Below are 72,089 nucleotides of genomic sequence, written 5' to 3' on the forward strand. Positions count from 1 at the left end.
GGTTATAAGGCGATGAGTAAGATATATGAATGCCATATTTATTGTAGAAATCAGTAAATTCTTGTAATGTGAAACTCATTGCATTATTAGACACCGTGGTGCAGGTGCACCTCATCAACAAGCTATTGATAACCTTGACGATGAAGACTAGGACCATTAGGATGTGTTAGAGTGTCTTGTATTTTATTCATGCAAATAAACCCCACCATGTAAGCCCATGTCACCAATTAGGCAATTTGAGAAGCCAATTGGGACAATGTGGTAAAAATGGGTAATAGATGGTTTAGATTTGTGTTTGATAGGTTTTAGATAGTTTTTGTGTGTGTTTGGTTGGTCCATGGGTGTGGATCCCAACCTTAGGAAGTATGACAACTTTGTGAGCAAAATTGCAAAAATGCAACTTTTGAAAAATGCAACTTTTGAGTGTAAAAGTGCAACTTTTTGTAATTCGGTTGGGGGAAGCCTTTCAATGTCTCCAACATACTCCAAATTTGGTGGGAAACCGTTGGAGAGTTGTATAAGCCTTGTGGGATCGATTCCCAAGGTGGTTGGTGATTGAAGTTGGAGTTTGAGAATAAGTAATAAATAAAATACTATAGTTTTCCTAGAAATTTTGAGTTTGAAGGTGTTGCACATGACTATATGGAGTGTGTCATGCCCAAACTTTGGGCAAACACAAACAACAAATTTTTTCTTTTTTAAAACACTTATTCACATACAACCATTGTTTAAATAGTTGTGACAACTTAACATGTTGACCCAAATGAATTCTTAATTGACAGAAAATACTTAAATACTAAATATGTAACTCCTATTATCAAGCAGAATGAATAAATTTTATAAGGGTACTATTAAATACAATCCATTTCTTCTAATTAGACATTAATAAACTTACTTGGTTCAATATCAATTATATATTAAATATCGAGTTTTCCATCATCCTATTAGGACATCTGTCCTTAATAACATGATTTATTATGGCTTCTATTAATTTTGCATTTATGAAATGCACTTAGCAAGTTTTCCTCTTAACTACATTTTAGAGTTAACTCTAATTGCTAACTTAAGTAAGCGAAAATAAAATTTAATTAAATGCAAAAAATTAATTCTCCAATGAAATTATTAGTCTCAACAATTTTAACTTCTAAATTACTCTAAAACATCTGGCGAAGATATTATTTATCTCCAAAAATCAAAATTTGTTTTAATGAACAAATAAAATTAGACCTAACACTTTATTTATATTGTCTAAAATTTATATTTCAATCCTATAAAGTTTCATCTCATAACCTATATCTAGGTGGCTAAAGTTAATCCCTATAATTAAGTAAATTTCAACAGAAATTAAATTTCCTAAAGATTAACTTCATGAGTAATTTAATTTAAAACATCCTTTTTTTTTTATACTCATAAGTTTATTAAAACATTATAATCACCTTGTTAAATATCTTTACCCCGTTTTGACCTAAGCTTCAATAATTTAATCTCTCTCTCTCTCTCTCTCTCTCTCTCTCTCTCTCTCTCTCTCTCTCTCTCTATATATATATATATATATATATATATATCTAGATCACCTTAAAAACCCTAATTAAAATACATTATAAAGTACCCTACATCTTTAATCTCTTTTTTCTTATATTATTCCCTAACCCTACCTAGGCTAGGGTTCTTACTCTTTTCTTGTTTCTTTGTGTTATGCAGGAGGGGGGCCGAACAAAAATTTGGTGGGGCGGTCGACATATTTTACAGAGGGAGGCGGCGTTGCTAATCCCTGGGCTCCCTGCAGCCGACGGCCGCAGCCGTGACTGTGGGTCTCGACCCACACTAGCAGCCTTGGCCACCGCTGTGGGTCGTGACCTGCAACCCGGCTACGCCGCCGCTGTGGGGTGCTGCCCACAGAGGGGGGCCGGAGCCTCCCCATCTGTGGGTTGTGGCCCACAGTGGCGGCTGCGGCCGCCACTAAGGGAACGTCGCCCACAGTGCGGGGGGGAAAACTACCCAACGGGTAGAGCTCCTCGAACTTAGGGTAAACTCATTTTTATTTTTATTTATTTATTTATTTTTATTTTTCTTTCTTTTAAATAAATTTTCATTCCTTTTCTTGTTTTATTTTTTATTTTTTAAAAACTATAAAATATATATATATATGTGTGTGTGTGTGTGTAAAAATACCTCATAAATATAAATGTATTTTAATTTAAATATAAGTATATATAAATATATATACATATATATATTTATACATCTTGATAAGCATGAGACCAGAGCTTATTTTACTATGCAGTAAGCCCTGTATTTTTTTTTGTGTTTTTTTTTTTAAATTTCCATGTGCTAGAAATTTGAGATAAATTATTTATTCTTAGATTTATTTTAAACAAATGACAAAATTCTTTATTTAAATAGTTATCTAAATAACAAGGATATTAATTAGGTTAGATAGGTTATTTAATTTTAGATTTCATATTCTACAAATTAAGTACATGATTGATAGAGTTCAGTAAATCTATTCCGCAATTATTTAAATGACAGAGTTAATTAATCTAAACAACAACTTTACAAATGACAGAGTTTAATAAATCTAAACAACAACTTTATAAATGACCGAGTTTAATAAGATACATTCAGCAAAGTACATTATCCTAGGTTATTTTAATTAAACTTAGAGATGATCATACTAATTTTTAGAGCTATTTTCTTCAAATAAATTTTCTGGCAGAAATAAATAAATTTGTACAACAACTATATAAATATGTGATTATTTAAACTAGATAGACCATTTAATTTCTAGACATAAATTTCTACAAATAAATATGTGATTTTAATTTCTGCAACTTTATTTATCTAGAATCCTTTAAATTTAACCATGCACTTAGGAATTAAACTCAAACATTTGTATTCAAAGTAACTTGCATGCAATCATTAAATTAATTCTTTATTTTCCTAATCTGTTTCATAAGCATAAAGGGATGAAATAAATTTCTTGCTTTTCAAAATAATATATACTCAACAAATATCAATTTTCAAAACTTTAGGAACTAAATCCAGAATTATTCACTTCATTGCTACAGTATCTAAAACATTACATTTCTTTAAATTACATTTAAAAGATACTATCATCATTTTACAAATAGGTCTCTCATTATTAATAAATGAGGACTTTAAACAAAATAATAAATATATTTCCAAATAGTTTTTTGCAACAAATAACTCCATCAAAATTCCATTTGTCCTAAATCGTTCCTTCCAACAACCTACAAATAATCAAAGGATATGACCATGGAGTGCTCACCTCCCAGCCTAGGCTAACTGGTAGCCACCCTCGAGCTTGGAGAACCAAGCCCTAGAGAGGATTACACACATGCAAACACAAAAGACAAGGGAAAACACAAGCTCAAACACAATCCCAACCCAGGCTACACTGCACCACACATTGTGATGTCTTTTCAAGGATGGTAGTGGACCAAGTACCCTGAGGAGAATGCAAATATGGTAAAACATATAGCCACCTCATGGCAAACCAAATACATCAAGTGTAACAACCCCACATTCCTTATGCCCCCCAAGGCATTCATGCCTTATTTCCCTCCTTATGACCCCCAATGCATAAACAAGCCATGCAACAAGGGTCACATAGAATCCCTTGTGATCACTCTCATAACAAGAGCCTCTCACTCGAGGGGTGTCACTTCTACCACCCACAAGACCCTCCTCTCTCCCAAGAGTAGGAGGTCTTGATTACTCCCAAAACACATACATGGCATAAGCATAAAACACCAAATAAATTTCAAAGAAATACATGCACGAAAAGAAGTCTTTTACACAAGCATTTCTTTCAAAACAACATGCAACAAGAAAATATTATAAGAAAAATAAAAAAACCAACCTTAAACTACCCAAAGGTATGCTAGTTTTGTTGAGGATGAGCATCCCAACTCCATAGTTCTTCTCTTTCTACCCTTAGCCAAAATTCTCAATCCAAAATCTATCTTTTTTTTTTACAAAATTCTTTTGTCTCCAAAAATGGAGAGTGGGTGATTACCCCCAAAATCTCTCTTCCTTGCTTAAGAAGACACTAGTGTGAGTTCTCTCAAGTTTCTAAAACTGAAAAGAAAAGTAAGGTAAAATGGGAAAGGTAACTCTCATTCGAAAAGGAAGGTTCACAACTTAGTTCAAGTCTTCAAACTTCAATTTTCGCACAACTTAGAAAAGTCACTTTCTAGGGTGTCTTAAAGGTCACATGGGAGTAGAAAATTGCCTAAAATTACCCCTAACCCTTAGGTATACCTTATGGGCTTTAGGAAACCCTATTGAACTACCCCTAGGTGTCCATTTAACCCTTTTTAAACCCCTCTGAAGTTTATTTTCGGGTCAAACCTATGTTGACCATCCCAAAGATTCTTTACCCAAGGCATTTATGGAATCACATTACATTAATTGAAAAATCTATAGTTAAACAATTCCCTCCAAGAGACGAATTTAAAAACTCAAACATAAATCAACACGTGTCCAGTGACACAAAGAAAATACTTTTACAAAATTGCACATGAAATCTTGTCTCTTGTTGGATTTAAATAAATCAAATAAATAACATTTAACACATATGCATCATCTACTATTACAAATAAAATATGACACAATGGGGGTGTTGTCTCTCCAAATAGACAAACCCTGGTTTTACGAACATACATAGGTCTAGGTTTGGTTCTCCGTAATATTTCCATGGTCACATGGATAATCTTTTCCTGCGCCACTCAAATACACATTAGTAATTTCCAATAACCTCATATAATATTAAACACGTGAATTGGAATACACATCAAACACATCGTATACAATTTACATTTGAACAATTCACTATATCTCATACCCAAATAAATCCACATAAGCAATTATCATAATTCTCATAATTTTGGTCCACACATAAAACATACATCCTAATTCTATCATCATAATAAAGTCCTACAAATCCAATAATGACATACATCATCTCCAATTTATCCTATTCTAGAATCATATAGAGTTCTATATCATAAAGCATATAAATGAAGCATAAACATCCATCAATGTTATCCAATCATGGAATCATATAAGTTCTACATCCAGACATAGCTGACATATGTTAAATCAAGATTATCCAGTCAATGGATCTTTTAGGATTTCAAATTCATAACACATCAATATGTACACCACAAGGTGAAATAACTCTATAACTTGGTTCAATTGCTTTTCTCACCAATCTATTTGTCTAACACAGTCCATCCTATTGAATTATAAAGCATTATTAATAGGGTCAAACATGGTCGACTAAGTTAATCAAAGTTGGGTTTGGGGAAGGCCTTACAGATTGATTGGAACCCCACCATCCATGGAGTAGATAGGGTAATGAATTATTTTTCTTTTGATGGTGGTCTGAGTTCTTAATTATTCGGGAGTAGCGAGAACCCTCCATTTTACTGACTGTGACCCAAAAAGTGAGGGTTTGGAGAGATTTTTGAACCAAAATAGATTTATCTTGCTCTCCATTCCATTAGAATACTCTTTCTTTGGAGGGATGCATGATAAGCCTATTTATTTTAGTTTTTTTATGTTTTTTGCAGGGGAGACCTTGTTGTGTGGAGAAATGAACAGGTTTAGGTAGGCATCTCTATGTGAGTACCTAGGGCAAGTTTTAGGACAATCCTCATAATTTGTCTTAGAGATGGATTCCAGGTGTGCAAAACTGGAATTAGAAGTTTCTCACTACCCCTCACATTCCCATTAAGTTTATTTTTCATTTGGTCTACCAGTAAAGGTAAATGCTTTGGAAAATAGGGCTAATTGCCCCTATTAGATCTCTTAGCCTCTAGAGGGAATAGACCTTATATTTGCAGATTAGACCAAACAAAGCTGGGGATCAGTATATCTTCCAAAAGGGTGTCTGAAACACTAAGTTTTTTGTAGGGGTGTGTATAATATTTTTGCGTTAAAGCCAAAACACCCGTATAAAAGGGCTACTAGCCGAACGGGTAGGTTTACAAAGGAGGTATTAGGGTTTGATGCCCAAGATCAAAACCAGTGCTTGAAAGAGGTCTTAGATGTTATGTGTGGATTAAATACAAAATCCTAAGGAGTATGGATCACCGGTAAGGTAATTTTGAAGAGTTAAACCCTTTTACTCATCTTGAGTAGGCCCATGACTAGTCAGTGTGTGAGTAGTTTCATCTAAGGTGTAGAGTCCTTCCTTGCAGGACCCTGGTGAGTAGTTGAAGGGTAACTATCCTAAACTTATTTGGGCTTATTATTAGGAGTTTAGGTAGGCCTCTGCATCAAGTGGTATCAGAGAAAAGGAGTGTCCTTTGGAAGAGAAGAAGAAGACAAGATCTCAGAAGAAGAAGGGTCCCATGAGGCACCTTCCAGAATGACCAATGCAGAGTTGAATGTCCTGGTGAAGAAGTAGATGGTAGAGAGTAGAGTAGTCAGGGCTTAGAATCAGGCCTTGAGAAATGAGATGGATCCATTGAAGGATAGAGTGGAGAGGGGAGAGAGAGACTCTGAAGATCCCAATACAGGAAGAGTTAGAGGTACCTGCAGACTAGAGACCCCTAATGAGTTTCCTCAAGTCCATGGAGAGAAGAACAATGGATGTGAAGATGGTTCTGCTAGTATTTGTAGGAAAGATGGAGCCTTACACCATGATGGAATGGATAGACTCCTTGGACAATTTTTTCGAAAGTGAAGACATATCAGACCACTAGAGGGTGAAGATGGCCCAATCAAAAATGAAAGGGGCTGCACTAACTTTGTGGACGTTCATCCAAGATGAGAAGGTGAAAGAGGGAAAGAGAAGAATAACTACATGGAAGAAGATGATAGCTTTGGTGAAAGAAGCCTATGTCCTAATGGATTACAATATCCAATTGCATAAGAGGAGATAGAATTTGAAACAAAAGGAGATGGACATGAGTTACTATATCGAGGAGTTCATGAAGTTGTGTGTGAGGTCTAAGGTGAAAGAGAGTGAAGATGAGAAGGTGGAAAGGTATCTCAATGGGTTGAGGTTTACAATCCAAGAATACTTGAATCTCCACAGCTCGGAGATAGTCCAAAAATGTTTTCAATTGGCACTCAAAGTGGAGGAGTAGTTGAAGAGAAGGTGGGATCTAAATGGAAGAGGTAAAGGGAGACAACAAAGAGGAGGAAGAGGCCCTTTTAGAGGTAGAGGAAATGGTTTTGGTTACCAGGGAGACTCCAATCAAGAAGGCAATAGAGGAGAGAGAAGTTACAATCAAGGAGGAGGCTACAATCCAAGAGGGAGCTTTAGAGGTAGAAGACCACACTCGAGAGGGAGATCCCAAGAAAGAGGACCTCCTAGGTGCTACAACTATAATCAAGAAGGGCATATGGCCAATAGGTGTTCAGAGAAGGCTTATAGCTCCATGGAAGAAAGGAGAAGCAATTTGGTGTAGGAATCTGATTGTCAAAGTGTGGCAAGTGCAGGTACTTATCAAAGTGTGAATGCTCCTGATAGTTATGGATATCTTGAAAGAGGAGAGGCCTTGATGATGAGGAGAGAAGTAACCACAATGAAAGTACGTGGCAAGGAGCCTACAAAAAGGAAATGTCTTTTCAAAACCACTTGCAAGGCAAGAGGAAAGGTATGCAAGGTTCTGATAGACTTCAGTTCCACTAAATTTTTTGTATCACTTGAAATGGTAGAAAGATTAAACTTAGGAGGATACCTCACCCATATCCCTATAAGGTTTCATGGCTCACCCAAGGTCAGCAAGTAGTGGTGGAAGAGAAGGCTTGGGTTGATTTTCGGATTGGATCTTACAAGGATAGATTGCTTTTTGACAGAGCCAAAATGGATGCATACCATCTTTTATTAGGGAGACCATGGTAGTATGACTTGAAAGTTCACCATGATGGGTTGAGAAACACCTACTCAATCACCAAAGATGGGAAGGTGGTAGAACTCTTACCTTTGATAGAGGAAGAGATGGAATCAAAATAGAAGGATACAAGAGTGTTGATAGTAGAAGGTAAATAGTTCATGAAGGATATTGTAGAGAAAGGTGCAATTTTCTATGCCCTCATGCCCAGTCCCAAGGTGATAAAGAAAGAGCAGTTTGTAGAAGAGAAAGAAGGAGGACCAAAGCACATAGACCCGACAGTCAGATAGTTGCTTAATAAACTTCAAGGCATCATCTTAGATGTAATTCCAAGGTCCCTACCACTGATAAGAGACATTAGACATTGCATAGATCTGATCCCTAGATCTACATTTCGAAACAAAGCAGCCTATAAGCTCACCCTAGACCAGAATGCAGAAATGAAAAGGCAGATTGAAGAGTTGCTTGAATCAGGACTAACTGCTAAAATTATAAGCCCATGTGCAGTACCAACAGTCCTTGCACCCAAGAAAGAAGGCACTTGGAGGCTTTGTACAGACTCAATAGCCATCAACAAGATAACCATAAGGTATACATTCCCAATCCCTAGAATAGAGGATTTGCTTGATTGCTTAGGGAGTACTAAATATTTTACAAAAATGGATCTAAAAAGTGGATACCATCAGATTACAATAAGGCCAGGGGATGAGTGGAAAATATCTTTTAAAACTAATGAGGGGTTATATGAATGGAAATTGATGCCATTTGGGTTATCCAATGCACCTAGTACCTTTATGAGGTTAATGAGTGAAGTCCTAGTGGAATTCATAGGAAAATTTGTCATAGTATACTTAGATGATATCTTGATCTTTAGTCACACAAGGGAACAACACCTAAACCACATAGATATGGTTCTAAAGAGGTTACATGAAGAGAAACTAATGATCAATTTGGAGAAGTGTTTGTTCATACAGGAAGAGATCATCTACTTGGGTTTTGTAATCTCACAAGGTGAGTTGAAAATGGATCAAGAGAAGTTGAGTGCTATACTATCTTGGCCTACACCTAGAATTATAAATGATGTCCGAAGTTTCCATGGTTTAGAAACTTTTTATAGGAAATTCATAAGAGGATTTAGTCATATTTGTGCACCCATTCTTGATACCATAAAGGGAGGACAGAAGTGCAGGTTCAGTTGGACCAAAGAGGCAGATGATTCATTTGAGACATTGAAGAAGAAGGTTGCAAAATAGCCAATCCTTTCCTTACCAGACTTCAACAAGATATTTCAAGTGGAATGTGATGCAATTCACATGGAAATTGGAGCAGTACTCAGTCAGGAAGGAAGGCATATTACTTTTTTCAGTGAAAAGATAAATGATGCTAAGAAAAGATACTCATCTTATGACTTAGAGATGTATGCTCTAGTATAGTCCTTGAAGAAATGGAGGCACTATTTATTGCCTAAGGAGTTTATAGTTTTTACTGATAATTAGGCACTCAGTTTCATAAATAGTCAATAGAAGCATAATCACCAGCATATGAAGTGGGTAGAGACCCTACAAGCCTTCACATTTACCCTCAAACACAAGAAGGGAGTCAAGAGCAAAGTTGTTGATGCTTTGAGTAGAAGAGTCTTGAGTGTAAACCAAATCAAGATGGAGAGTGTTGGTATTGATCCCCTGAAGAGTATGTATTTTGCTGATGAATATTTTGGAGAAATATACAAGGTGCGTGAAACTTTGAGTGACCGGTATCATATTGAGTTTTCTGAGTTTTTTATACAAGATGGATTGTTGTTCAAGGGAGTGTAGTCATGTATTCCTAAATGTTCCATGAGGTTGAATATTATTAGGGAGAAACATTGTGGAGCTATGGCAGGTCATTTCAGTCTTGACAAGACCATAGACCTTGTGAAGAGATTATTTTTGGCCTAAATTGCAGGCAGATGTGAGAAAGTTTGTGGAAACATGTGTCATATGTCAGAAAGCCAAGGGGAAGTCTACAAATGCAGGTTTATATCAGCCTTTACCCATTCCTTCTAGACCATGGGAGACCATAAGTATGGATTTTGTGTTCGGTTTGCCTAAAACAAGGAGAGGATTTGACAATATCTTTGTAGTAGTGGACAGGTTTAGTAAAATGGCTCATTTATTGCCATGTAAGACTTGTTGTGATGCATCATATGTTGCAAACCTATTATTCAAAGAGATAGTCTGGATACATGGATTGCCCCTGAACATTATTTATATGTGAAGTTCATAGGTCACATTTGGAGGACTATTTGGAAGAAGTTGGGAACTAACCTAGCTTTCTCATCAGCCTACCATCCTCAAACTGATGGGAAAACTGAATAAGTCAATAGGCCATTGGGGAACCTATTAAGGTGTTTAACAAGGCAACATGGAAACAAGTGAGATAACATTTTGTCATAAGGAAAATTCTCATACAATGACACCATCAATAGGAGTACTGGTAAATCTCCTTTTCAAATTATTTATGGCATACACCCAAGGGAAGTGTTGGAGTTAAGAGATCTACCGAAAGAAGAAGCCATTAGTGTAGATGGTGAAGCTTTTGCATCAACCATTAAAGAGGTGCATGAACAAGTCAAGTATCATCTCCAACAATCTGCAGTGAAGTATAAACCTCATGCTGATAAGAAGAAGATAGATGTATAGTTTAATGTTGGGGATTTGATATGGGTACATTTGAAGAAGGAGAGACTGTTGAAAGGAAAATACACCAAACTGATACAATGGAAGATTAGACCATGTTAGATATTGAAGAAGTGTGGATAGAATTCCTATGAGATCCAACTTCCTCCTGATCTTGGATTGTCACCCATCTTTAATGTGTGTGACCTTACACTTTTCAAAGGTACTGACAATGAAGAAGAGGAACCAATATAGGTTGCAGTAGACAATGACATCCCAAAATAGGAATCACCTAAGTTGAGAAAATTTATCAACACTAGAGTAACAAAGAAGACAAGGAACAAGGAGTACATTGATTACTTGGTGGCTTGGCAAGATAAACCAGACTCTGAGGCAGTTTGGATGACAAGTGAGCAAATATCCAATCATGATGCAGATTTACAAACCCTGATCTCAAGTGGGCTTGAGATCTCTTCTCCTGGGGAGTATGGTGTAGTTTCACCTCATCAACAAGCTATTCATGACCCTAAGGATGAATATTAGGACCATTAGGATTTGTTAGAGTGTCTTGTGTTTCATGCATGCACATAAACCCCACCATGTAAAGCCCATGTCACCAATTAGGTAATTTGCGAAGCCAATTGGGACAATGTGGTAAAAAGTGGTAATAGATGGTTTAGATTTGTGTTTGATAGGTTTTAGACATGTTTTGTGTGTGTTTTGTTGGTCCATGTGTGTGGATCCCAACCTTAGGAAGTATGACAACTTTGTGAGCAAAAATGCAAAAAATACAACTTTTGAAAAATGCCACTTTTTGTAATTCGGTTTTGGGAAGCCTTTCAATGTCTCCAACCTACTCCAAATTTAGTGGGAAACTATTGGAAAGTTGTATAATACTTTTAGGCTTGATTTTGAATGTGGCTGGTGATTGGAGTTGGAGTTTGAGAATCAGTAATACACAAAATACAACAGTTTTCCCAAAAATTTTGAGTTTGAAGGTGTCGGATTGATTCAAACCCCACCATCCATGATGTAGATAGGGTGATGAATTATTTTTATTTTGGTGGTGGTATGAGTTCTTAATTATTCAGGAGTAGAGAGAACCCTCCATTTTACAGACTGTGACCCGAAAAGTGAGGGTTTGGAGAGGGTTTTGAACCAAAATGCCTTTATCTTGCACTCCAGTCCATTCAAAGACTCTTTCTTTGGAGGGATGTAGGATAAGCCTTTGTATTCTTATTTTTTTATGTTTTGTTGCAGGGGAGACCTTGTTGTGTGGAGAAATGAATAGGTTTAGTTAGGCATCTCTATGTGACTACCTAGGGCAAGTTTTAGGACAATCCTCATAATTTATCTTAGCGATGGATTCCGGGCATGCAACCTTGGAATTAGAAGTTTCTCACTACCCCCCACATGCCCATTAAGTTGATTTTTCATTTGGTCTACCGGTAAAGGTAGTTTCTCTGGAAAATAGGGCTAATAGCTCCTATTAGGTCTCTTAGCCTCTAGAGGGAATAGACCTTATATTTGCAGATCTGACCAAACAAAGTTGGGGATCAGTATATCTTCCAAAAGGCTGTCCAAAATGCTAAGTTGTTTGTAGGGGTGTGTGGAATATTTTTGAGTTAAAGCCAAAACACCAGTATAAAAGGGGCACTAGTCGAAGGGGTAGGTTTACAAAGGAGGTATTAGGGTTTGATGCCCAAGATCAAAACCAATTCTTGAAAGAGGTCTTAGATGTTATGTATGGACCAAATACAAAATTGAAATGAATAGGGATCACTAGTAAGGTACTTTTGAAGAGTTGAAGCCTTTTACTCATCTTGAGTAGGGCCATGACTAGTGAGTGTGTGAGTAATTTTATCCAAGGTGTAGAGTCCTTACTTGCAGGACCCTTGTGAGTAGTTGAAGGATCACTATCCTTACCTTATTTGGGCTTGTTATTAGGAGTTTGGATAGGCCTCTACATCACACTATCCTTTCAAGACATCCAAATCTTGTCAATATGTTGTTTGTAAGAAAATCAATGACAACCCTACTAGTTTCTCTCCTAGTTGGAATAACCTAAAGTAATCAGTGGCCACAAAAATCCAACATTGTTTCTCCACCAAATATTTTCATTAAAAATAACATATTTTATAGCATGTAACTTCAATGTCCTCTTTATTTTATTGTTAACATAAAAGTTTGCACCCTTAGTGATCATGACTGACCACCAACCTTGTGAAACATTGAGTCAACCTCTCAAGAGTGGGACCTTGTGTTGTTGTGAGGTTGAATCTCCAAAGAAGGTTGGATTCCTCTTCAATCTAAATGTAGTGTGTTCAACCAACCCAACACTGATAAAACTAATCTATGGTTTGATAGGGAAAAGGGAGAAAGAGAAGGGTTGCAGGAAAGAAGGGAAAAATTTTTGCACCCAGACTGAAATAATGATCCATCCTTATCTATATCTACACAAAAAATTAATGAAAACTACCCAAGGATGCACAAAATTCTATTCTACTTAGCCATCTAAGTGTGAGTGAAGGCTGGAAATCAACACAGTCACTTACACTGCAGAAAACCAAAGGACAAAGCATTCAAACAAAGAGGTAAGCACTTAAACATATTGCAAGAGTCAAATAAAGGCAAGAAAGATAATTTTATTGATGAAAGGGAAAGGGAAATTTACACATGTAGAGAGACATAAGAATTATTCATGACAAAAGAAGGGAGAAGATCCAAACCAAATGTTACAAAATTGTCTTTATAGATCAGGCATAACTCAAATGGATACATATGAGAAAACCCTAGCTCCACCCAAGTTAGGTTATGCAAATATCAAAGGAGAGGGAGAGATCAGATCCAATATCTTATGGCATGCTACAACTAGCTCTAGGAGAATCATTTGCCTCTAGAAGAGAAAATATCTCTACAAATAAGGGAAAACCCTACATCTGGATGCGCCTTTGTGTACTAGATGGTGTTTGTAGGCACAAAAAGTCTTCAAACCATGTTGAAGAGGCATGGGTTGCATTTGGAATCTTTGACAGGCATCATGTCTAGCATTATAGCATCAAAATATGGTGGTTGTAGTGAGATCGGGTCCAAAATCGGGCACTGATTGAGCAAAAAAAATGACCTCGACCACCAGGTCAACAAGCATCACCTACAAAAGAGTTTAAATGCCAATGACAACTGCAAGTTTCAAAATCGGTCATTGATTTGAGATCTCACTCGTAGATGGACATGCGAGATCTCGTCATGTAAGAACGTTCCAAAGCCCAATTGAAGATTAAAACATTGTCGTTGGATCAGTCTTTATGAAGATCCAACGACTGTGGATGAGTGACATGGCACCCCAGGTCCATACTTCCTTAGTTGTGTTCACCACTAACTACACTATATTCTTACCCCGTAGCATCTCTATGGGTTGCTTTTAACCTTGTGGGATAATAATTTTGCTTGGATTCTGCTTTGCTTTTGTTATCCCGCAGGACAACTTGTGTCTTTGTTTCCTCCTGCAAGATAAGAGTTTCTTTGATTTACTCTTGTTTCTTTATCCCGTGGAACCTTTGATGCCTTTTCTCAACCTCGTGGGATAAGCTTTCTCTTCTCTTGCTTTGTTTTCTTTTCCCACACAACCTTATCCTGTGAGACCACTTGTGTCTTTGTTTTGTCCCATGGGATAAGGCGAAAGCCTCATTCACTTTTGACTTTCATTATCCCGCGGTATCACTTTGTGCCCATCTTTGCCCCATAGGATAAGAGAAAGCATTTCGCTTTACTTTGTCTTCTTTTTTTCCTTATCCTGTAGGACCTTATCCCATGGGATAAGGTTTTCTCTTTGTTTCACCTTGTGGGATAAGACAAAAGTCTACTCACCTTTGACTTCTCTTATCCCGCAACCTCTTTGATGCATTTGTTCCAATTCACGGGATAAGGAGGAGATACTCCTTCGCCTTTGAAAAATCTTATCCCCTAGCCTCTTCTTGTTGCGTTTGAAAATCCTACAACCAGTAAGAGGAATGGGGAAATTGTCTCACTGACAACCGAGAGCCCCTCCAACTAGTGAACCTAAGTGAGTTGGCCGATTGACCCGATCAACTCAAAAAAGAATTGGGGCCCACTTACAACCGAGAGCTGCTCTAGATAGTGGTAAATAACATGACCCTTTCAATAACAACTGTATTATTGACACATCATATAACCCTCGTGTTATATGAATTTGCAAAACTATGAAGAATCAGCTAACTCTACTAAGACTGCTAACATGACATGTTATCGATATTGACTAATATGAAATGTTAGCCACACCGAAATCCTAGATTTGAGCTCTACTAAGGTTGACACAAAAATTACCAACATTTCTGGTGACTCAGAGGGGGTGGCAATCCTACTTGGCACATTGTGTTAGATAGTTCAAATAACTGGAAGACAATTGAGAGGGGGGGGGGGCGAATCAGTTGTCTCAGATTACTAGAACATTAAGAAATTAACACTTTAATACTGGAACCCAAAACATTAATACCAGAATGCTCAAACCAAATACCTAAATAGCAGTTAAACCAATTGAGCATAAACAATAATAAGAGAATAAATACCATCCACATGACACCAAGATTTATACCTGGAAAACTTGGTAAAGGGAAAAACCATGATGGGAAGCCTACCCATAGTTAGCTACTACTTCTACAGTAAGTATGTGAATTACAATTGAGGGGCATTCACTTGCAAGAAGGCCAACAACCTAGAGTGCACTACTCATCACAAAAGGAGTCTCACTGACAACATAGAAATCCAAACTACAATCTGGAAGAATGAATGAACTGCAAAGATAACATCTCCTATGCCTGAATATAGTTCTTGTTAAGCTCAATACTAGAGGACTAAAACCTCCTATATAAACCCAACTTGATATTGAATGATCAACCAAATCCTCTACCTGAATGATATTACATTATTCGCTCCTTACATATCCATATCCCATGCCATGATGATATACAATGAGATCTCACATCATATATATACAAACCCTTGACCATAAACAATCAGGTCGGCCACCAGACAATAAAATAATTACATAATTACAAAACATGTCAGCCTTATACCAAACAAACAATATCCAACCCATAAAACATCCTTGAAACACATCGAGAGGTCCAATCCACACGTTAGATTAAGCTAGTCCATAACCTAGATACATTGGGACCCAATAAAGGTCCACACGTGTTAAAGAAATGATCGCAATCAAATAAATCTTGTACATGATCACCATCAACATCCTAAAACCATACCAGAAGCTGCACCAACACCACTTATGCATATCATCAAAGATCTTCATCAAATCTCTGTCAGTGAAACCCTCGCCAAAACCATAATCCAAGCTTTCTAGTAAACAGGATAGCATCCGATCACCAAAACAAAACGAACTGAATAAACATGAATGAGATTAGCATGAATAAGCCAATTCCATAAACCAAACATACCAAATCAAATCCAACCAGAAACCAAACAAACTATCGAGACCAGAAGTGATGCATAGTACACAACAAGAAATGTACTAATGGGCCCACTTGGTTTATACACCCAAAGATTGATTTCTCACTCTTATGTAGTCCAATGGCTCCCTAGATGGAAGGAGTGATCTCCTAAGTTTATTTCACACCCCACACTTCTTCCATAGGTTCTAGGGACCTTACTCAACTCCAACCAAGATTGGGTTTTAGGGACACTTTCCCCAAATTTGACCAAAATATGGAAATCTGGCCTTCAGTCTACAAATCCTTAATCTGATGATTGGGATAGTTTATTTATGTCTAATATAAGGGCAATCAACCATAAATTGGGTTCTAGGACTTCCACAAGGCTAAGAACCCTTATAGGGCTAGAGGATCCTAGAAGGTCTCTTTGGTCGGTTTATGGGCAACAACTTACAAAACTTCCAAAGGACTAGACAAAAAAATCACTATTTTGGATACCCTTTTTGGACTTAAAAAAGATCCCAAAGTTGCAGGAATTGAGCCTACTCCAACATACCCTAACCCTTACTATGTTTATAGACCTAATAGGCCTAATTAGGCTTGGTTAACAAAGTAAGTATCAAGGAATGGGTGCATATAACCAATACAAAAATTTGGTTAGGTTCTCCAACCTCCAAATGAACAAAATTCACTATCAAACCAGTCAGTTTGCTTGTTTGGCTGACTGTCCACACAATGGTCTCATTGCTTAGGCCAAATAAATATAGATATTTATCCTAGGACATGGTGGTTGAGGAAACAAACAAACTCCTCTAGTCCTGAGCCTTCAGGGTATTACTAAACACTCCCCTAAATTGCATTTCTAAGTGGCCATGAGATTCCACCACAGAAAAGACAAGTTAGGGCTCCATCTCTGTACTAACCTTGAAATTAAAGGTTTCTAGACCAGCCTGAACAGAATGAAGACAAAATCTCTACTCCAATCACCAAGTGAAATCGAAACATAGGAAGATAAGAGGTGATTCAATTTACTAACATTTTATGCCCATATTTTTGGTCTGGCAATCCGTACTGGACCATACTATCTCAGAAAAAAAAAAAAAAAAAATTGCTCAGGAAATTCAGTGCTTCTCACTCAATTTTCCACCAAAAGTATCATCCAATTACTCTAAACCTCACATGGGAGGATTCACATGATTACATAGATGCTTTCCAATTAACCTAACCACCTTTTTGAATGGTTATGACCGTTGGAACTAAAATGCAACTTCTCGAAGCAATATTGCAAAAAGTTGTTGATAACATTTTGACAATTTTGCAACTTTTGGCAATTTGCATCCTCCAACATTCAAACATGTTTAAGATCTAATCTATGGTTATTTATTTACTATAACAACATCAAAAAACCTATGACATCCTATTCTAATGTCCTATTGGTCTAATGAGACACAAGGTTGTCTTAAGGTACCTTTGGGACTCTTAGCCTTACAAGTTGGACCAAAAAACCATTATTAGGTCAACCCAAGTGATATTCAAGGGTCTTTTTGTTCACCAAAACTTGTCAACCCAAGTACACCCACAAATTGATCTATGAAATAGCCAATTTCAATCTATGAAAACTTCAGGGCTTGGACAACATAACAAGGATATGAATCTTTCTACTCTTCAGGCTCTGCAAAACCTATGCGGGTATACCTTTGATGCTTAAAATTAAAACCAATACACACCTATGACATCATCAACAGAACCAAATAGATCTCACTAGGGCTCAACAATAAGTAGGTTACTATAGATGGGCTAGATCTACATATACAACTCAATTATGTTTGAGCATGAGATAGATGAAACATTTCAAACATAACATAAAATAAAGATATTCTAATTGGATTTTAAATTGTTTGAGAATCCCCTTAATTGCAAGTTTAGTGCCTTACCCAAGGGCAACATAGTCACACATGAAACTATAGATGAAAACTTATACTTCAAAACCATCTTCATCCTTAAGTATTCTTGCATTTAATGCCTTACATAAATGCATTACTCGGCTCATTCATAGAAAATATCAAATCCAGAACATGAGCCCTATTTTATTAATATTTGCTTATAGAGTTTAAAAGCCTCCTTGAAGGATTACCTACAAGCAAACATTACACTCATAGACACAACTACTCATGACAAACTTGATCCTCCTTAAGGATCTGATTTGAATAAAATGAAAGTACACTTCAAAGACAAATTCTGTGTGAATTTATGCATGTCTTACATACATAAAATCCTACAATTATAAATACCTATAGCATGAACCATACTCTATTCTCTGGAAAATGATATTACCATGTACAATCTTGAAGAAAACTCAGAATTGGAATCCATGAAATCAGGAGCATTTCTCTCAGAATTCTGGAACCCTTACAAAAGAGAAGAAATGGGAATATGAAGGAGGGGGGAAAAGACCATAATGCATCTAAACTCGCCAAGTTTGCCTTCTTCCCCAACTGAAAAATATTTCCTCCATCTTTCTCATCAAAACAACTCTCCAAATATTTGAGTTCTGTTGAAACTAATTGCAAAACTAAATTCCTAATTCCGCGGTCTTTCCAAAAATATACAATACTGTCCATTTCGGGTAAAAAATACCCTCTGAGCGAATTAATCTTGAATATACATGCCATCATTTAAATTTTTCATTTTTCTCTATAGTCTGAACTATGCATTTAAATTTGATTTTTCACCTGATTTTTCACCTGACGCCCTGCAACGTGGCAACTTGTGATTTGCTCGCGGGGTCCACTTTTCACCACCTGGGATGACACCTCACCTATCCACCACTTGTCGGCCATGTCATTGCCACCTTAGCGGGACCCACCAGCTCACATCACCACTGGACCTGCGACATAATCAGTTGCTACTCTGTGATGGTTAACTGGTGAGCACCATAGAATGGTGACCACTGTTGATCTCCTTTGAACTTTCTCGCTCGTTAACGTGTCCATTTCCGCACATGCTTGGTTGCTGATCCGCGATGGTAATCGGCGAGCATCTTCACTTTGCAGAGTAGCGACCAACTAGTGACAATCATCGATCATCTCAAACCTGCTCACCAGTTAACTCATCCTTCATCTGCAAAACTCGCTCACCTCGGGAACCATGCACACCTGGTTGCCAGCTAACCTCCTCGCCTCAAGATTCGCGCACATGCATGTGGGGTCCATTGGTTGCCCAACCAACACCTTGCATCAAAATCCTTCAAGGCTTTGACACTATGAATGCATGGAGCTTTAATTTTAAATATCAAAATGTTCCCCTCCATAACCAATGTGGGATAATGCTCTTTTACCTGGGAATGCATTTTTTGAAGTTTTCCTGAGTGTTTTCATGGCGCCTTTGCTTTGAATTTTGATAACCCTTCACCACTGTGCAGGAAGAACCTTGAATGGAGATTGCATTTGTTTGGAAGCTTATGAGATGCTCAGCATTGCCCTTTGCATTTTCTTTAAAGTTTTTTTAAAAAACCTTATTAGAACACCACACTGTTCTGCCTGTAGGAGGATGTTGTTTTGCCTGGCAAAACTGCTTTCACTAATTGCATTTGCTTTAGTTTTCAAAGTCTATTCACCATGCCATGTAGGAGAAGACATTGGCCTTTAACGTCATGTTCTGACTATTGGGTTGTATTTTCACCTGCCAATTTTCATTTGCTGCAACTTCAATGCCTCCCAAACATAACGTAGAAGGAGGATGCTAGGAAGGTTGTGGAATTTGGCTTTATGCTAGCTGTTGCATTTGCTGGGAAGTTAATGGACTTACAACGCCACACTCCACCACATGCAGAGAGGGCATTGACTTTAAACCTACCAAAATGCATTTACTGAAAGTGTTAAACAACTCAAACACCATACCATGTTTTCAGCTTTGCCTGCCATGTAGGGGAAAAGTGAAAAGAGTTTAAGGAATTTGGTTTTACACATGCCAATGCATTTAGTTTAAAATTTCTAAATCTTGCAGTGCCCTTCAACCATGTAGGGGACTATACTGGTAGAGGGTGTGGAATTTTCTTTATACCGGCCATCATTGCATTTGCTTAGAATTTAATGTGGCCTCCCAATATGCCACGCTGCCTGCAAGAGAGGGGCTGATTTCACCTACCATTGCAATTGTTTGGAAGTTAAAATTCCTAATCTTTTGCTTGAAAGTTTAGATGCCTAGACCATTTCATGCAAAGGTTGGGGAGTGAGTTTGCCAATGGCATTTGCTAAAAGTTTATAAAGAGTGCCATTCCATTCATCACACCACACTCCAATTGGTTTGGCTTAATGCCTGCCAATTTCATTGCTTGAAAGTTATTGAAGAATTCATCTAACGTAGGCCATACACCTATGAATTGTATTTGTTAAGAACTCATTGGCCTCCAAACACCACACCATTTGCCAGGGAGAATGCTACCAAAATTAGAAAACTTTGGTTTTACGCCTTTTCAGCTATCAAATAGCCAGGCATCTACTTCAAAGTAAATTAATGTCCATATTTCTCTTATAATATTCCCTAGCTTCTTTGGTATCTCTTAAATCATAAAACACATGATTTAAAATAACATTTAAAACTTTGCCTGAAAAGACACATGAAGCGACAAGTCAGGTTGGGCCCCAAAGTGGGTCCCACTAAATTTTTTTTTGTTTTCATGCAATTGACTGTTGAAAACACCTCAAGAACCTCGAACATACCTCTGGAATTGATCGACACCATTTTCTGATTATTAAACTGAGTTTCGCGACTTTCAGGCGCCTGTGCCACATTTTCGCATATAATCCCAAAGACGTATTTTTCAAACTAGTCAAAACACCTTTCTGGACTTCGCAAACTGACATGCATGTACTCTGATATACAAACATGAACTCTGCCAAATGGTTTCTTAAGATGAATCCTGAGTGAAGAAATATTAATGGTCAAAGATGACCAAATGGCTCTATCAACACTGTGAACCTGATAAAACCAATGCACAGGGAACTCAAAGTGCCTTTCTTAAAAATATGAAACAATCTCCATAGACCCCCAAATCTGAGGCATAGATACCTTGAAGTACAAATCAAAACTTAGAATGCTCAGTTTGACCAGGAAGCTAATAGGGTACAAATAGTGTGCTCATGAAAATAGCCACTTTAATTGATGCAACAATGAAAGTGCAGAAAACTGAATGAAGTGGCTCAAGAAACCCTTTTGAAAACTGATCAAACGTATTGGCAGGAGCTTCAAATTTGAAACATATTTTTTCTTTTATATCAAAAATATCTCAGAATAAAAATCCTGATATGACATTCACTGGGGCATCTTTTATAGATGTGCAACATGAGGCTCTGACTAGCTGTCGAAACAGGGACTTGTGTAAACCATAAACTGCAAACGGATTGAGCTTGCTAAACTGAGAAAATGGATTGCTAGAGACTTGAAATTTGACATGGAGGCACAATTATATGCATACAACTCAGTGCACTTTGAAATTTAACATGATGATCAACTAATCAAAAGATATAGGAGCTCAAAGTAGGCTATTTAATAAATTCTGCATTTGCACCTATGATGCACTTTTAGCTCACCCCTTGAAATGGGTACCTGATAAACTGATCCAAACTGAAATCTGAAAGATGCAAAACACTTCATAGGCCAAATGAAATGTATAGGACACATTTCCCAAGCCTTACCCTTTGATAATTAACTGGCTCCATTTTACATGCCCTCAAACTAAACCATTCAAGTTGATTCACTAGGTATTCATTTTGAAATGCAGAGCAAAATTTTGAAATGGGCCTCTCAAATTCACAAAATTTAATGAGTCCCAACAGGTCTGAGATATGTCTTGGGTTCCCTACACCATACTCCCCATGTCAAAAAAAACTCAAGTCCCTTGAGTTTGTATGTCAGAAAGTGTAGCTCCAGTCAACTTAATGGCCTCCTCGGTCATCCATGTGGCATCTTCCAAAGGTTTGCCCTTCCATTTGAAAAGGAACTCATAATATGTTTATCTCCTTGTTTGCTTGCTAACTCTTTTATCTGCAATATATTCAATCTCAAGTGTAGGCTGAGAAAGGACATCTGCCATCATATTAGGAGGGGGTGGATCAACAGGACCTGCGTCACCAACATCATTCACAACATTCTTGTAGGTATATATGTCAACAACATTAAAGATAGGAGTTAAACCTATATCAGAGGGCAAGTCATTTTGTTAAGCATTGTTGCCACATTTCTTGAGGATCTTGAAAGGACCAATTTTTTTCATCATTAGTTTAGTATACTTATCTTTAGGCAATCTCTCTTTTTTAAGATTAATCATGACCATATCTCCCACTTGATATTGCAACTCTCCTTTCCCTGTCTACATTTATTTTGTACTTCTCAGAGGTATGTTTTAGTTTGGCTCTCACCTGCTCATGGATATCTTTCATGACCTCTGCAAAGTCCTCTTCTTGGGCACTCCTCTTGTCCAAATCTCTATCATCTCTTAATTCCAAGACACCCCTCGGGTGTGTTCCATAAACAATCTAAAAAGGAGTTAGACCAGTACTCTTGTTGACAGAGCCATTATATGAAAACTCTTCTTGAGGTAAGATGACATCCCAAGTGGGTCCATGCTCTTTTGTCAAGCATCTCAAAAGATTACCAAGGGACCTATTAACTTCCTCTATTTGACCATCTGACTGAGGATGGTAGGCGGATGAGAATGATAGGTTTGTACCTAGCCTTTTCCACAGAGTTCTCTAGAAATTCCCTATGAATTTAGAATCCCTTTCTAAGATAATGGACAATGGCAGCCCATGAAGTCTAACAATCTCCTTAAAGAATATACCTGCAATGTGAGAGGCATCATTTATTGTTTTACAAGGCAAAAAATGTGCATTTTGGAAAATCTGTCTACAACAACATATATGTTACGACCCAAAAGGAAAATGAGAAGGGGGAGGGGGTGAATCAGTTGTCTATTAATTTCATCCCACATACAACTTAATCAAACTTTATACTTAATACCGGTAAACCAAACTTAATGTCGGTTAACAGATTAACAGTTATTATCAATACCGGTGAAACTTAATGCATGAAACAGAAAGAGAAACAACATCCACAACACATAACACAAACATTTTAATGTGGAAAACATGTAAGGGGAAAAACCAAGATGGGAAACCTTACCCACAATCAGATGATACTACTATAGATAGTATGTGTATACAAATGGGGTCTGCACATGCAGAAAGGCCAACTGCCTAGAGCACATAGCTCAAATGGGAGTCGCAATGACTATAGTAGGATGGTTGAATCCTCGAATAATTTACTTCTCAAAATAGCATCTCCAATGTTGGATTCACTACCAGTTAAGCTTTGATAATCACTTTCAAACCTTCCTTGAACCTTCTCTATGGTCTTCTTATATGATCTTCAATATCCACACATACCATGTTACAATACCATAACCTTACATACCATATCCCATATCCTATATCTCATCAATTGAGATCTTACATATATACAAAACCTAAGACCAAATGTGTAGGTCGGCTTACTAAGAATATTACAATAAAATCAATTACAAATAAGTCAAGATGCGATGTATCATGTCGACTCAATACATTAACAACAATATCCAATCAATAAATCATCTCCATAATGTGTCGTGCTGATTTGGAATAGATAACAAATACCTGTCCATAACCTTGACCAATCTGCTAAATATCCAAACCATGTATTTGACATATTCAAGTGATCTCTAGAAGGATAACAAGTCATCCTCAATGTTGGTGAACAATAAACCCGTGACTGTGCCGGTGAACACAATGTACCGGTTCAACATAACCAAAGATCTCCAGAAGGATAAGTGTTGACATCAATGACAAAACTAATGCAACACATCCATAATACCAACAATCTCCCCCTTGGACATCTTTTGCTTCAACATTCTCTTTCAAAAAGTTATATTTGATAGAAACATGTTTAGTCTTAGAGTGAAATACCAGATTCTTTGATCTATCAATTGCTATTGAATTATCACAATAAATGATTGTATACACATAAAAATTGGCTATGAGCAATTAAATAAATATTTATATTTATTTAATAATTACTCTTCTATTAAATAGTTAATTTGAAAAGATTAATTATTTAATTCATTTTCGTGTCTTTCTATAAATTAATATTTTATTAATTAATTCATTTATCCTATTCTTCTAATTAATTAAATATCTAATGTTTAATTATTCTTTTAACCAAGTTAATTAAATATCTAATATATAATTATCTCCTCCAATCAATTAAATATCCAATATTTAATGGTTATTCTTCTATCCTATAGTCTCAACTATTAAATAATTCTCAAAATTATTTAATCCCTTTTCCAACTCACCTTCCATCTCCACTTCATCTTCCCTTTGCCAACTCATCAGACATGTGGCTAAGGAAATTAATATTTATTAAATATTAATTCATCATTTATCTTCAACTTCCAAACTTAATGAATATTGTGTACGTACACATATTTCATAATCATTTCCTATATTCTCTCCAACACCCTCTACATCTTAGGAAGGACTTGAGTCCACTTGTCCTATCATGCCTAAATCTTCTCCAACCATCCCTAGATTCCCTCAGTCAGCAACCTAGTCAAGGTGAGATGAGTGACACTTGTCTTCTCCTTCCCCCTTTCTCTCAATGTTCACCTTTTATCATAGCCATCCAGATCTATTGATATGATCATGACCGTTGATCTAAGCCACATCATCTCATCCTCTCAAAGTCTATAAAATCAAGAGCTTCAATTGAGAGAGAGTTAGTCTTCAAATCAACCATATGCATCTGTGAGTTTTTGAAGCAAATAGCAAATAACAAATAGCAATTATCATAGAATATCATTTAGCATAATCATTTTAGCATAATCATGTAGTATTTGCATATTATAGTATTAGTTAACTATAAGTTATCAATCCATTCTTCATATGCCATCTTGGAAGCCATCAGTGCATTGTCTGAGAGCACACCATCTACAACCAGGAACAGTGGAGTTAGGACACAATGAGACATAAGCCATGAAGGTAATATTAGTATTTTTATTTCATATGTACTTCATGTAGTTTCATTGATTGCGTTTGGATTTCCTGTAGTATTTCCATTTGTATTTTGTGAATCTAATTTATTGCAGGTAACATTCTAAAGATGAAATTCAAGTCGACACATTTTGGCACCCACCATGGGGCTCATAGACCTCACATATACCTTTAAAAATCTCTGAAAAAGTTAAATTAATGCATTTGTAGTGCAAATGCATGCATGTGTGAATTCTGACAATGCTTTTGTTCCACAGGTTAGCGCATTTACATTCTAGGTTGGTGCTTTACCTTCTAGGTTAGCGCATGCGCATTTTTGGTTAACGCTTTTGTCTTAAAGTTTGCGCATTTGGATTACAGGTTCACGCATTTGTGTCCTAGGTTAGCACATTTGGCAAAGAAATCACACTTTTGTATCCACAGAGTAGCACTTTTGCAGTCTAGGTTAGCGCTTTTCACTTGCAGATTAGCGCTTTTGAGCAAAAAGATAGCACGTGTGTTAAATTAGTGCTTCTGTTTACCAATTGACAAAAATTTCTTGCAAGTCCGAATTTCCAAGAAATCAGATTTTTCAGACTATGAACATGCATGTGCAGAATGGTGTTTAAGGCAAATTTTATGCATTTCCTCATCTAGTTAATTAAAAGTCTTTATTTGGGAAGTAATACATCATATCTTGTTCATCTAGTTTAACTAAGAGGATGAATTAACAGCATGCAACTTGCATTTTTAGTATTTTCTCTAAAATAGTTGCACATAGACTTTTAAAAGGGCTAAAATGAACACCATGCTTGTTGGAGCAACATCTCCAAATAAGACTTAGCCAATAACTGCTTTGAAAATATTAAAAAGAACACATGTATTCTATGTCTCGAAAGTGGTAGGTATATTCTCTCCCCTTAATTGGGTGACCAAAAAGCCAAACCCACTCTTTTAAGCTTTCTTTACTTTCAAGCAATTAAATCCTTTAGAGGGCCTACCTTCCCGAGCTACCTTGAGGGGGCCAGTGAGATGGGAATGACCTAAAGTGGAAACAGGCTAATACCGAGTCCTTCCAATCCACTATAAAAAAATCATGTTTGTGACGAAAGTCCCAAACAACATGTGTTGATAAGTTCATACCGACACTATGTTTCCCCATAAACCCTATGGAGCGTAACCTCTATAGGTTGGGAACCTTCTATATTTATAGAGCTGAAAGTGTCGCATGTATGGCCACATGACCGAAAGCCTTTACTAAAAACCACTTGTACTAGTTGCCAAAATCCTTCTAGTTGTTGGCGCAAGAGGTCAGACCTCTGAAGTGGCTCACATACATACGGTTCCTAGTATAGATATAAAGTTTTTCATGGGGAGTTTTCATGGAAATTGGTGCTTGGCTGCCTCAAAGAAGTGAGTGCCGAGGGTGGAGCAAGTGGGGTCAAGCATCTAAATATTCGCTTTGAATAGCGTAGTCTCAGGGGAAACCCCACATGAGATTCAACAACTATTGTCTCAACCTGCCATAGGGATTTCACTTGCTTGTGCATTTTGTTTATTAAACATTGTGTCTTCTATGTCTGTAACATGTTCCGAATGGTCAAAAATTGAAGAAAATTATCATCTACAAGAAAACAAAATCCCAACAAATTACTGAAAAAGTGTGATCAAAAGGGTAATACAAAATTTTCCCAACACTTGAAATGTGAGATCAAAATCAAAATAATTCTTGAAGTAGATTTGTCTCTAAACCATCACATATTTTCAAACTAGCTCAAACAACTAGGTCACTAATCCAACAGGTTATACTTAAAAGGTTCTATAAACATCAACATTCAACAAGTTATTGATTCAAACATCTTAAGTGCAAAAATCAACATCCTTGTCAAGTTTCTCATCAGGATAATCAAATCCTCTATCATGAAGCTTGATCAATCTATACTAGGTTCCTAATCTTGGATATATCTTTCCTATTTTGAACCTAGGTTATATCAAAACCAGAATCGTACCAATATTGGAATCAAACAAACTTGTGAATTGCCAAATGCTTATATGACTCTTAAGTATCACCTTAAGAAAAGAAAACCCAGTTATAAAGCTACTTAGAAAAGGATAAGATTCTTGTATATCAATCGCAAGATCTTATTGAAACATAGGACATTCGTACACCATTTTCGTCACTACCTACGTGGTTGCAGTATAGAATTTGACGGTGAAATTTTGCAAAGATGTGCTTTTCAACAAAGAGATGCTTTATCCCAATGAACAAACAATAGTGGTCAAATCAACAAGGCATATCTTCCTAAACCAATAATCACCTATTGATTTTGTCCTTTGGAACTTTCAACAACTTTGAAATAATCACATGTCAATTTGGACTAGAGCCCAACACGAACAACTTAGAAAACAACAACAAATGGAGGAAGAAGATACTCTTGTATTCCACACTTTTGGATTTACCGTTGTTGATGAAGAAGCAGTCAATAGCACCATTAGAGACCATGAGTAAGATTTCAAATTTGATAGGCTAACGGAAAAAATTGTTAGTAAAACAAAAAGAAAAATATCTCTTGATGTTGGCAAAATCTGGAGCTAAACTACCACAAGACTTTAACATAGAAAGCTTGAAACAAGATGTGGAGGCAAGTAACACCCAAAATACAGATGATCCAAATAATGAGGATGTGAACAAAGAAAGTCATGAAGAAACAAGGAAAGAAAAGGATGACACAAGAAAAGAGCGTAGTGATAAGAGAACTCACGAAGAAACAAGGAGAAACTATGTGGATAATCCATTGTCAAATCTTACTCAACAAATACAAACTCTACAACAATAGATACAAAACATGCAAAATGGGACAAGCTCCAAGAAGTATTCACTAGAAGATATATGCCCATATCTGTTCAATAAAAATCTGAATATGATACCATTTCCGCAACATTGCGAGATTCCTAAATATGACAAATACGATGGAAAATCTGATCCTCAAGATCACATTAGGGAGTTTTGTACTATGAGCATGGAATTTTCTCATGATGAAACTTACCTTATGCATTTTTTTTCCTAGGAGTTTAAATGGACAATCAACAAAGTGGTTTTCAAGATTACCCTTTAGAATCAAATCCTTTGAAGAACTTGTGAATCGGTTTATTTCACAATACTCCTACAATATAAGGAATGACATACCAATACTAGATCTCTACAATGTTAAACAAAAGAATGGTGAATCCTTTATGATTTTCTTACAAAAATGGAAATGCATGTTTAATAGGTATCCCCGAGATGTACCTAATCAAGAAAAAATGGACATATTCATTGATAATCTTATCAGTGAAATGAGTTATCGACTCAAGATGCAGTGTCCTCCCTCTTTTGCCAAAATGATTGAGAATGGTCCAAAAATAGAGAACACAATGGTAAAGAAAGGAGAACTAAAACTTTACAATAATTCATACAACAACAAAAATGACAAACCCTAGCTCTGGTCAAAGAATAGGAATGTCAGAAATGAAGGGAATGACGATAATAGTATTACAAAACAACAACAACCAATTTTTAATCTATCAAGTCATATCCCAAGCAATAACAATCGAGAAAACAATAAAGCTAAGTCCTTTTTCTCCAATCCTTGGAGGAAATTCACAAACATTGGAGAATCCTTGGAATCAGCCCTAAAAACTTTGCTTGCCAACAAATTGATTGTTTTACTAGAAGCAAGAAGTTATGAACCACCAGTAAAGCCCAATTGGTGGAATGACAATCATTTTTGCAATTATCATCGGAATAAAGGACACCTAACAAATGATTGTCAGAGATTGAAACACCTTATCCAAGATCTAATTGATAATGGAACCATCACAATGGATAGCCATAAGACAAACGAATCACACTTGGCTTTCAAAACACCACTTCTGAATTATGACAAAGGTGAATCATCCCAATTAAAAGATGACAAAGGAAAAGCCAGAGTGAATTACACTTATACATATGATGATGTAGTAAATGTGATCATTGTTAATGAAAATCCATCTTCAGAACCAATCAATGTTATCATGAGAAGCAAAGCAAAGGTTACCTTTCCAGGTATAGCAAAAGATTCAACATCCACATCACAACAATACAATTTAGTAGAGAAATTATAAAGAATACCCACACAAATATCAATTCTAGAACTTCTCAAGGTTTCACCTATGCATAAGGAAATTTTGGAGAAAGCCTTAGTGGAAAGAACAGTTTCAAAAGATTTAGATGTAGATTAGTTCCAAAACATGGTAGGCCACCTTATAGCTCCTCATTGCTTATCATTTTTTGAAAATGATGACACATCCTTACAACATCCTCACAATGCTCCCTTACATGTTGAAGTTGTTACTACTTATCAAATTTCCATTAGTTTCATATCCAAAGTCATACTATATTCTAGTCGGTTAGTATTACTAAATCATGTAGTCAGTATACATAGAGAAATCGGTATGAACAGTCTAGTCAGTTATTGAAGAAAGCAGTCACAAAACACAGTATTCACCGAGCTGTTTACCTAGTAAAGCTTCATGGCTACCGAGTGGTAAAGTTAACTCACCGATTTGATATTCACTGAGTGAAATGTTTTACTAGATACATTGAACCTGGACATGCACATGAAAATGTGTTACAAGATCGAGGGACATCTAACCGTTTCTACATTGGAAATTGCACTATGAGATTATGTATGATTACAAGGCCAATCTAACCTATGAGATATTTTGTTTAGTTATTCATTCGAAGAATATTTTTGTAAGATCGAAGCAATGAATCAGATCACCACTGTAAGAGATCTATATATACAGCATGATTCTAGGGTTAGAAATATGACATGATATGATGCAATAAGAGATGCAATGAGATAGCAGTGTGTATACATGAAGGAAGACTATTACAGAGACATAGAGAGGTCACTAAGAAGGTTATCAGTGAACAGTCGAAGAACAGAGTAAACAGAAGGGTTTACAGAGTTTCATTATGGGTTACCAAGGTATGTTACAAGCTAGGTAATCTTATTCAGAGCACATAGAATTTGCTTTAGCATTTCAGATGTAAAGTTGCAAATATTTGTAATAATTATATTGTAATATTTTGAAGTTGTAAGAGAAACCTTTAACAGGGTAAAAGACTCTAACCAAGTCTATAAATTGTAAATCCTTTAACCAGGTGCTACACTTATATAGTTTTGTAAAAATCCTTTAGTAAGGTAGATCTAACTGATCTTAATACTCCTAACAAGGTAAGCTATCAGAAATAGCTAAATGTAGCTCTAACTGAGCATTCCTTATTATTGCAGTAGTGAAGTTGTGGGTGCCATCCCCACCATAGTTTTTCTCTCTAACCAAGAGTTTCTGCATGACCAAAATATATGTGTTATGGAGTGAATCATGTATGATTGTTATCTGTTGATTATAGTTTTATTTTATGTTACTGCACTATTCTATTTATGCATAACAGTAAGGTTATTACAAAAGAAAAGTTTTGGAGTACTGATTCACCCCTCCCCTCTCAGTACATTATCTTTATATATTGGGCCTAACAATTGGTATCAGAGCTTGAATCTTGGAAAAGGGTTTAACCACCTAAAGAGAAAGATCTTATCAATGGAAGGCTACAAACAATCTCAGAGGATTGTGCATCTTCAAGAAGAGCTAGATAATGCAAATCAAGTGATTGCAGACATGCAAAGGCAAATGCAAAAATCACTTAAAGTAAGGAGAAGATTATCTGATGCCTTGAAGGATTCTCAAGAGCTAGTGGAACAAATCGAGACATCATCTGAGAATAGTATATCTGAAGAAACTGAAGAAATGATTGGAATGTTGAAAGAAAAGAACAAAGCATTGGCTGATCAACTAAAAGCAACGAAAAGAGAACATGAACATTTTAGTACACAAATGACTGAAAATCTAGATGCATTAAGGAGAGTTGAGGATAAAGCAAGAGATCTACAAAGAGAGAAACAACAACTTGAAGCTCTAGTATCTGATAAGAATGATGAAATCATAAGGTTAACTGGTATTCAACAAAATATGACAGATCAACTAGGTTATGCTCATCATGAAGCAATTCTGAAGAATGATGAAAATCAATCATTGAAACTTGAAGTATCAAGGTTGACTGGTGAACTTGAAACAGAAAAGAAATCCAAAGAATCATTGGAGAAAAGTTATGAAGCATCAAAGATGTTGGATGAGCAACTGAATAAAAGAAGACTCTACAAAGATGGAGGACTTGGTTACAAAGGAAAAGACTCTACCAAGAAAGGAATTAATACTACCAAGAGAGGAGAATCATCAAAACAAGCTGGAAAAAGAAATAACATCAAAAGGAAAAATCCTATTTGCTACTACTGTGGAAATCAAGGTCATACTGCCAACATATGCTAGATCAAAAAAGGTAAGCAACCGAATATCTCTAAGTCCAATGGATATTGTTATAATTGCAAAAAATATGGTCACATACCTAATCAATGTAGGACAAAGTTTGTTAACAACCATCAAAAGGCAAAATTCAAAGGGTTTTGTAAAAACTACAATAGATATGGACATAGTACCAAGAAGTGCTAGTTTAAGCAAAAGAACTACATGAATTATCCACACCGAGCAAACACTAGAGGTTACCGAACTCACACAGATTCTTACTAACAATATGCAGTTGTACCATAGGATTACAATACAAGGATATGGTGTGAATGTTGTGCAAGATATGGACATATAAGTGCCAACTATTTTATAAGGTTTGGAATGAACAACTGGAGATCATGGGGAAATCCCGTTATGGCATGTTTTCATTGTCACAAAGTTGGACATTTAGCTAGAGATTGCAGAGATCAACCAAGAAGAGACACTGAGGAGATAAAGGAAAAATTCAAGATGATTTGGAAAAAGAAAGAAATTATGTCTGATGAAGAAAGCACCTTACCTACCGAGTTAAGTGCACCTATTTCAAATTAGTCAAGAAAAGGTATGAAGGGACTGTATTCTTTAAAAGTTAAATCATAATAGTTCCTATTTTATTATGAACATAATTCAAAATCTGCATAGTTAAGATGCAATTAGTCAGTTTGCATACTATACAGGAAACCTATCAAGTCGGTGTATACAGGAAACCTGTCAAGTTGGTTAACAAAGCAAAGTTGGGTACTCGGTGAAAATAGAAAATGAAGTAAATCGGTAAAAGGTGAACTGAGTGCATTTAATATCTTGACCTAACTTGCACAAAGCCCGATAAGGTATTTTTGAGTACTTAAAAGTGTTTTTGTGGTCATTATCATTCACCCAAGTTTTTGAGAAGTAGAGCAGAGCAAATCAAAGCGACCAAACTTCATTCAAAGTGAATTTCAAGGTATTTATATCAATCTATTCACACTATTTAGCTAGTTTCTAATCTAGTCAAATTGCTAGTGTCTACTGAGTGTGAAGAGTAAGTCACTTGTAAACCCTAAGGATAACCTGTCAAATTTTACTCAAGATCTACCATGGCGCCCAATATCCAAGACCCTGTAGTTGTCCAAAATGTAGAGAAGCCATCTCTGAAGTATTACCTAACTCCTAAAGTTGCCTCAGAACTGGATGATAAAACTGCATTTTCACTCATCCCAGATCGAGTCTTATTGATAGAAGATGTTAGATTCTTTACCAAGTGCCATGTTTTGGAACTCGGTCATGTAGAGATTAGTGACACATATGATGAACTATGCACTGATGGCAAACTGGATAGTAAATTTGAACATATCAGAATCAAGGGATTAATTGAAGCCCTAGTCTATCCTCATGTGTTCAAACCCCAATGGGTTAAGTTTGTATTGAGTAGAGTACATGATGATTTCATGTGGCTACAAGAGAAACCGTTCAAGATCACGAAGGAATTCATTCACTTGATCACTGGATATCCCATCTACGATCATGCTCGTGCACATAAAATGATATCACAAAAGGAGCTAATCAGTCTAACCATAGTAGAATCTGATTACCGAGGACTAAAATTGAATAATGTCACTGATGCTGAACTAAAATTTGCAATCAGAGTCATTGGTTACTGTTTCTTCCAATCTGCAAGGGAAAATAGTGTACCATGTGCTGCAGTGGACCTGGCCTACAAAATAGTAAAGAAGGGAATGAAAGTAGACTTATGTGAAGTACTACTAAAGAACTTATTTGAGAACCTGAACACAATAAGGAAGCCGAAGAAGAACAACTCGGCAAACACACTCAAGTTCAGTTCACTACTTGTCTATATGTTTTTCTATTTTGAAAAGTTCTTTCCCTCAGTCGGTAAAGTAGTATGGGATCTACACCGACCTATCACCCATCAAATCAATGATTACATCAAGAAGTTAGGAGATAGCTTTAATGATGTCATGGATGATTACTTTAGCAAATTCCAAGAGAAAATGCACAATAGGTACAAGATCCCACCACAACTGGCCAAAAAATACAAGGACAAAATATGTTTTGAAGTCAACACTGATTATTGCTATGTAAATGTTGTTGAACTGAGGATTCAGTCGTTGAAACCAATGGGTTATGAAATTAATTATGATATCACACAACAACAAATTGATGCCTACCTATCATTGCCATTGCATGCAACTGAACTAAGGTATGGAACCTATGAAGAGGTGAAGGAGAAAGTAAAAATGAGCATTGTAGTTCCTAAGGCTACAAGGAAAGCTACAAAGATGATAAAAGCTTTATCTGAGAAATTCAGAGAAGAATCCTCATCTACACCTGTCAAAGGCAATCTTGCCATTATCAAGGAAGAATCAGAAGCACAGGAGGCTGCAATAACATTGAGCACGGAGTTGCCAAAGGGAAAAGTTCTAAAAAGAAAGAAACGGGACATCACAAAGGCCCTGCCGACTCCACCAACAAAGAGACCCAACACCAGAGCATCAGTTGCATCACCGAGCAAGAAACAAAAAACTGTTGTCATTCCTAAGGTAACAAAAACTTACAAGAAATCTACTCAGAGACTCATTTTGGCAAAAGAGTCAAATGATACAGAGTCTGATGATGCTAAGAAATTCCAGATTGTGAAGAGCAAAAAGGCAAACATTCACAATGTTGAAAACTTTTGTGCCAATCTTAAGGAATACGGTGGATTTGCAGGATTTAGATATGTTAAGTATGAGTCTAGGAACAATGATGAGAAATGACAGATTGAAGAAGCTATCATATGTACACTTCTGAAGTTTCGGTTAGCACCATTAGAACTAGCAAAGTCACTTCCGACTGAACTCTACTCACATATTGATAACAGATGGAAATATGCAATGGATTCAGAGAGACAAATAAGAGAAAGAAGTCTTGTCCATTTATTTCCTGACATGTCCATAGCTGAAATCAAGGATCATTTGTCCACATACAATTCAAAATTTCTTGTGAAACAGAGAGCCTTAAAATTGATGAATGGGCTATATATTGATGTGGAGAATGAGACTAAGGCCAAGTGGTAGGAGATCTTCAAACAAGAGGATGTCGGTGAACAATCTCAAATTGAAATTGTTGATGTCATCGAGCAAGATCGAGATGTCACCAAGCAAGGTCCAGACCCGATTGACACAATACAAATTGATGAAGATGTAATGGATGAAGCCGCACTGGAGCAAGAAATGATTGAAGGCACCACTTATGCAAAACTTGTGTCTAGTGAATCAGTCTTAGAACAAGTTCAGCCTTATCTGCCAGTGAAGCCAACAGTCCCAACCAAAGCTCCCAAGGACACCAAACAAGTTACCAAAGGTAACAAATCTGAAGCTGCAGTAGACACAACAAAAGATCAATCGTCTCAAGCACAGACAAGCACAACAAATATTACAATAGAGACCCCTAGCACCGAGCCATCCAAAGACATTGCAACTGCTATAGGAACAGTGTAAAGTGTTGCATCTACCGAGAAACCTACCGAGGGAAAGCAAGCCTCACAAGCACTTGTCTTGGTGCCCCAGACAAAAGGAAAAGAGAAGAAGGTGAGAAAGCATGGTTTTAAATTTGACTTATCTAAACCGATCGTGTTGCCCAATGTCGACATCTCCAAATTAAAAGGGCAAGCACTCATTGAATTCGGTGAACTATGCAAAGCAAAGGCTGAATAGGAGAAACAACTAGCAATATAGAAAAAGAACAAGGTACTTCAAAGGGTTAGGACACTGCTCATAGAAATGCTACCATCAGCAATAGTGTCAACTGATGTAGCCATCCATATTCAGTTGGATGAACTCCTTAATTAGATTGAAACATCTGGAGTTGATGCATCCGAATACCTAAGCAAGATCAAGGATAAAGAGCTCATAGCAAAAATGATAGAGGAAGTCCAAAAATCAATTGTTGTTGGCAAGGTAAAACTTGTCAAATTCATTGCTGAGTTGTCCCCTCAACTCAAGCACATTCTTTATTTATTCCAAAAATTGTGTACATTTTCTTTATTTATTAAAAACATCAAAAATAAAACTGATGCAATTGAGAAAGAGATCACTGATCTCTCATCCAAGTTGACCACTGAGCCTAATTCAGTTCAGAATTTTTACAAAAAGCTACAATAGCTCATGGCTCAACAGTTAGAACTGAGGAATGAAGAGCATAAAATTAGGATTGATATAATGACCCTTCAAACAATATTCCTTCCTCATCTCTCATCCGTCCAAGAGCAGCTCAACCGAGCTACAACCTTATCAACTACCCAAGAGGGAAGCACTCTTGATGGCTTGATATCACTCTTATCTGATATTCAAGCACAAAACTCATTAATGGAAAGTCTCAAGGACTCACTCTCAGTCGCCCTCATTGATGCCCGAACCAAGTATAAGACTATTTTTGATCAGTTACCGCCTCCGGATGCAAATTAATTTTATAATGTTTGTCAAAAAGGGGGAGTAATTTTATGTTACTACACAGAGGAAAGCCTAGCAAAGGGGGAGTAATTCTACAGTTGGAGAGTAGTACAGTTTTGATAATACAATTTTGAGTATTGTATACAAGGGGAGTATACCGAGCAGAATATACAGAGCATTCAGAGCACACAAGTACAGAATAGAACCGAACATGCAAAATTCAGAGTTATGTACAGGATAATGATAAGGGGAGTATATTTGCATATACTATTGACTATTGTACATATTGTCAAGTATAGTCATTTTGTCAAGTATATAGTTTTTTTTTGAGTTATGACTTTGAAAGTAGTTTTTGTCAAACATCTCAACTAATGTCAAAAGGGGAGATTGTTACTACTTATCAAATTGCCATTAGTTTCATATCCAAAGTCATACTATATTCTACTCAGTTAGTATTACCAAATCATGCAGTCGGTACACACAGAGAAGTCAGTATGAACAGTCTAGTCGGTTACTGAAGAAAGCAATCACAGAACATAGTATTCACCGAGTTGTTTATTGAGTAAAGGTTCATGGCTACCGAGTGGTAAAGTTAACTCACCAAGTTGATAGTCACTGAGTGAAATGTTTTACTAGATACATTGAACCTGGACATGCACATGAAAACGTGTTACAAGATCGAGGCACATCTAACCGTTTCTGCATTGGAAATTGCACTATGAGATTATGTATGATTACAAGGCCAATCTAACCTATGAGATATTTTGTTTAGTTATTCATTCGAAGAATATTTTTGTAAGATTGAAGCAATGAATCAGATCACTGTTGTAAGACATCTATATATAGCATGATTCTAGGGTTAGAAATATGACATGATATGATGCAATAAGAGATGCAATGAGATAGCAGTGTGTATACATGAAGGAAGACTGTTACAGAGACACAGAGAGGTCATCGAGAAGGTTATCAGTGAACAATCAAAGAACAAAGTAAACAAAAGGGTTTATCAAGTTTCATTATGGGTTACCAAGGTATGCTACAAGCTAGGTAATCTTATTCAGAGCACATAGAATCTGCTTTAGCATTTCAGATGTAAAGTTGCACATATTTGTAATAATTATATTGTAATATTTTGAAGTTGTAAGAGAAACCTTTAACAGGGTAAAAGACTCTAACCAAGTCTATAAATTGGAAATCCTCTAACCAGGTGCTACACTTATAAAGTGTTGTAAAAATCCTTTAGTAAGGTAGATCTAACTGATCTTAATACTCCTAATAGGGTAAGCTATTAGAAATAGCTAAATGTAGCTCTAACCGAGCATTCCTTATTATTGCGGTAGTGAAGTTGTGGGTGCCATCCCCACTACAATTTTTCTCTCTAACCAAGAGTTTTTGCATGACCAAAATATATGTGTTATGGAGTGAATCATGTATGATTGTTATATGTTGATTATATTTTTATTTTATGTTACTCCACTATTCTGTTTATGCATAACAGTAAGGTTATTACAAAAGAAAAGTTTTGGAGTACTGATTCACCCCTCCCCTCTCAGTACATTAGCTTTCTATATTAGGCCTAATAGAAGTCTCCATTAATAAAACTCATGTCAAATGTGTGCTCATAGATGGAGGAGATGGCTTAAACATTTGTGAGTTAAGTTTGATAAAAGCTTTGGGATATTCAGAGAATGTAGTAGAACCGGAAAAGAAAATAACCATCAAGGCTTATGATGAAGTAGAACGTTCTTCTAAAGGAACTGTTGTGCTACCAATAAGGATAGGACCTATGGAAAGGGATACATTGTGTCAAGTTTTAGATTTGAACCTCTTTTACAACATTCTTCTCGGAATACCATGGATTCACAAGATACAAGAAGTTCCTTCTACATATCATCAATGTGTGAAATTTCCGCATGAAGGAAAAGAGATCACTATAATTGGAGATTCTAGTCAATATTGCAATAATTTGAAGCCAACATAAGATACAAGAGTTCCACATAACAAAGAATCAATATATCCTACCAAATAAATTCAAGCAAAGTTATGGGAAACTTTTGAAGAAAAACTCAAGTTAAATGATGAAGGAATGGGAAAATACTCTTTGCATAATTTTCCACTTTCCCCTAAGTCATATGGTAAGCCTTCAGATATTCAATAAAAGCCATCAAAAAGATCAAAACATATGTTTAAAGGAACATTTGTTAGTGCTAGAACTCTTGAAGAAGAAATGAAGACAAAGACATTCTTTGTTGGTTGTACAAGGATGACGACAAAACTATAGCAATAGCAATAGAAGTCAATATTACCATAAACAATAGGCAAAGGATACAAAATCATGCAAAAGATGGGATATGAAGGAAAAGGACCAATTGGTAAGCAACATCAAGGTATTTTAGAACCTATTTGTCCGCACTCACAATCCATAGAAGATAAATCCAGGCTAGGATATCTAAAGTCTAATCAAAAGAAACATAATCATCAACAACAAAAGTGGAGAAAGAAATCAATTTCTAGTGAAGAAAAGCTACATCAAGCAACCGAAACAGTAACCGAAAAACAAAAAGAGCAAGAAGAACATGAAAAGAAAGAAGAGGAGATTATCATCAAAGGTAAAGAAAAATCTTGTCAACAAGTTCAGAAAATACAAACAAAGGCAAAATATGAACAAGATATTCCAGAAGCAGTAAAAATAGAGATGGTAGAAATCAGAGAACTTTTTGCACCATACGACATTCCAGTATGGTATAGTGGAGTAATCTTAGATCAAGATTTAGAGACAAATTCCAATGAATATGAATGGGGTCCAGATGTCTTATCTACTACATCAAGTAAGGAAAACAATGAAGATCAAGCAACTATCACGAAAGAAGACTATTCTATTGCAGAACAAAAGATGAAGTTAGAAAGAAGACAAGAGAAACTCAAAATTCAGAGAAAAGAGGCATATGGAAAAAGAAAAGGGAATGACAAAGACAGAGAAGCAATGCCACAAGAAGCACAAGCAAAGATCAGATATGGAAGAACCATAGAAGAATTAAGAGATAGTCAAGTTGGATTGACTATTAGTCTAGAAGAAGTTGAATTTTAAAGAAGACAAAATCTAGCAAAAGAATTCTCTTTATCATGTGCACAAATATGTCAAATTCTAAATGCAAATGAGGTCAACCAAGAAGGAATTTAGAGTTTTAAAGATGTGCGTGTGGACATAATCCATTCATTTAAGGGACAAACGTCAGTTGAAGAACCACTTGAGTGTGAACTACACAATGCTAATATTAATTTTGTTAAGACTAATTCAAAGACTCTTGGGAAAGACAATTCTCAAAACATTTAATCTATGACAGTACCTATTCTATGCCAAGCTTTGATCATTATGTCATGAATGTTGAAACACCTAATGACAACAATGATTATGATTTACCCCTTCTTCATCCTGAATTAATTGATTGGGATAATTTAGACAACCCTGAACTAAGTATCTTTTCCAATGATCATGACTTAGCTGTGTACCTTAATGCTATTGAACCCATCCCAACTAAGATATCTTCCATTGCAGAATCAAGTGATGTTTCTCATAGTCAGGAGAATGCCAAATTTTCCAGTCATAAAAGCGAAATAAAACAAGGAAAGAGACCTATTGTTGAAAACCATTTTATGGCAACATTAGATCAATCAAAAGAGAAAACAAAGGACATATCTAATGGTGAAAACCTCCTTGAGGTGCCAGAAGATGGAAAGTTTGACATTCTTCCTACATATTTTCAAGAGAGATCTGCTATCCTGATAGAACCAACATAAGTAGTAAACATTGATACATCAAAGGATCCTAAAATACTTCATTTTTCTACCTCATTATTAGAAAAAGAGAGGAATAAATACATGGAATTCTTTAAGGAAAGGGAAATAAATTTTTCTTGGTCCTATGCCAATATGCCAGGACTTAATCTTGACCTTATCATGCATCATCTTAATGTGGATTTAAAAGCAAAACCTGTTAAGAAGAAGCTAAGAAAGATGCATCCGCACATTTCTCTTCTTGTAAAGACCAAGTTGAAGAAACTATTAGAAGCGGGTCTCATAAGACCAGTTGGTTATCCAGAATGGGTTTCAAGTATTGTACCAGTATCAAAACTAGATAAGAGCATAAGAGTTTATATAGATTTCAGAGATCTAAATAAAGCATGTCCAAAAGATGATTTCCTGCTACCAAACATTGATATCATAGTGGACTTATTAGCAGGACACGAGATGTTTTCATTAATGGATGGCTTCTCAAGATATAATCAAATAAGAATAGCACCTGAAGATCAAGAGAAAACAACTTTCATCTGTGCATGGGGAACATATTGCTGGAATGTTATGCCATTTGGGCTCAAGAATCCAGGAGCAACTTATCAAAGGGCTATGATGACAATTTTCCATGATATGATGCACACATTTATGGAAGATTATGTTGATGACATACTTGCAAAATCTCACACAAGAAAAGAACATTTGAAAATTTTAAGCAAGATTTTTGATAGGCTGGAAAGGTATCAATTGAGATTAAATCCAAAGAAATGTGCATTTGGGGTAACCTCTGGAAAGCTCCTTGCATACATTATATCAGCTCATGTCACTGAAGTAGATCCTAAGAAAGTCAAAGCTATCATGGAGATGGAGTCACCCAAGAACATAAGTCAATTGTGATCTTTACAAGGAAGGTTGCAATCAATTAGGAGATTTGTTTCTCAGTTGGTAGATAGATGTCTTCCATTTACCCATCTTCTACATAAAAATGTTCCATTCAAATGGGATCTAAAATGTGAAGAAGCTTTCTTGCAAATAAAAGAATATCTTATGAGTCCTCTAGTATTGATATCACCAACCAAAGGGAAACCATTGTTACTCTATATCTCCACAACAAGTGTATCATTAGGCACTCTCCTAGCTCAACATGATGATGAAGGAAAATAAAGAGTAGTTTACTATATTAGTAGAACGCTTGTTGGCTATGAATTAAATTATTCCTCAATTGAAAAGATATGTCTAGTAGCTGTATTTGCAGCTCAGAAGCTACGACATTATATATTGATTCATTCTGCAAAAGTAATAGCAAAGATAGATCCTCTCAAATATTTGTTGAGCAAGTCAACATTGACAGGGAGACTAGCCAAATGGGTTATGATACTGAGTGAATTTGACATAGAATATGTTGACAAGAAAGCTATCAAGGGACAAGTCATTGCTAATCAATTGGCTGATGTACCTTTACAAAATGACATGCCTTTGCACATCGAATTTCTTGATGCAGATATCCTAACAATAAGTACAAAATTTTGGGAATTGTACTTTGATGGTTTTTATACTCAATATGGATCAAGCGCAGGAATATTTTTCATCACACCTCAAGGACACACAATTCCAAAATCGTATAGACTATGATTTCCATGCACCAATAACACTACAGAGTATGAAGCATTAGCTATAGGGATTAAAATGGCTATTGAATGGAATGTCAAAGAACTACATGTCTATGGTGATTCACAACTTATCATCAATCAAGTAAATGATGAATATCAAACAAAGGCTGATAAGCTTATGCCATACAAATAGTTGGTGGAGGAATTAAAGAACACTTTAAAGAAATCACATTTACCCCGATTCCCAAAAATGAGAATAAAGCAGCAGATGCAATTGCTACAATAGCATCTCTCTTGCAAAATAAGGAGAATCAACTGCATTATAAATTTATCATGGAAGATATCTTAACCCCTACCATCCAATCCCAGCATACCTATCAAATTTGCCATATATCAGGAACCAATCAATCCTTATACAGTCAAACCTACCAATATTTGAAAGATCATATCCTTCCTCTTGAATTATCTCGTAATCAAAAAAGAAAATTTATCCATCAGTCCTCTCGCTATACTCTAATTTCTAATATCCTATATAGGCATGGTCTAGATGGTACTTTGTTGAGATGTCTTGAAAAAGATGAATCTAAGAGAGTTCTTAATGACATTCATGCGGGTATTTGTGGTACAAAATCAAGTGGTTTAACATTGGCTAAGAAAATTATTTGTATGGGTTACTTTTGGCCTACTATGGAAAGAGATTCATTCACCTATGCTAGAAAATGTAAACAATGTCGGATCCATGGAAATCTCATTCATGCGCCAGCACAAGAGCTATATCCTATGACAGGATCATGGCCATTTTTATAGTGGGGCCTTGATTTGGTAGGAAAGATCAATCCCTTATCTTCTAGTGGACATAAGTTCATTTTGATTGCTACTGAATATTTTACTAAGTGGATTGAAGCAGTGCCTTTAACAATAGTGACCGGAAAACAAATATCATCATTCATTTTGACTTAAATAATGGAGTTCTTATGACCATTATCACTGATAATGGAAGACCATTCAAAAATCAAGATGTGAAAGATCTATGTGAACAATTTCATACCCAACATAGGTTCTCTACTCCATATTGTCCACAAGGTAATGGTCAAGCTGAGGCATCAAACAAAACTATCTTGAAAATCTTGAAGAAAATAGTCAATGAAGTTGGAAAAGATTGGCACATTCAGCTAAATCCTGCTCTTTGGGCATACTGAACTAGCATCCACACTCCAATAGGGGCAACTCCATATTGTTTTGTCTATGGATCAGAAGCTATATTACCTATAGAAGTGGAGAGACCTTCTTTATGAGTATCCTTGCACGGTCTTATACCAGAACAAGAACAACGAGTCTCTTGACTCAAGGAACTAGAACTGATTCAGGAACGTCATCAAAATGCAATAGAACATTTGAAAGTATACCAACAAAGAATGGAAAGAAGCTATAACCATAGATTCAAGCCACGTATTTTCCAGATTGGAGATATAGTTCTAAGGGAGAATCCAAAAAATCAGCAAGATAGGGAAAAGAAGGGAAAATTTGAACCGAATTGGCTAGGACCTTTTGTCATAGTAGCAACATATGGATGAGGAGCATACAACTTATCTACCCCTGAAGGTGATTGGTTTGATGAACCAATCAATTCTATCCATCTCAAGAAATTCTATGCTTGAGATATACAGTCCTGAAAAAATCAATAAAAAGCATATATAATCCTTAAAAAAATCAATAAAAAGCATATAAAATTGAAAAAAAAATGCAATAAATTTAGATGGTGAAAACCTGGTAAACAGGCGCTATCTAAGAAGTAGGTTCCTCCATCTATGAGATCGCTTTGCACACCTATCCACTCCATCCTATCACATCTATCACTTAGATATATTTTAGCTTATCCATTCCATCTTCCGCATCCATTGCTATGAACCATTTAGCAAGAAATATTCAACTTACCAACAATTATCAATATTTGACATACTTGTCATAGTCACTGTCTTAGACCTTATCAGAATCAATCAATCTGCATTTGTATCTCACCATGGTTTGGATCTTGATCAATTCATACATTCATAATAATTTTGTTTCCACTAGGGGCAAAATCCTAATTCCTTTTGCTAAGGTGATCTTTAAAATCTTTGAAAAATCCAAAACATTCAGAAAATTTAGAACAACCAAAAACACCTAGGATTTTGAAACAGATAACAAGAAAACAAAGCAATGACAATCAAGGCATTTTCATCAACAATTGAATCATGCAACTCAAAAACCAAAGAATCAATTAACAAGTTATAAAGGATTATAAAAGATCATTCATCAAGATGATTATATCAGTTAATGACCATAAGAACATGTGAATGACATACAAGATTTAATGTTTATATCTTGATTTTATTGCTAATCATGTACTCTATGCAACTCAAGGATGTCCATGACTAGAGAAGCTATGATGGGGCATCATTATTTTCTTTGATTGTTGTCTATGGTTTATCTCTTACTATGGTATGAACTTGTCTCAGGATATGATTGACAAAAGATCAAGGAGGATGTTCCAAGTCATGCATGAAAGGAGATAATCCTTGTCTATTTTGCAAGCAATACTCAGGTCAACTTGATGCATTATATCAAGTTGCTTGTATTAACTTGCTATATCAAAATCCATGTAAGGAATACTCAGGTCATCTTGAATCATTATGTCAAGTTGCTTGTATTTTCTTACAACATTTTAAAGCTCAATGATGAAATCAAAGCACTGTTACAAGATAGCATATGAATAATGGCAATGCAATGTTTAGTTAGATCATTTTAGATTAGCTCATTTTTTTCATCTGCATTATAAGCATATCATTTCATTAATAGATCAATGGTCATAAATAAAGATTGTTTATACTTGGACAAACAAAATCAATTTGCATTTAATCATTATAGGTGCATTCATTTCAGAATTATTTTAAATCATTATCCATTTCATTTAGTTGCATTTCAAAAATTGTATTAGTTTGCATTCAATTAAGTGCATTTTATTCATCATATAGTGTATCATCATTATAGTTTACATTATCATTTCATTTAAGATCATTTAGTTGCATCTTTGCACTTAGATTCATAATCATTATAAACATTACATATATAAAACTGCAAAAACATACCATATAGATCATTGCATTTGCATCATTTAAGATAGTGATCATAATCATTGCATCCATAAAATCAAAGCATATAAAGCATCATCATCAAATATAATAACATGCATATAAATCATCATCATCATATAGAGTCCATGTCTGCATATAGATTATCATAAAACAATAAAAGTCCAAGTATACAATGATATCAGATAAACAATACAAATGCCTCATCAAATACAAATCAAGTCACGGTTGTCCTATACTACCACCCGACTCTGTTCGTCTCTATGGCTATGGGTGAGAAGATCCTCCAGATGCCTATCTACCATGATCACCACTCCTTTGAGAAGGTCCCATGACCCCACCACTGCTAGTATCCATTAACATGGTGGTATGATAACTACCTGCTATCTGTCTCTCTATAGCTGCCTCCTCATATCATCATCACCAATGGGAAATCTCCTTCCCAACCTGAAATAATTCTCTCATAGTGTCAGTCGAGAGAGTACCTGATCCAACCTATTGAATGTGATCAAGAAGGCCCTGAGTATCCTCTTGTCTCCTAATAGCTCTATCCCTCTCAGTCATAAGAGTCAGCACCTATACTTGAAGCTACTCAATCTATCCTCTCAGAATATCAATGTTATCCTGCCCTGGCACATCATTCTCTAGTGCATCCTGCTCTGGCATATCAGGCACTGGTGCATCCTGCTCTGCTAAATTATGTTGTGTTGCATGAACCCCAATCCCCTCCTCACCACTATCTTGTCCAACGGCTGGAATATTAGTCTGAGTAACTCTCCAAACCTGTCGTCTAATCAAGGGAACATGATCCTCAGGATCATCATCATCTCCACCATGCACTGCAATAACCCTAGGGTCTTGCTAAATCTAACCAAAATCAATACCTCTCTCGCAATCCCCTTCTAGTCCAGTCATCATGCCTCCTATCAATGGCAAACCTCTCAGTGATCTCATGCCTACCCTTCCATGCTCCCTCCCAATTCGTTCAACATCTCTCCCACCCATAGGACTTTCTCTCTCAATCCTTCCAACCACTCCAAATGGTCCTCCATGGACTCTTAGTCGACCTCCCCTCTGTCCAGGTCTCCTACCACAACCACCTCCATCCCCACCCTCATCTCCACCTCCCCTAGCCTCATGAGTAGATTTGAGCTCTCATCTCCATCTCCTAACAACTGGAACATGTGAATCATCATCCTCATCTCTTGAGCTAGGAGGAGGATCTATTGGATTAGTAATGCGAGGAAATGGATGAGCTAATATGTACTAAGCATAATATACAATAACCCCAGGATCAAGAATGTCCAATCTCATATCATAAGCTACTCACAAAGTAGCAAAAAACTCTGCATGAGCAATCTCAAATCACAAAGAAGGTCCTCAATCTCTCCCATCTCTGTACCACTGAGCATATATCATCACACCACTAGGCATAGGCTGAATGATATGAAACTGTCTCAAAATGCGATTAATCAACTATCGCTCAATAATGTAAGGAGTCCGACCAATGAGATATCTACTCTGCATGATAAATGGTAATGTGTGTGCATCATCCATCCATGTTTCACAATAAACATATAGTCTCCAAGTAATGCTATCTAATGAATCAAGCACCCAACACCAATACTCCATCTTACCCAGCTTATGCTGAGTAAGAATACCTGCATAAAAATACACATATGGCTGCCTCTTTCCACAAACTTTGTGATGGATAGGTCATGTAATAGCAATGTGCTCCCAACACCAGATCTGCAATAAAGTGCATCCTGTAGACAAACTCAAACTCTCATCATACACTACCTGATACAGATCATGATATAAATGTGCCAACATACAAACACCCCAAGCATATTGAGTACGATGTTGCATCATACTCAGGAGAACCTCCCCCCATCTAATGGAAAAACCTCATGATCTCCTATCAGGACATATAAATCCTCCAATCAGACCAACAAGAATAACAGGATGAGCCTCATAATACATCACCATATCAACCCATCAGATCTCTCCTCTACCAATGCTCTCATTAGCAAACAGGACTTTGCAAGCCTCTATCCCAACCCGATCCTAAAAAATCATACTGCACTAGTTAACCAGTCACTAGGATGTGCAGAATCCTATAGACATCCTCAAGAGTCACACTAATCTCACCCATAGGTAGGTGGAAAGTGTTATGCTCACTATGCCATCTCTTGGCTAACATTGTCAACAATCCTCAATTATGCGTAATCTCAGGCAAATACAAAAAATGGCATAAACAACAGGCATCTATATGTCTAATCTCAGCCTATGTCAACTCTGGCACTAAATGACGCACTACCGGTAATTTCTCCCAACACTGGAGAACATCGAGTTTCTCCTATTTATCAAGAGAAATCAATCAATCATCATATTAATCTATCTATCAAATCAAACTAAAGCAATCTATGCTATCTATCTATCAAATCAAACTAAAGCAATCTATGTTGTCTATCTATCAAATTAAATTGAAGCAACTTACACTATTAAATCATTTTAAAACCTATCAATCATGGTTTTCTATTAATCACTGAGTTCAAACAAAACTCTGCTAAGTTCTTGCATCAGAAACTAAATCGGTTTCTTAGAGCTACTCTATCAATCTATCAAATCTATTGATGAATAATCAATCAAATCTATTGATCAATCAAATCAATCAATCATGCAATCACAACAATCCCATCAATCAATCCAACAATCAAAGCTATCAATCAATCTATCAAGCACAAATCACTCAATGAGGTCCCTATTCATCATCAATATGTATTAAACATGTTAAAACCAATCATCAAAGTGCCTTTTAGCGTTTGCATTTATCAAAAACATCATGTTTGAGCAAAAGCACTATCCTATTCAGCATTTGCGCTAAACTACAGAAAATGCACTAAATCTAAAGGCATTTGCGCTAAACTAGTGCATAAGCGCTATCCTTTTGAACAAATGCAATAAATCTACAAGCATATGCGCAAACCCATGAAAAAGTGCTACCTTATTAAGAAAAAGCGCTAACAAACGAAGCATTTGCTCTATCCTACACATAAGCGCTAACATTCTTAACATATGCACTAACAGGAAGAGCATATGCACTAATATATGCATTTGTGCTAATCCAAATTGCATTTGCACTAAAAAAAATTTGCAAAAGCGCTAACCTAACGCCAAAAAAATCACAAAAATATTTGAAAATTCATAAAATGCGCAAAAAACGTGAAAATTTTTATGAAAATTTGAAAACAAAACCCGAGATAAGATACCTACCAGATACCCATGCCCGACAAGTCGTTGATAATGCCGAAAACGCTCAAATCGATGGTTCTCCACAGGAATCACCATTTTGCCACCTTAGCAAGAATATTTTCTCCACAAGCTGACAAGGATAACAATGAAATTAAAATTAGCCTTGGTTAATTTTATATTTACTATTTGAAGAGTAATTAATTTCAATGGGGCAATTTAATTTTTTTTTTCCAAATGAATCTAATTGACTAAATTTTTATCAATTATCATGAGATCAATCGTTCAAACAAGAATTTTCGACAATTTCACGATCAATCTCCTAAGGGGGCACACAATCAGGATTTTTATCTCTATCAGGTGCATTATTGAGACTTGATTTAATATTTGAAACAATGTTGTTTTCACATCATTTCAAAGAGGGGTAAAATGTATACACATAAAAATTGGCTATGAGCAATTAGATAAATATTTTATATTTATTTAATAATTATTCTTCTACTTTGCATAAATTGGTAGAAACAGATCACATTAATCTTGAAAATAATCCATTGTGTCATAGTTTTGGGAAATCAAATGATCACACTTCAAGTTCGGTCTCATTTTCATCTTTACTAAAGACATTTTCTAATAACGGGGGTACAGTGGATGGTAATCCCTCGATGAATGGAGTAGATAGCCCATTGATGATAGATTACCCTAAGATGCCAAATAATCACACAAAGGGTAAGGATGACAATTTGTCTTCATGCACTCAAAAGGAGGTTTTGGATTCTTGAAAGAATGTGAATTTAGATAAAAATGCAATGGTTGATATGGAAACTATTAAATAGGCACCTGCCATAGGTTTTCCTAATGATGCTTCTTTAGTTCAGGAAATTAAGAATTTGGTGTCTAATAATTCCCCTCTGAATGTTTAAATTAATATTGCTAATGAATCTTCCTTAGGGAATAGTAATCCATCGGAGGTTGTCCCTATTATTATGCTAGATGAGAATCGAGTTCAGCAAGTACATGATATTTTTAACAATCATGCACATCAAATGGATGAGGGTATTACTGATAGAGTTGTTTGTTCAATTGAGAATGATTTGGGGGGTATAAACTCGACCCTTCCAATTTCTGCATCTACTAATCCTTTTGCAGTTTTGGCTACAATAGAGTTGGGGTTTGAAGATAATCCATTTATCCTGGCTTCTCCAAAGTCATGCAAGAGTTTACCAATAGTCCAAACAACTCCAGTTTTTTCACCATCGGTGGTTTCTCCTAGGAGAGGTAGGCCTCCAAATAATCTTAAGACTCAAATGGAATTTGATGCTGGAATTCAAAAGATTTTGTCCCTTTCTCATGCTGGTGGGCAAGGGAGGTATTCGGTCTCTCTTGGTAGGCCTAAGAAAACATGCCTAACTCCTGTAAGTGTAAAAAGAAAGAGGAGTAAAAGATTCATGACTACTCCACCTATGACAAGAGTAGGGGCTATGAAATGTAATTTGCAAGGCTGCTTTGGGGAAAGCAAAAATTCTCTGATTAATGAGAAGAGGGGAGCTTTGGCCTCCCCTCGAGGACACTGAGAATTATTTCTTGGAATTTTGGGGCTTAAATGCCCCTAACAAGAGATGCTTAATTAAGTCCCAAATGGACTTAATTAAGTGTGATATTTTTATGTTGCAAGAAACAAAGTTGTCAAAGGAGTCTGCTGATTTGGTTTTTTCATCTTGGGGAAGGTGGAATTTTCTTTCTTCTCCAGCTTGTGGTGCTTCAAGAGGTTTGGCATTGCTTTGGAATAATTATAATATTGAGGTATAGTTAGTGGCATCTGCTGCAAATTGGATGTTGGCTTTAGTTATAAGCAAGATTTCGAAGGTTAAATTCAGGATTTTTAACATTTATGCTCTGTCAAGAATTCAAGGGAAGAGTAAGTTATGGGGTGAATTAAAGAGGATTTCTTATCCCTTAAAACATGGATCCTTTATTATCTTTGGGGGTGATTTTAATGCTATCATTGATTTAGATGAGAAAAGAGGAGGTGTTTTCCCTAATAAAAGGATTATGGGTGACTTTAGGGATTTCATTTCTGATATGAGCCTTTTTTATTGTAAGTCTCAGAATGGGGTTTTCGCATGGACAAACATGAGAAGGGATTTTTCTCAGATTGCTGAGAGATTAGATCAGTTTTTGTTATCTGAGAATTGGATTGATTCAGATTTTGAATTCTTTTCCTCTATTCTACCAGTCTCAGGTTCTGATCATTTTCCAATTTCCCTTTCAGTTATTGAGGATAGGGCTTCTTTTAAGTCTCCATTTAAATTTGAGCCCATGTGGTTTAGGAAATCTTCCTTTTTGCCTCTACTTATGAAATGGTGAAATTCTGGTCCTTTTTGTTCTGGGTCCCATATGTTTCAGATTGCTAAGAAGTTAAGTTATTTGAAATTGAATATTAGGGAATGGAATATCTCACATTTTAAGAACATTTTTCAGGAGAAACAAAGGATTCAAGATACGATTGAGTGTTTTAATACTCATGTGTTTCAACATGGTATGGTGCCACAAGTTTTTGATGAATTGAAGTCACTAAAATTACAGCTTGAGGAGGTGTTAGCTAGAGAGGAAATCTATTGGAGACAAAAATCTAGAGAGTTATGGCTTTCAGATGGTGACAGGAACACAAAAAATTTTCATTCTTCAACTAAGATTAAAATATGTAAGAATAGGATATCTTGTATTCAGTGTCAAAATCGGAATTTATTGACAGAGCTAGAGGACATTGCTTTAGAGGCAGTTAGGTTTTTTAAGTCATTATTATCTTCAGAAAATGGAAATCTCAGTAATGATATTATATCTAATATTCCTCCTTTAGTATCTTTGGAAGACAATAAGATGTTGATGTCTCCCTTTTCCTTAGAATAAGTTAAGAGTGTTGTCTTTGCCATGAATCTGGATAAAGCCCCAGGACCAGATGATTTTACTCCTTTATTTTTCAGAAATGTTGGGATTTTGTGGGAAATGATGTTTTATTGGCTCTCGAGGAATCTAGGAGAAATAGGTCCATTTTAAAAGAACTTAATACTACAATGATTGCAATTATTCCTAAAAAAGAGGATACTAAGACTTTTTCTAACTTCTGCCCCGTTGCTTTATGTAACACTTTGTATAAGATATTTACGAAGGCAATTTCCCTTAGGTTGGGAAAAATTCTACCTAGGATCATTTCATTGGAGCAAGGTGGTTTTGTTCTTGGAAGGGAGATGACAGAGGGTGCAATTGTAGCACATGAGGTGCTGCATTATATTTTCACCCAAAGAACCCCGACCATGATACTTAAACTAGACATGATGAAGGCTTACAATAGAGTAGAGTGGGGGGCTTTATGTGTTGTTCTTAAGAAGTTAGGTTTTTCCAAGGCCTGGATAAAATGGATTCGTTCATGTATTTCTTCTCCAAGATTCTCAGTTTTAATTAATGGTTCTCCTTGTGGCTTTTTCACTTCCTCTAGGGGTTTGAGATAGGGAGATCCCCTTTCTCCCTTTTTGTTTATTCTCCTAGCTAAAACCTTTAGTTGGGCTATTAGGGCTGCTAAAGTGGGGGGGCTTTGGAAAGGTATAAGGATTCAGAATATTCCCCAGAGAATTTCTCATTGTCTCTTTGCAGATGATACTCTATTATTTGGACTTGCTTCATTAGTTGAGGCAAAAGTGATTAAAGAAATAATACAAAATTATGCATCATTTTCTGGTCAGAAAGTGAATGGTGATAAATCAAAGATTTTTTTCCTTAGTACATCACAACTAGTTCAACATAGGTTGCAATCCTTTTGGGGATTTGAGACAGGAAATCTTACTTACCTTGGGATTCCTTTCTTTGTTAAACAAGATAAGATTGGTTTTTGGGATAAGATTATTTTGGTCATTTCTAAAAGAATTCTCTCATGGAATCATAGATGGTTAACTTTGGTGAGTAAAATTGTTCTCATTAAGTCTATTTTGAATGTTGTTCCCATATATCTCATGTCTGTTTTGAAGTCTCCAAAAGCAACCATTGTTAGTTTACAAGATACTCTTAGAGATTTTCTTTGGAACAATAATAAATATGGTAAGAGGAAACTCCCTTTAGTTGCATGGGATAAGGTATGTTTGCCTAAGGAACTTGGGGGAACAGGAATTCAGAGTTTAGAGAATCAGAATTTAGCCTTATTTGCTAAGTTGGTTTGGAAATTATGGCACAGATTATGTTTGCCAAATATTTAAATAATGGACCGAGAGAGTACATTTTTAAAGTCTCAAATTTGCCTTTGGGTTCTACTATTTGGAATTTCCTTTGTAAATGTAGATCAATTATTTTGCCTCATCTCTCATGGATTGTTCATAATGGTAGAAAGGTTAGATTTTGGGATGAAGTATGGAATTGACACACCTTTGGTGAATATTAGGGATTGGTCTCCTTTGATCACTATTCTTTCCTCCCTTTGGGGTGTTTTTGTAGCAGATTATTTTGAAATTGTGACTAGTGGACCCCTTAAGCTAGCTAGATGGAAGTCGATTGATTTCTTAGATGTTGATCAAAGCATGAAATTAGATTTTGAAAAGATTTTGCGAGATAGAATTGTATTTCTTTCTGATTCTAAGGCTGAACTTATTTGGACAAATAATATTTCTGGTAAGTACACTGTTAAAGATGGTTACAACTCTCTTATGGTTACAACTCTCTTATGGTTACAACTCTCTTCTTGGCCTTATAAGTTGTTTTGGCATTCGGCCTATCTTCCCAAAGCTGGAGCCTTTGCTTGGTTGGCAATTCAGGATAGAGTCCTTACAGGATGAGACTAGATAGGCTTGGTATTACTGTTGTTTTCCCTTGTGTCCTTTGTAACAAAAATTTGGAATCTTCTTCACACCTATTCCTACATTGTGATTATGCTTATGAATGTTGGTAGTGGTTGTTTGAGAAGTTAAATATATCCTTTGTTATTGTTAAGGATCTCATTTCCCATTTTAGATCTTGGCCCTTTATGATTGCCTCATCTTTTTATGCATGCCTTTGGATCATATCTCCATCTATTGTGATTTGGAATGTTTGGCTAGAGAGAAACAACATGATATTTAAAAAAACAAGGTCTCCTGTGTCTAAGGTTCTATTAGAAATTGAGTCTTCAATCTCTGAGGTTGCTTTGTCATTTATTTATAAGAATTTGAAAAATCTTACTTCTTTTTCACACTGGGATAGTAGAGTTACTAGAGTTTGGAAGCTGCTGTCAGTTTTACCCTTTCATGGTTCAATTTTAAAAAAGAATGATGCAATAGGTAAGAGATGCTCTGCTAGATGGAAACCTCCTCCGCAAGGGCACTTTAAACTAAATTTTGATGGGGCCTCTCGTGGTAACCCTGAGCCAGTTGGGGTAGGCATGGTAATTTATGATCACAATACAAATTTTACTCAAGCTAAGTGTCATGCTATTTGTTTTAAAACTAACAATTATGCGGAATTTCATGCTTTGTCTTTTGGATTGGATATGGCAATCTCTTTGGGAATTAAGGACTTAATAATTGAAGGTGATTCTATGGTGATTATTCAATGTGTTATGAAAAAGAAATCGAACTGTTGGAATTTGCAGTATATACTTGATCCCATTTTACAAAAATTAGAATTGTTTGAATCTTTCTTGGTATCCCATTGTTACAAAGAAGTTAATAAGATTGCAGATTATTTGGCAAATTTAGCTATTGATAGCAATGCTAATCAACGAGAGGTGGGTTTTGAGGAAATTCCTTCTACGGTATGGGAAGGTTTGCAGCAATAGTCATATGATTTTCTTGAGTAACGTCGATGTAAAATTTTATGATGATAATTATTCACGCTTTCCCCTTTCATTTCAAGTATTCATGCTCGTTGTCTGGAGAAGAGTTCGAGGTCATGGTATTTGATATAATAGTGTTTTTCCAAAGATTTTTTGATACTTTCTTTTTTGGCAGGAAGGTTTTTCACTCATGAGATTTGGCACAAGGCTTTGGAAAATTTTGTCTTCTTCCATTGATAGTAGCTATGGAGTCTACATTTGAAAATTATCCGATGGGTTTTTTTGGTAAATTGTCATATGGGCTCTATGCAAAACTGATATTATATGTGTTATGACCACATTTTGTATGTGGTTTTGGGCAGGGTGTATAAATTGATCCATTAGATATTATAGGTTTATTTTATGAGCCGTGACTGGAGGTTTTCTTACCAGTGTTCTTTCCTCTGGTATTCTCTTTGAATCCTGTGTAAAAAATAAAAAATATTAATAAAAAAGTTTAGTGGAATAATCCACTTTTATTGAAAAATAAATAAATATTTAATTCATTTTTGTGTCTTTCTATTAATTAATATTTGTAATACCCCACCAGGAAACCCCTAAGGGTTTAAGTTTTAAACACTCAAATAGAGTGTAAATTTTTTTTTTTTATAATAATACTAATTACGAGCGTTAATAATACGTTACAACATTAAGAGAATTTGGAGTTATCTAAAACTTAGATAACACAGCGGAAGGCTAAATGAACCTAAGGAGTTTCCCAACGCGATTACGTAACCTTACACCTAGCTCAACTCGTGTCAATTGATCCAATAAGCTAGATATCTTAATTACGAGATAATGCATAAGACATGGATATATATAAGTTCGATAAATTGACATCTTAGAATTTTAGGAAGCATTCATTCATTTTGGGTGGATAGGAGGCTAACACGAGGTTATTTACTCAATGCACTTTAAAACATAATTAACTTAAGATGTCCACCCATTAAGGTACAATACGACTAATATAACGAAGTTCGTTCATTTGGGTTAAAGGTAACCACCCATGATTGATATCATCCTTTATAATTAAAAGTATGCCTAATGAGATTCATTCATTTAGGATTAAACTACAATTAATAAAACGAGGTTCCTTCATTTAATTTTAAGCAAAATCGACTAATAAACCGTAGTTCTTTTATGGAGGATAAAATGTAAGTAGCCATAGAGTTCCTTCATTGAAGTTTAAATAATGCTAATAGATGGAGCTCAATTCATTAAGGTGAAAATGTATTAGGGCCACATGAGTTCATCCCTTTAATTAAAATATAGTTACCAAGATGATATTCATTCTTTCAGGATTAAAACATAAGTACATAGTGATGTTCTTCCATTAGGATTAGAATTTAACTAACTTAATGTGTGTCTCTCTTTTTAGTTAAAATAAAGTTAATATGAAGAGATACATTTTCTAAGATTAAGATATAAACAACTAAATGAATCCTTCCCTTTCAAATCAATTTTAGCAATCATAAAGAAATTCATTTATTAGGGTTATAATATGGATAGCTAGTGGAATTCACCCATTTATAAAATTGATCTGGTAAAGATTATTTGTTAAGATTAAAACATAAATAACTAAATAAATTCATCCAATATAGTGCAATATAACTAACATGATGATGCTCATTAACTACGATAAAAAGGTAAATACCTATATGAGGTTCATCCTTTAGATTTCAATCTAGAAATTACGACATTAATTCTAACTTTGTTTCCCATTCACATTCATTCAATTTACCAACTTATATCAAGCTAAAACAATAATGGTAACCTAGCAAGATTCTTTCCACTATTACTTCTTTTAATTAACATTAACAAAATATTTTTCCTTAATCATAATTACAATATTTTATGAACCTGATTACTACATTTATCAAGATGACTAATTTTATGCACTTTGATTTAGCTTCATTAAATTCCCATTATACACCTATGAAAAGCAACCATACATGATAACTTAAAGTATGAAATAAAAGAGACAGGGCATCCCATAACATAGATATGATCTCGGAGTTCACCTCTAGAGGGCTACATCTCCGGGTCTGCTCAACTGCAAGACCCCTCTGGCAATTAATATCGTTAGGAATACATAATTTACATGTCTTTTACATCTTTGCCACTTAGGCAAACACAACCAATATACAACAACCACCTCGGTAGATAATTACATAATGATCCCTTTTGAAGTGGATCCTACTAAATACACCAAAGCAAAAACAAGGATTTCTTAACTATCGGTACCCTAAATGGAGACTTGACTGACTATGACCAGACAAAAGCAACCAGACGACATGGACCCAACATACCTATCAAGGACGTGCTATTATTATAGACATAATGATTACCAAAATATTAAGCCGTGCTCAAGCGTTAACGGGTAAATACAACATTTTCTCAAGTTGGCTTAAGCATCTAAACAGATTATTTAATCCTTAGATAAACACCAATGACAAGTTGGTTTTACAAAAATAATCTAGCCCCTTCTCTATCTACACAAAAATTACCCCTTTACTATATAAGAACAAAATACATTAAGAGTGAATAAAGAAATTGGAAAATCATTTCCGAGCTAAATTAAGCTTCTATTGCATACATTTAAAAATTAAAGACTAATACCACCATTCGATTTACTCATTAGCACCTAAACGTGAGTCCCAATATTTTCTCACTTAAATGAAATAAAAACTAAATACACATTTCAACATTTGTAATTATAATGAAAGGCATTGCTATATTGAATTCCAAAAATCAATATTAATAATATATACTAAATAGATATTATCTATATTAGCATATATTTTTATATATATATTTATCCTCTTTTTTTTTTTTTATTAAAACATTACTTACTAAAATAAAAGTTTCAACTCACATATATAATATAAAATATTTCTAACAATAAACTTATATTACTAGGCATTTTCCCTTTTTTTTTTTCCTATACTATGCAAACTCCAAATCAAGTTTTAACTTTTAAATAAAATACTAAATATAAAAAAAATGAACAATAAAAAAATTAGAGGGCGGCCAACCCTAGGGCGGTCGTGCCCTAGCCAAAGAGGCTACAGCCTCCACGGAGGATGCAGGCCCTTCGGCCTCCACTTACAGTGGAGTCGGGGGTATTGTGCCCACTGTGGGGGTTGTAGGCCCTTCGGCTCCCCACACAGTGGCACCGGGAGGAGCTGTGGCCTCCATGGGAGACGCAGTCCCCTTCGGCCCCCACTGTGTGTGGGAACCGGGAGGAGCTACGGCGGTGCCGCGGGGAGGGGCGGGTTGAGCTTCGGCTCCCCCCCCGAAAACCCCAATTTATTTTTCTTTTTTTTTCTTGTTTATATATATTTTTTTGTATATATTTTATTTTTTCATATGAACTAGTTCGACTTAACAAAAAAATTCTGTTTTTTTAAGATACCCATAAACGAAATACCCAAAAACGTAAAAACCCCCATTTTTTCATTTGTTACAGTCACAATCATTTTTTTTTTCTCTTTTTCTAGAATGTTATGGGTTTCAAAAGAAATAGAAGAGATTGATGAATAACCTCCAAATCCAAACAATATTTGCAGTCCATTTTCCACACAAAGCTCCAACAAAAGCTAAGCTTTACCAATTTTCTACAATGAAACTTACTCAGACAACAATGGAAAATCTGAAAACCAATATTGCAAGAAAGAAAAATACAAAAACATTTTAATCAAACTGATGAACAGATTCCTACCTCCAAATGCATTCCGGGAAGAATTTTGATGATAAGCCCAAATCTAGTGCTGTAAAAATCCATCTTTTTTTTTTCAAAAAAAACAATGATCCCCCAAAATTTTTTCCCAACCTAGGTTAGAAGAATCCCCTATTTTTTTTGACCTAATTTCTAATTTTGAATTTAAGCATTTTTTTTTTAAATAAAAGAAAATGAAAATGGAAATCATTCTTTTCCACTACTCAATAAATCTAACTCACTTTTTTTTCTAATTAAAATTAAAATGCTTCTATCTGTTATTTAGTTTTAAATTTTAATTTCTCAATATTACTTTAGGCCTACATTATATTTCAAAACTATTGACTAGGGTCAAGCATTTAGATTAATTTAAATTTCCAAAATCAATCTTTTATACTATATCAACTTGACAAATTAAAATAATTTTCTTTAAATAATAAACTTTACCCTTTCATTTTCCAAAATGCAAAATGATTAATTTATTTCTATTTCCAAATGACTTTAAATCTTCCTTTTTTCTTTTAAAAACACATAACCTAATTAAATTCGTTATTTAAAATTAACTATTAAATTATACTCGCTACACATAATAAAGCGATCTTTTTAATAAATGACTAATCTCATGAAGGAAACCTATTTATTGTAATTTCTCAGCTACTAATGCGTAAATGAACACATTAATTCAATTTAAATACTTAAGATTGCTACAAATATAAATAAAGCGATCTCTTAAATTAACGATTAATCATATAAAAGAAAACTACCTATTTTAAATTTCTAAATTACTAATGCATACATCCACACATTAAATTGAATTAAATACTTAGGACAAAATACTCCATTTACCACACGCAAGGCATGCAAATCGAGAAAGTCCACTAATCACATGACACGCAACCCAACGAAAAGAAAACCCTACAGACCACACATGATGCTCACCTGACCATGGCTAAGGCAAGATGAGAGTTTTATGACCCCCAAATCCGAATTCTAAGGATGGAGGACATATACTCAACCCTGCAAATCCTGAAGGAGATGAACCTCGCCCTAGGCGGTGTTGTACCTGCAATCTCCTACACCCATGAATCACACAAGCATACATATACATATACATATTCAATGAAGGCGTTAGCTCAAGATTTATAACAAGAATTAGGAAACAACTACATTTACACAAGAATCAATGAAAAAGCACAATAATAGGTATGCACAATTATTTATATTATCTAATCTACAACCTTGCATCACGGTTAACCAACCATTCAAAAATGCCACATAGGAAGTCAACCAAGGTCAAACGAGTTTTACAAGGCCGACTAGGGTGGGGGCATTACAATATTTTATTAATTAATTCATCTATCCTATTCTTCTAATTAATTAAATATCTAATATTTAATTATCTCCAATCAATTAAATATCCAATATTTAATGGTTATTCTCCTATCCTATAGTCTCAGATATTAAATAATTCTCAAAATTGTTTAATCCCTTTTCCAACTCACCTTCCATCTCCACTTCATCTTCCCTTTGCCAACTCATCAAATATGTGGCTAAGGAAATTAATATTTCTTAAATATTAATTAATCATTTATTTTCAACTTCCAAACTTAATGAATATTGTGTAAGTACACATATTTCATAACCATTTCCTATATTCTCTCCAACACCCTCTACATGTTAGGAAGGACTTGAGTCCACTTGTCCTATCATGCCTAAATCTTCTCCAACCATCCCTAGATTCCCTTAGTTAGCAACCTAGTCAAGGTGAGATGAGTAACACTTATCTTCTCCTTCCCCCTTTCTCTCAACCTTCACCTTTTCTCACAGCCATCTAAATCTACAGAACTGATCATGACCATTGATCAGCCACATCATCTCATCCTCTCAAAGTCTATAAAATCAAGAGCTTTAGTTGAGAGAGAGTTAGTCTTCAAACCAATCATATGCATCCGTGAGTTTTTGAAGCTAATAGAAAATAGCAATTATCATATAATATCATTTAGCATAATCATTTTAGCATAATCATGTAGTATTTGCATATCATAGTATCAGTTATCTAAATGAAATGGATAATGATTTAAAATAATTCTGAAATGAATGCACCTATAATGATTAAATGCAAATTGATTTTGTTTGTCCAAGTATACTCAATCTTAATTAATGACCGTTGATCTATTAATGAAATGATATGCTTATAATCCAACTACCAAATGAATGCTTATAATGTAGATGAAAAAAATGAGCTAATCTAAAATGGTCTAACTAAAAATTATACTGCCATTCTTCATATGCTATCTTGTAATAGTGCTTTGATTTCATCATTGAGCTTTAAAATGTTGTAGGAAAATACAAGCAACTTGAAATGATTCAAGATGACCTGAGTATTCCTTACATGGATTTTGATATAGCAAGTTAATACAAGCAACTTGATATAATGGATCAAGTTTTCCCGAGTATCGTTATGGAGTTCCTATGACCATTATCACTGATAATGGAAGATCATTCAAAAATCCAGATGTGAAAGAGCTATGTGAATAGTTTCATATCCAACATAGGTTCTCTACTCCATATTATCCACAAGGTAATGGTCAAGTTGAGGCATCAAACAAAACTATCTTGAAAATCTTGAAGAAAACAGTCAACGAAGCTGGAAAAGATTGGCACATTCAACTAAATCCTGCTCTTTGGGCATACCGAACTAGCATCCGCGCTCCAACAATGGCAGCTCCATATTGTTTGGTCTATGGATCAAAATCTATATTACCTATAGAAGTAGAGATACCTTCTCTACGAGTATCCTTGCATGGTCTTATACCAGAAGAAGAAGAATGAGTCTCTTCACTCCACGAACTAGAACTGATTTAGGAACGTCGCCAAAATGGAACAAAACATTTGAAAGTATACCAACAAAGAATTGCAAGAAGCTATAACCATAGAGTCAAGCCACATATTTTCTAGATTGGAGATATAGTTCTAAGGGAGAATCCAAGAAATCAACAAGACAGGGAAAAGAAGGGAAAATTTGAACTGAATTGCTAGGACCTTTTGTCATAGTAGCAACATATGGATTAGGAGCATACAAGTTATATACCCCTGAAGGTGATTGGTTTGATGAACCAATCAATTCTATCCATCTCAAGAAATTCTATGCTTGAGATATACAGTCTTGAAAAAATCAATAAAAAGCATATAGGGTCTTGAAAAAAATCAATAAAAAGCATATAAAATCCAAAAAAAAAATGCAATAAATTTCGATGGTGAAAACCTGGTAAATAGGTGCAATCTAAGAAGTAGGTTCCTCCATCTATGAGATCGCTTTGCATACCTATCCACTCCATCTTATTGCATCTATCACTTCCATATATTTTAGCTTATCCATTCCATCTTTTGCATCCATTGCTTTGAACCATTTAGCAAGAAATATGCAGCTTAGCAACAATTATCAATCTTTGACATACTTATCATAGTCATTGTCTTGGACCTTATCAGAATAAATCAATCTATATTTGTATCCCTCCATGGTTTGGATCTTGATCAATTCATACATTCATAATAATTTTGTTTCCACTAGGGGCAAAATCCTAATTCCTTTTGCTAAGGTGATCTTTTAAATCTTTGAAAAATCCAAAACATTCAGAAAACTTAGAAAAACCAAAAAACACCTAGGGTTTTGAAATAGATAACGAGCAACAAAGCAATGACAATCAAGGCATTTTATCAATAACTGAATCATGAAACTCAAGAAAATGAAGAATCAATCAATAAGTAATACAAGATTATTAAAAAATCATTCATCAAGATGAGTATATCAGTTAATGACCATAAGAATATGTGAATGACATACAAGATTTAGTGTTTATATCTTGATTTTATTGCTAATCATGTACTCTATGCAACTCAAGGATGTCCATGAGTAGAGAAGCTATGATGGGGCATCATTATTTTATTTAATTTATGTCTGTGGTTTATCTCTTACTACAGTATGAACTTGTCTCAGGATATGATCAGAAAAACATCAAGGAGGACATTCCAAGTCATGCATGAAAGGAGATAATCCTTGTTTGTTCTGCAAGCAATACTCAGGACAACTTGATCCTTTATATCAAGTTGCTTGTATTAACTTGCTATATCAAAATCCATGTAAAATATACTCAGGTCATCTTGAATCATTATGTCAAGTTGCTTGTATTTTCTTACAACATTTTAAATCTCAATGATGAAATCAAAGCACTATTACAAGATACCATATGAAGAATGGCAGTACAATTTTTAGTTAGATCATTTTAGATTAGCTCATTTTTTCGTCTGCATTATAAGCATTCATTTGTCAGTTGCATTATAAGCATATCATTTCATTAATAGATCAACAGTCATAAATAAATATTGAGTATACTTGGACAAACAAAATCAATTTGCATTTAATTATTATAGGTGCATTCATTTCAGAATTATTTTAAATCATTATCCATTTTATTTAGTTGCATTTCAAAAATTGCATTAGTTTGCATTCAATTAAGTGCATTTTATTCATCATATAGTGTATCATCGTTATAGTTTGCATTATCATTCCATTAACAATCATTTAGTTGCATCTTTGCACTTAGATTTATAATCATTATAAACATTACATATAAAAATACAAAAACATTTCATATAGATCATTTGTATCATCATCAAAAGCAAATCAATCATAAATTTGCATACCATATAGATCATTACATTTGCACCATTTAAGATAGTAATCATTTTCATTTGCATCCATATCATCAACAAATAGAATAACATGCATAAAGAAACATCATCCATATAGTCACTGCATCCATATAATCAAGGCATATAGATCATCAAATAGAATAACATGCATATAAATCATCATCATCATATAGAGTCCATGTCTGGATATAGATCATCATAAAAGAATAAAAGTCCAAGTATACAATGATAGCTGATAAACAATACAAATTCCTCATCAAATACAAATCAAGTCATGGCTGTCCTATACCACTACCACCTTACTCTGTCCATCTCTATGGCTATGGGTGAGAAGATCCTCCAGATGCCTGTCTCCCATGATCACCACTCCTCTGAGGAGGTCCCATGACCCCACCAATGCTAGTATCCATCAACACAGTGGTATGATAACTACCTGCTCTCTAGCTCTCTGTAATTGCCTCCTCATATCATCGTCGCCAGTAGGAAGTCTCTTTCCTAGCCCAAAATAATGCACTAATAGTGTCAGTCGAGAGAGTACATGATCTATTCTGCTCAATGTGATCAAGAAGTCCCTGAGTATCCTGATGTCTCCTAATAGTTCTATCCCTCTCAGTCATAACAGTCTGCACCTGTACTCGAAGTTGCTCAATCTGTGCTCTCAGACTATCAATGGTATCCTACCCTGGCACATCATGCTCTGGTGCATACTGCTCTGGAATATCATGCACTAGTACATCCTACTCTGTTAAATCCTATTGTGGTGCATGAACCCCAATCCCCTCCTCACCACCAACCTATCCAACTGCTAGAATCTCAGCCCAAGTAACTCTCTAAACCCGTTGTCTAATCATGGGAACATGATCCTCAAGATCCTCATCATCTCCACCATGCATTGCACTAACCCTAGGATCTAGCTAAATCAAACCAAAATCAATACCTCTCCCACAACCCCTATCCAGTCCAGTCACTATGCCTCCTATCAATGGCAACCCTCTCGGTGATCTCATGCCTATCCTGCCATGCTCTCTCCCAATCCATCCAACATCTCTCCCACCCATAGGACGTGCTCTCTCAATCCTGCCAGCCAGTCCAAACGGTCCTCCATGGACTCTTAGCCAACCTCCCCTCCATCCAGGTCTCCTACCACCACCACCTCCATCCCCACCCTCATCTCCACCTCCCCTAGCCTCATGAGCAGCTCTGAACTCTCATCTCCATCTTCATCTCCTAACAACTAGATCATCTGAATCATCATCCTCATCTCCTGAGTTGGGAGGAGGATCTGTTGGATCAATAATGTGAGAAAATGGATGAGCTAATATGTATTGAGCATAATCTATAGTAACCCCAAGGTAAAGAATGTGCAATCTCTATCCTAGGCCACTCTCAGAGTAGCAACAAACTCTGCATGAGCAATCTCAAATGACAAAGAAGGTCCCCAATCTCGCCTATCTCTGTACCGTCGAGAATATATCGTCACACTAGTAGGCATAGGTTGAATGATACCAAACTTTCTCAAAATGCAACCGATCAATTGTTGCTCAACAATATAGGGAGTCTAAACAATGAGATATCTACTCTGCATGATAAATGGTAAATTTTGTGGATCATCCATCCATGGATCACAATCAACATATGGTCTCCAAGTAATATTATCCAATGAATCAAGCACCCAATGCCAATACTCCATCTTACCCAGCTTATGCTGAGTAAGAATACCTGCATAAAAATACACATATGGTTGCCTCTCCCCACGAACTTTGTGATGGATAGGCTGCATAATAGCAATGTGCTCCCAGCACCAGATTTGCAATAAAGTGCATCCTATAGACAAACTTGCACTCTCATCATACACTACCTAATGAAGATCATGATATAAATGAGCCAACATACAAACACCCCAAGCATATCGAGTATGATGCTACATCATACTAAGGAGAACCTCCCCCCGTCGAACAGAAAAACCTCGTGATCTCCTATCAGGACATATAAATCCTGCAATTAGACCAACAAGAATGATGAGAAGAGCCTTGTAATATATCACCATATCAACCCATCGGATCTCTCCTCTACCAATTCTCTCAACAACAAACATGACTCTGCAAGCCTCTGTCCCAACCAGATCCTAAAAAATCATACTACACTAGCTCGCCAGTCACTGGGATGTGCAGTTGCCTATAGATATCCTCAAAAGTCACACTAATCTCACCCGTAGGCAAGTGGAAAGTGTTATGCTCACTATGCCATCTCTTGGATAACATCATGAGCAATCCTCTATTATGCGTAATCTCAAGCATATAAAACAAATGGCATAAACCACAAGCATCTATATGTCTAATCTCAGCCTGTGTCAACTCTGGCACTAAATGATGTGTTGTCAGTAATTTCTCCTGACATTGTAGAACATCGAGTTTCTCCTATTTATCAAGAGAAATCAATCAATCATCAAATCACTCTATCTATCAAATCAAACTGAAGCAATCTATGCTATCTATATATCAAATCAAACTAAAGCAATCTATGTTATCTATCTATCAAATCAAACTAAAGCAATCTATGCTATCTATCTATCAAATCAAATTCAAGCAACTTATGCTATCAAATCATTTTAAAACCTATCAATCATGGTTTTCTATCAATCACTGATTTTAAGAAAAACTCTGCTAAGTTCTTGCATGAGAAACTAAATTGATTTCTTAGAGCTACTCTATCAATCTATCAAATCTATTGATCAACAATCTATCAAATCTATTGATCAACAATCAATCAAATCTATTGATCAATCAAATCATTCAATCACACAATCACAACATTCCTATCAATCAATCTAGCAATCAATGCTATCAATCAATCTATCAAGCACAAATCACTCAATGAGGTCCCTATTCATCATCAATACATATTAAACATGTTAAATCTAATCATCAAAGTGATTTTTAGCCTTTGCACTTATCAAAAATATCAAATTTGAGAAAAAGCACTATCCTATTGAGCATTTGCGCTAAACTACAGAAAATGTACTAAATCTAAAGGTATTTGTGCTATCCTTTTGAACAAATGCAATAAATCTACAAGCATATGCACAAACCAATGTAAAAGTGCTACCTTATTAAGCAAAATCACTAACTAACAAAACATTTGTGCTATCCTATGCATAAGGGCTAACATCCTTAACATATGTGCTAAGAGAAAGAGAATATGTGCTAATCTACGCATTTGCGCTAATCCAAATTCCATTTGTGCTAAAACAAATTGCAAAAGTGCTAACTTAATCCTGAAAAAATCACAAAAAAATTTGAAAATTCAAAAAATGCACCGAAAAACATGAAAAGTTGCACATAAACTTGAAAACAAAACTCGGGATAAGATACCTACTAGATACCCATGCTTGAAAGGTTGCTGATAATGCCAAACACACTCAAATTGATGGTTCTCCACAGGAATCACCATTTCACCACCTCAGCAAGAATATTTTCTCCACAAGCTGACAAGGATAACAATGAAATTAAAATTAGCCTTGGTTAATTTTATATTTACTATTTGAAGAGTAATTAATTTCAATGGGGCAATTTAATTTGTTTTTTCCAAATGAATTTAACTGACTAAATTTTTATCAATTATCATGAGATCAATCGTTCAAACAAGAATTTTTGACAATTTCACGATCAATCTCCTAAGGGGGCACACAATCAGGATTTTTATCTCTATCAGGTGCATTATCAAGACTTGATTTAATCTTTGAAACAATGTTGTTTTCACATCATTTCAAAGAGAGGCAAAATGTATACACATAAAAATTGGCTATGAGCAATTAAATAAATATTTTATATTTATTTAATAATTATTCTTCTATTAAATAGTTAATTTGAAAAGATTAATTATTTAATTCATTTTCGTGTCTTTCTATTAATTAATATTTTATTAATTAATTCATCTATCCTATTCTTCTAATTAATTAAATATCTAATATTTAATTTTTCCTTCTAACCAAGTTAATTAAATATCTAATATTTAGTAGTTATTCTCCTATCCTATAGCCTTAAATAGTAAATAATTCTTAAATTATGTAACCCCTTTTCCAACTCACCCTCCATCTCCACTTCATCTTCCCTTTGCCAACTCATCAAACATGTGGCTAAGGAAATTAATATTTCTTAAATATTAATTCATCATTTATCTTCAACTTCCAACCTTAATGAATATTGTGTACATATACATATTTCATAACCATTTCCTGTATTCTCTCCAACACCCTCTACATCTTAGGAAGGACTTGAGTCCACTTTTCCTATCATGTCTAAATCTTCTCCAGCCATCCCTAGATTCCCGCAGTCAGCAACCCAGTCAAGGTGAGATGAGTGACACTTGTCTTCTCCTTCCCCCTTTCTCTCAACCTTCACCTTTGCTCACAACCATTCAAATCTGTAGATCTGATCAGGACTATTGATCTGAGCCACATCATCTAATCCTCTCAAGGTTTATAAAATCAAGAGCTTCAGTTGAGAGAGAGTTAGTCTTCAAATCAATCATATGCATCAGTGAGTTTTTGAAGCAAATAACAAATAAAAAATAGCAAATAGCAATTATCATATGATATCATTTAGCATAATCATGTAGTATTTGCATATCATAGTATCAGTTAACTACAAGTTATCAGTCCATTCTTCATATGCCATCTTGGAAGCCATCAGTGCATTGTCTGAGAGCACACCATCTACAACCAGGAACAGTGGAGTTAGGACACAATGAGACATAAGCCATGAAGCTAATATTAGTATTTTTATTTCATATGCACTTCATGTAGTTTTATTGGTTGAGTTTGGATTTCCTGTAGTATTTTCATTTGTATTTTGTGAAACTAATTTATTGCAGGTAACATTTTGAGGATGACTTGATTTAATCTTTGAAACAATGTTGTTTTCACATCATTTCAAAGAGGGGCAAAATGTATACACATAAAAATTGGCTATGAGCAATTAAATAAATATTTAATATTTATTTAATAATTATTCTTCTATTAAATAGTTAATTTGAAAACATTAAATATTTAATTCATTTTCATCTTTCTATTAATTAATTCATCTATCCTATTCTTCTAATTAATTAAATATCTAATATTTAATTATTCTTTTAACCAAGTTAATATCTAATATTTAATTATCTCCTCCAATCAATTAAATATCCAATATTTAATGGTTATTCTCCTATCCTATAGTCTCAAATATTAAATAATTGTCAAAATTATTTAATCCCTTTTCCAACTCACCTTCCATCTCCACTTCATCTTCCCTTTGCCAACTCATCAAACATGTGGCTAAGGAAATTAATATTTCTTAAATATTAATTCATCATTTATCTTTAACTTCCAAACATAATGAATATTGTGTATGTACAAATATTTCATAACCATTTCCTATAGTCTTTCCAACAACCTCTACATCTTAGGAAGGACTTGAGTCCACTTGTCCTATCATGCCTAAATCTTCTCCAACCATTGCTAGATTCCCTCAGTCAGCAACCTAGTCAAGGTGAGATGAGTGACACTTGTCTTCTCCTTCCCCCTTTCTCTCAACCTTCACCTTTGCTCACAACCATCCAAATCTATAGATCTGAACATGACCATTGATCTAAGCCATATCATCTCATTCTCTCAAAGTCTATAAAATCAAGAGCTTCAATTGAGAGAGAGTTAGTATTCAAATCAATCATATGCATCTATGAGTTTTTGAAGCAAATAGAAAATAGAAAATAACAATTATCATATAATATCATTTAGCATAATCATTTTAGCATAATCATGTAGTATTTGCATATCATAGTATCAGTTAACTACAAGTTATCAGTCAATTCTTCATATGTCATCTTGGAAGGCATCAGTGCATTATTTGAGAGCACACCATGTACAACTAGGAATAGTGGAGTTAGGACACAATGAGACATAAGCCATGAAGGTAATATTAGTATTTTTATTTCATATGTACTTCATGTAGTTTCATTGGTTGAGTTTGGATTTCCTGTAGTATTTTCATTTGTATTTTGTGAAACTAATTTATTACAGGTAACATTCTGAGGATGAAATTCAAGTCGACACAATGATTATAGGTTCTTTGCATTTTACCTTTATGTCCTTCAATATTTTCTTAATCCATAATACTTGAGTACAATTAATTGTTGCTGCTATTGGTATTTTGGTTATGTTGATATGGTTTTGTCATTTCTATCAACACTTGTAAAAACATGTCAAACACTTGAGAACACTTGGAAATCTTTGGTTATGTTCACCGACATGATTAGTAACTTATGAACAGTCACCGATATCTGGATAACCAACACAATTATATTGTTCACCAGCATTGAGGATGATCTGTTATCATCTAGAGATTACTTGGTTATGTCCAAGACATCATTTGGACACTTGGTCTTGGTGATTAATTCATTGGTCTAATCAGGTTTGCATATTTGTTGTTACCGACAAATAGGTCTAGGATATGCACCGGCAAGCTTATCTATTCCAGATAAACACAACATGTTATGAAGATGATTTATTATTATTGTAAATGCATTGAGCCGACATCATGCATCGCATATTGATTCATTTAAAATTGATTTTATTGTAATATCTTGCTGAGCTAACCTACACATTTGGTCTTAGGTTTTGGTATATATGTAAGATCTCATTTATGAGATTAGGAAAGAGTGTGGAAAATGATTGTAATAAGGTATATGCAAATATAAGTAGAGCTATACATGTAGACATCATTCAATATTGAAGGAAGGTTTGAAGAAGGCAAATCAGAGCTTAACCGGTACTGAATCTAGCATATGAAGAAGCTATTTTGAGCAGTACATTATCATTGGATTTAACTATCCAATTGTAGTCAGTGTGACTCCCATTTTGTGATTGAGTAGTGAGCTCTAGGCAGTTGGCCTTTCTGCATGTGCAAACTCCATATTGTACACACATACTATCTATAGTAGTATCATCTGATTGTGGGTAAGGTTTCCCACTGTGGTTTTTCCCCTTATACAGTTTCCACGTACATATAACTGTGTTATGTGTTGTGTATGTTATTTGTCTTTTTGTTTCATGCATTAAACTTTACTAGTACTGCAATTAACTGTTAAACTGTCTACCAACATTAAAGTTTGGTTTATCGACATTAAGCATTAAGTTTGGTTAAGTTAGTTTTGATTTGTATTTATTGGACAACTGATTCACCCCCCCTCTTAGTTGCCTTCGGGACCAAACAATTGGTTACAAAGTCTAGTCCTCTTTTTGTGGAAGTTTAACAGCTTGAGGAGATCCAATGTCTACTAACTATTTCAGAAAGGATAATCTGAAGCTTGATGGAACCAACTATGGTATATGAAAGATTAGGGAGGAGACACATCCAAATTGTATTGGAAAGGACATATGGGATGTTACAAAGAATGGCTATACTGTTCCTACTCAAGGTCAACCTTGTTGGCATATGCACACTCCAATGAGACATTGTAGGTGATTGAAGGTTTTGTCATTGATGGCAACCTTACAATCCTATGACACCGGCAAGATAGTTCACCAGCACTAGCAAGATCAGACTCTACATTGGCACTCACATCACCGGCACCAGCAGTGAAAGGAAGCATACCGACACAAAGGCTGACATGATTTTTGTTGTAATATATTTTGTTTATTATTTGTAAAATCATTGTAAGCTGACTTGGAAAGTTATAAAATGACTCTTATATAAGAGAGATCATTATAGAACATTTGTAAGTAAGAGAGAGGAATATATTTAGGCGAAATAAGGTAGACCTATTATGTGAATTATAGGTGAAGGGTTTATGTAAGAAGCAGAGAAGAAACCGGTACTGGATCTGGCATTATAGATGCTATTTTGAAGTAGTACAAGACACTGGATTTGTATAATCCATTTTGTAAGTCAGTGAGACTTTCCATTTTGTATTTGAGTAGTGAGCTCTAGGTAGTTGGCCTTCCTACATGTGCAGGCCCCTCTTGTAGTAGTAATATTCTCTTATTGGCCTGTAAGTGAATATTGTGGGTCACAAATCCCACCGAGGTTTTTCCTACACTAGGTTTCCTCATTAAATCCTTGTGTTATGGTGTGTTTTTCATGTGGTTGTTTTTATCTCTATTTATTGCATTATTTTCTACTTATCGGTACACAGTATTAATATGCTCTACATTTTTTAAGTCAAGAAAATTTATTAACCAATTAGATATTGATTCACCCCTCTCTTAGTATCTATGGGAATCCTAACAATTGGTATCAGAGCTTGGACCTCTATTTATAGAAGCCTAACAACTTGAGGAATATCTTGACACTAGTAGAGATGGAAAACTTCATGAAGCAACTTGAAGGAGCTCTCTCAGACTATGATGCAAAAAAAATGAAAAATATCAAACTTGAAGATGATCTAAAGGCTGCTCAGGATATTATTCAAGCACTTCAAGATAATCTTACTATTTCAAGAAACAAGAGAAGAGAACTTTGTGAAAAGATGCAAAATGAGAATGATGAAAAAGAAACTCTTAATGATATGATAAACAAGCTGAAACAAGAGAACATGACAACAAAGAATGAGATGCAGGATATGACTATGAGATTTTGTAAAAAAATTGAAGATAGAAAGAAGAAAGAAGAAGATTTGACCAAAAGACTAAGTGATGCTGCAAATGAAAACACAAGACTTAGCTATGAAAATGATTTGTTGAAGATAGATTTGATATACACTTAGAATGACTCAAATGAACTGATGAGGCAGAAAGAAGTCTTAGAAAGAGAACTAGATACTACAAATCAACATAAAGAGAAATTCAAGAAAAGCTCAAAGGAACTTGGTAACTTGCTGAAGAATCAAAAACCTAAAGGTGACACTTCTGGAATCAGCTTTCAAGTTGGTGAAAGCTTTGGTACTGCAAACACATAGGACCATAGCAAACCAATAAGACAACCTACTACTTATAAATTTAATGGAAAATGCTTTAACTATAACAAGTATGGTCATAGAGCAAATGAATTTAGATCTAGAAATTATCAGAATATCAACACCCCCACCAATCAATGTTCAAAATGCAACAAAATTGGTCATAACTCTGAGAATTGTAGAATGAATGTGAGATGTTATGTTTGTGGAAGATTTGGACACCTATCTAATCAATGCAGCACACAAACTAGCATAGGTTATGGGAAAGCTATTCAAAAGAATAATGTGACTTGTTATGCATGTAACAAAATTGGGCATATTACTAAATTTTGTAGAAGCAAGTCCTCACTGGTAGACAACAAAGGTCCTAGTTTGAAAGGTAAAGAAAAATTTGAAGAAGTTAAGCAAGAATTTTCAAAACAATGGATCAGGAAATCAGAAATGAATGTGGATAGGAATACTCCTCCACTAGTAGAACCAAGCAACATTCCACTGGCAAAACGGAGCAGCACTCCACTGACAGAATAGAGTAGCACTCCACCGGTAGGTTTCTCTTCATCAAATTGAAGAAATTTCCTTGAGGGTTTGGCAATCAATGAGACATATGCTATTATTCCCTCAGTTCATGGTAAGAAGTTGAATTTACTTCTATATTAGCATATATGTTAAGTGGCTACTTAATTGGTAAGCATTAAATGTGGTAGTTGGAAAAATTGACATTATAAATTAATGTTTTTGGCTCCATTTCACTTCACTGAGCTCTCAAACATTCAAAGAGCACGAAATCTCCAAAGCTAAGGCATTTCGAGCAAAGAGGCGAAGCACTTCAGCAATCAATCATTCCTAAGGCAGAAAAAAGTATTTATAATCATGGCATCCTCCTTTGCACCTGAATTCATAGCAAACCCTACTGTGGTCGAGGTAATCAAATGCCCTAGGCCTATATTTCAGCTAGTTCCCAAGATAGCTAAAAGGGATGACAATGTAGCTGCTTTTTCCCAGATTCGCAAAGGAGTTATTTATGCAAAAGACCCTAGAATCTATATCCATTGTGATATAGAAGAATTTGGAGATGAACAAATCAAGGACATGTACAAATCTATTATCTATGATGATTCCGGTAAAGTAAAACCTAAACACCAAATTATTGAAACCCTAGGATTCATAGAAATCCTCAGCATTCCGGATTTCCCCAAGG

This window comes from Cryptomeria japonica, chromosome 9, assembly GCF_030272615.1.
Source record: "Cryptomeria japonica chromosome 9, Sugi_1.0, whole genome shotgun sequence".
NCBI classification, from domain to species: Eukaryota; Viridiplantae; Streptophyta; class Pinopsida; order Cupressales; family Cupressaceae; genus Cryptomeria; species Cryptomeria japonica.